The sequence below is a fragment of the Triturus cristatus genome, chromosome 2_2, assembly GCF_964204655.1.
Source record: "Triturus cristatus chromosome 2_2, aTriCri1.1, whole genome shotgun sequence".
NCBI lineage: Eukaryota > Metazoa > Chordata > Amphibia > Caudata > Salamandridae > Triturus > Triturus cristatus.
The window spans coordinates 438,066,717-438,138,805 of NC_140582.1; positions in this window are offsets into that span (position 1 = coordinate 438,066,717).

Genomic DNA, 72,089 nt, shown 5'->3' on the forward strand with positions numbered 1-72,089 from the left:
GTAAACTTTCTGACTCCAGGAAGCTTGCTGAAGAGGCAGAATCTGGCTCAGCACCAGAGTGTGAAAGAAAGAAAGCATTTGAGGGGACTCCCAAAAGGATTGTCAGGGTTCTCACCAGAAGAAGGAGGGGGGAATTAAACAGAAAAGTTCTCTAAAGGCCTCCAAAACAACTCACAGTAGAACGTTTCTGGTTATCATTCCCAAACTGGCCACCAGAAGGAAAACAACCCTGAAAAAGACCAGCAGCCTAAGCCCGTAAACTGCTATGAGTGCTATAAGTATGAACGCTACAAAGGGGATGTCAAAGGTATAAAAAGAGCACCACCTCCCCCTGGTTTCCCCCGGGTGACAGTGAGATGGTTTCTAAGATCTATGTGCCATCAAATACTACAAAATATAGGCAATTGGTCGCCATCAAACGGCAGCGTATGGAGGCTCTAGGGGATACAGGAACCAGTAGGACTAAGGTAAAGAGTCAGCTAGTTTCCCCAGAGCAGGTAATTCCCAATGCATTCCACTAAGTTGTGCTGGCTAACAACAGAGAGGGTAACTATCCAGTGGTCCTTATTCCATTTGAGTGGGTGGGGGGGATTTAGGTCTTTTGAAACTTGCAACGAGCACTGCCATGCCTGTGGCCTGTTTTTTGGGTAATGAACTTAATCACACTACCTGGAAGGAAGTGGAGCTCAGGGCTCATGCGGAGATGTGAGGGTTACCTGATTGGATCTGTGCTATGACAAGGTCCATGGCTGCCCAGGATTGGAGTCATAAAGGGCTGGAGCTTGGAATATTGACCCAGCAAGCTGCTAAGATGAGGAAAGGCAGGGGGAATGGGAAACCAGACCCTGAATATACTCCCAGTGAGGTGGATGAGTCACCTGCGGTGGCCGCCCCGGTTCACACTAAGGAGGGCAGTGCTCCCATTGGTGACCTGCCTGTCATTGTTGAATGGCATGTAGAAGGAGGACCCACCAAGAAGAAGTTCTGTAGGGCACATAGAGAGTGTCTAGCCCTTCAGAGCATAAGGCATTAGGCTGAAGCCCAAGCAGCAGCTGATGCCTCTGGTATCACCACATTTACTGGGAGGACAACCTCCTTTACAGTGAACTTAAGGTTACTGTGCCTGACACAACAAGGTCGCTGGTGGTCCTCCAATTCTATAGGACCTTCCTACTCGAGCTGGCTCACTACATTCCCCTGACAGGACCCCTGGGCCAAGATAAGACCTTAGCAAGGCTTGTCCCACAGTTGTATTGGCCCAGGCTCAAGGCATTCTTGTATACAATCTGTAGGACTGTGTGACCTGCCAGGCTAGTGGGAAGACAGGGCAGAGGCTTAAAGACACCCTTAACCCACAGCCTGCTATTTGAGAGGGTGGACATCGACATTGTAGGGCCTATGGGTCACAAGACTGCTTCTGGTAACATGTTCTTTCTGGTTTTGGAGTCTCATGCCACTACATATCCAGAGGCAATTCCTCTGGGAACTATGACTGCACCTGCAATGGCAAAGGCCCTAATGGGGATTTTACCTGAGTGGCTTTCCCAACAAAGTTATGTCTTACAGGGGCACACACTTAATGTCTGCATATATGCAGTCCATATGGAAGGAGAGTGAGGTAACTTGCAAGTTCTCCACCCCAAACCATCCACAAACCAATGAGCTTGTTGAGAGATTCAACAAGACCCTGAAAGGCATGATTAGGGGTCTACCTGAGGCCTTGAGAAAGAAGTAGGACATCCTCCTACCACCCTGCTGTTTGCCTACAGCGAGGTACCACAGAAGGGATTTGGCTGAAAGAGTGCTATGAAAATAATTATACCACTGTGGATGTGCAGCCTTGTCAGAAAGTGTGGGTGATAGAGCCTGTGGAGCCTAGGGCCCTCCAGGACCTCTGGACTGGGCCATATGATGTGATTGAGAAAAAAGGTTAGAACACCTACCTTGTGGATTTCAAGATCCCTTGGCAACCCCACTGGGTGCTGCATGTCAATTGCACCAGACCCCACTTTGAGGTCACCCACTGGGTGCTGCTGGGGACAGATGGCAAGGTGGAAGAGAAGAGTGAACCTCTCCCTGACCTCTTAGCTTGCAAGGAGAAACATTGGTCTGTGTAAAAAATAACCCTTTCCTCCACTCTACCCCCTGAACAACAGAGAGACTGCTACCAAGTGTATGGACAGTACCCTTATCTGTTCTCCCTTATCCCTGGGACTACCCACCTGTGAGCTCATGATGTGGACACAGGGTACAACCTCACTGTTAAGAATAAATCTTACAGGTTGTCAGATAATAAGAAGTCCAGCATTAAGGCTGAAGTGTCCAAAATGCTGGAGTTGGGGGTGATAAAATCCTCCAGTAGCCATTGACCCAGTCCTGTGTTTCTGATACTAAAAGCTACTACAGTGGGCAAACCACCTGAACTGAGGTTCAGTGTGGATTATAGAGGGCTAAACTTAGTGACAAAAATAGATGCTCACCCCATCCCCTGGGATGATGAGCTGATTGACTGGTTTGGGCTGCCCAGCATTTCAGCCTTTTTGATCTTACATCAGGGTACTTGCAGATCCCCCTAACAGGGGAAGCAAAGGAAAGGTCAGCCTTCTCCAGTCCAGAGGGCCACTATCAGTTTAGGGTGATGTTCTTTGGATTAAAGAACTGCCCAGTCAACTTCTGGAGGCTGGCGAACCAGGTCCTTGCTGGCACTTAGGCCTTCTCTGCTGTCGATCTGGGTGACATAGCTGTCTTCAGTAGCAGCTGGAAGGACTGCCTTTTTAACCTCCAGGAAGTGCTTCAGGCCTGGCAACATACAGGCCTGATTATCAAGGCAAGCATGTGCCAGATGGGGCAACGGTATGTGGCGTACTTCGGACACCTGGTTGGCAGGGGGAAGGTGCAACCCCTTCAGGCCAAGATAGAAACCATCATGGCCTGGCTGCCCCCCAAAATCCAGAGTGAGGTCAAAGCATTCTTGGGCCTCACTAGGTACTATAGGAGGTTTACCAAGGGATATGGCACCATTTTTGACCCTTGATTGGGTTGAGATCCAAGAAGCAGCCCAGAAATGTGATTTGGACATGCCAAACTGAATATGACTCCCTGAGGCAAGCCATGTGCACAGCTCCTGTGTTCAGCTCCCTGATTTCTACCAGGAGTTTATGGTTTAGATAGATGCCTCAGAGCAAGGCATAGGGGCAGTAACATTCCTGCTTAATGAGGAGGGCCTAGACTGACTTGTACTTTTCATCTCCAGGAGGTTACTCCCCTGTGAACAGAGGTGGAGTGGTGTTGAGAAAGATCCTTTTGCTGTGGTTTGGGCACTGAAGAAGTTGATGCCATACCTGTTTGGCACTCACTTCTTGATGCAGACTGACCACAAGCCCCTCAGGTGGCTCACACAAATGAGGGGTGAGAATCCAAAATTGTTGATGTGGTCCATTTCTCAACAGGGTGGAACACACACCAGGAGTAGACCATGCCAATGCTGACGATCTGGCCAGGTTTTTCCTCCTTAGTGATGAAAACGCCCTAGAGGCTGGGTAGATTTCCCCACATTATTCAGCTGTGAGGGGGGGGGGGGGGGGCATGTGTTAGACCTGTCATCCTAAGGGTGGTCTTTTCCCCAACTTTTTGTATTCCATTTTTTGCTGATTCTTTTTGTTGGCCTTAGGACTCTGAGCACTTTAACACTGCTAACCAGTGCTAACATGCATGTTCTTCTCCCCTAAACATGATGACATTGGTGTATACCAGCTCAGCATATTTGTTGTGCTGATAAGTCCCTTTTAAAGGGGTATATCAGATACCCAGGGCCTGTACCTAAAATGCTACTAGTGGACAGCAGCACTGATTCTGCTACCCATTGAAGTAGCCTTTCAAACCCGTCTCAGGCCTGCCATTGCAGTGCCTGTATGTTCAGTTTATTGTGAATTCTACTTGGCATTCAGAGCTGCTAGCCAAGCCTTAAACTTCCATTTTATAACATATGTCACCCCTAAGGTAGGCCGTAAGTAACCTGAAGTGCAGGGTGCTATGTAAGTAAAAGGTAAGACATGTCCTGGTAGTGACAAGCAGCCTATTTTGTTTTTCATTACTGTGAGGCTTGCATCTCTCATAGATCAGCATATGGAATTCCTGTATACACTTTGAAGCTGCAATTCTTGAGCAGAGAGAAGTAGCAGTTTCATGTTTAATATGTTTGGAATGGTAATGATAAATCCTCCATACTGGTGAAGTTGGATTTAACATCACTGGTTTTAGAAATGCCTCTTTCTGACAATGGACATTTCTCTGTGCTTAAGTACTCTTTGTGCCTGGCAACCTGTCTCCAATACATATCTGGGCTGGGTGGCAGCTACACTTAGTGCATTTCCTCTAGACAACTACAAACACAAGAAGGGCTGGATGTGACAGGCGAATCATCTGCATTCATTTACATTCTGTGGCAGGAAGGGGGAGAGGCGGCTCACACTTACGTTTGATAGGCTGTGTACTGTCCTCACACAAAGCCCTGATTCAGCCTCCAAGCTTAGCCTGGCAGAGAGGACTGGTTTAAAAGGGATTCTTGTGGATTTCAGAGAGTTCCTTTGAAGTCACCCCCTATATCAAAGGCACGATTGGGTAAAAGTACTGGGTCTCTGACCCCCTGAAAGCAGACACTTTTGGATCTTGAGCTGAACCTCTGTCAGAAGGACTGCTGAGCTGCTTAAAGGACTCAACTGGATTGCTTTTCGAAAGGATTACTTTTCTTCTTGTTTTCCTGCTGCCTGCTGCACCTTGACTAGGAAGGATAGCTGGACTCTACCTTCGCTCCAAGTGATCTCCAAGAGCTTATTGGCTTGCCTCCTGTTCTTCTGAAGTCTCAAGGCTACAAAAGACTTCTGGAAATTCTGCTGGTGCCACTGGACACTGCCTTCTGTGAGTCCTACCCTTTCCTGAGGAGCTCCCTCCAAGTCCTGGGCCTCAGAAGTGGGTTCTGCAGCTGCTTTCATTAAAAACTGACCCATTGCATTGACTGCGTGAGACATTTCACCACACCACCCTTCGATGCAGACAGTGGGCCTGATTCACAGAACTAACTTAAGACAAAATCCTAAACTTACTACTTTTGGTATTCACAGAAGTTAGGATTTTGTTTTAAGTTTGTCTTAAAACAAACTTAAGACAGACTTAAGACAGACTTATGACAGACTTAAGACAGACTTAAGACAAACGTAAGACAGACTTAAGACAGACTTAAGACAGACTTATTTTGTCTTAAGTCTGTCGGAGACGTGCAAGGGTCATCTCTTACCCCTTTACCCCCACCCCCGACGTCCCCCACTGATGAGATCCGAGAAAACCAGGTAAGCGCCTTCTAATCTTTCAAAAAAAGATATAAAAAAGAAGGCCCCTAACGAAACAGCAGCAGAGCAATCGTTACTTGAAAACCAGGCAAAATTGTCGGACTCACAGCTACAGCCGGGTATTACTACTACTGATACAGCCACAGATACAGCCACGGTCCCTGCTCCCAAGCTACAACTCCCCCAGTCTCTTTCTCAAGTCCAGCCTCCCCTCGTCAACCAAACAACAAGTGGAGCGGGTGGAGCCGCTGCGCCCAAGGAAAATCTAACTCGCAAAGACATGCACCCGAGATCTCCGGCCCTCTCAGTATCGTCAACGAAAAAAATGTCTTTGAGAGACTATTTCAGAAACTCTGTATCCTCCTTGAAGCCAAGATCAACCTCACTTGAGATACCTCGGCCTCCTGCTTTAACTGTCTCACCTTTGCTTTCAGCCCCAGCCCAGCATCGAAGACTGGTTCAGCCCATGCTCCACGCGTATGCCAGCGATAAAGAGCCTCAGTTCATCGCTTCCAGGCCTACCATCAAGTACCGACCCCCCAAAAAAAGAAGCATCAGTGACCACTCCATCTCCCCAGGCTCGCGCCCAGACCCTCGACCAGTCCTTCTTCGACTTCCAAGTAAACAACGCCCACATATCAGTCTCCGTTTCCCCCCCTTCACTCGAAGCCAGCTGACTCGCCAGACCACCACTCCGTTTGGATCCCCAGCCAGTTTTCACCCCTAGCAAACAAGCCCCAAGCCCACAAGGCCCAGTCAACAGCTACAACCAAAGTCCTCACCCCACAAGTAGCAACCTAGGCAAACAAGCATCTAAGCAGCCCCACAACGTCATCATCAACTGCTAATAGTTGTCGACAAAAGATCAACACAGACTGGGGCAACAGCACAATGCCCAATACTCACCTTGACTTATCCTTCTTCACCAAAGAACCCAACAGATTGACTGTCAGCTCTTCACCTCTAGACCTAAACGAGCTCTGGTCACAGCTTCTCCAAACCCTCCATTCCACAGTGTCAGCATTGAATTACCACTCAGACAAAATGGATCAACAGGTAGATCTATTAAATACTCTTGCTGTGTACACTGTAGGAATCGACCAAAAAATGGAGATGCTCAATTCGTTGATAATTAAGGCCCAGTCTCAAGTGCAACTAGTTCAATCAGTATGCTGTTGCTCCCCCGGCATTGACTCCTTATCCTCATTGCCCCGATTTCTGACATCAGTACTTTCAGAAATTCAGAGGATCCCAGAGTCCAGGCCTTCTGTTTCCGCGCCACCGGCTCCTCCACATGGCAAACATTCTGCTTCTGAGCACACGCCCGAAGACTTACCACTGGTTTTCTCACCATCGTCTAAAGCAACAGCAGTCTCTAACGCTCCCACCGATTCATCAACTAACGTCAAACCACCCCAGTCATCCGCCCACCGACTATCAAAACGGGAAAAAAAAGACTTCGGAAATCCCGTAATAGGCTCCCAGAAGTACCTAAAAAAACTATTTGTAACTACTTTACAAACAACAAATCAGAGATAGCACAAGCACCGAGCACAGTGCTCACAGTCCCCACCAGTCAGACGCAAGCAGCCCAGCTTCGAACACCCCAAAAAGGACTCTCACAACTAAAACGCTTAACAAAAACAGTGTGACCACAAACCCGAAGGCACTCCTCACACTCAACATTCCAGGACAAAATCGGAGATAATGGAAATAAGCAATTACAAACCAATGAAGAGCCAATATCTGTCACCAGGTCAGTCATAACCACGCCGCCCCCAAAGCGTCTACCAACCACTGATTCGTCTTTCCCATCTCAACCGACGATCAACAGCCAAAGCCCACATCGTGCAGCTAACCTCGCTAAAGAAGCGGACCATCAGTTCCCAGCTATCCAACCCAGTCAATTTCCTTTGGCATGTATTCGCAAAACAGTTTTTACCTCACCATCAATCAATCAAGCTACTGTACATCAATTTCTCAACGATCGCCAGCGGACAAGCTTACGTCATCTGAGCCCACACCCACTGAAATCCAAACCTTGTCCATAGACACCAATGAAACTAAACTACTGTTAACACCAGAGTATACCTCTCAAGGCCCACACGGCATATTAACCCACGGGAACATAATCCGGCTCTTCAAATTGAACCAGGACCTGTGCAAGCTTGAATCAAAAGACATCCTTGCCATCAAATTTAAACCTATCATTGGCCCTTACACGGGAGAAGCAACTCTAATCACATTAGCATCTAAAGCTATAAGGGAACTGGTCCAATCAAAAGCTGACCAATTCAAAAATTGGGGAATAATTATAGCTTTGCCCCGAGTTCCCCGATATTCTTCAATACTTGCTCCTAGCAAGGTCCCAGCTTCAAGCACAAGCCACATCCCCTTTTCAATTCTAAAGTCAACCAGAAGTCACTCCCTAGTAGTCAATGACGAGTGCAGTGAAGTCCAGCAAACCACCAGAAGCGCAGACTGGTCATGGCTGCCAGCAGCCCTATCCCAAAGCCGGATCAATTGAATCAATTCGGAACATGGTTTAACAATCTGTTCCTGGAACATCAATGGTCTTTCTTCGAAACTGTAATCTCCGGACACACTCCGATTCCTTAAAAAACACGATATCATCTTTCTCCAGGAAACTTGGCTTTCAACAAGCACCCCACTCGAAGGGCATCTGGAATTTACATCGCCAGCCACAAGACAGAGCAAGCATGGTAGACAGTGCGGTGGGCTGTCTATGTACGTGGCTACTAAAATTTGATCTTGACTGGGTCACTGGTGTTGTGGCCGATACTTTCTCGTCAGAGAGCAAGCTACTACTGCTAAATGTTTACATCTCTCCATGCATCAGCAAGAAAAAATCCAAACTGGACTGCCTGATCAAAATTCTATGCAACATCTTAAGCACATACGGCAGTATACCATGTTTAATCTCTGGAGATTTCAATACAAACCTTTTTTACAACCAGGTTGAAGACCTAGGGATCATTCTTTTAGCATTCCCCTCACACCTCGCCACGCAAACATTACCGCCTGGACTCAAACCATCTAAATTGGGCGAATATGCAGTCCTCCAACTTAGCAGAGCAGGCTATATGGTAATAAATGGTTGCTCACCCACAGACACCCCCCCCCCCCGGCCTGGACAAGAACCAATGGACAAACTGTGGTACTGAAAATTCTGGATCCGTGTTATAAACATCGTCGTATCATGACGATTTTGGTATCAGCAGACCGAGAATTATTAGAATACTATGCACAAGCATTTTCGTCATATTCGGGTGACGAAATCACCCTGAAATCAGAGTTTCCGTCCTGAACCCTCGGGTTCCATATGAACGGCAGCCATTTTGTGATTGCCCTCACATAGGCCAATGACTAAGGCCAAAAACGAGTCTGAAGGACACGTACACCTTTGCTGACTCCTCGGTGACCTGGGCAAGCTGACTCCACTGCCTGAAGCCAAACCTGTTCGGCCAGTTCCTTTCCCAGTGGCCGAATGAGATTAGTATCAAGGCACAACATATCATAAAACCTTTCATCACACCCAAACCATGCCTAATCTTACACACACCTGTCCCTGTTCCTTCCTTTATGAATTGCTTTACGAGGATGAGGTGCCCGTTTTTATTGAGGGTCCGTCGATATCTGATGAAAGTACTGAGCCTCGCCGGGTAACTAATTAAGAGCAGGACAAACTGAAATATGGGCTTGTCATCATGACTCTGCTTTTTCTTTGTAGTGAAAATATGTGAATGGTCAACTGCAAAATAAGGAATGTTTGCCTAAAGCATAATATTTTGTATAAAAAGAGAAGGCTGGCTTTGTAAGGTTGAGCAGTCTCCTGAGAATATACACCGTGTTGTACTTCTAGGATACCTGTTACTGGTTGCAGCCAATAAATACGATCTTTGACTTCACCAAGAAGACTCTGTGTTTCTGTAGTCTGAAACAGGAAGGACTCGAAGTCTTAGGGTGTGTTCCCTGGCACCGCTGGGTTCTGAAAAACCCAGTACTTCAGTTGGCGCCCATTGTGGGGCAATTTCAGCGGTACCGGTCCAAGCCAGAGGTTCGTGAGGAGCTTCGTGTGAAAATTCTGGAGGAAGGCCGCCACTTCATCGACCCCTGTATGTCGACGTGGTCCGAAAGTCTTTGCTGCGAGGTTCCCCGCTTCCCGACGGCTACGAAGGACTGCTGCCCTGACTATCGCCCTGTTTTGGACCCTTGATGATTGGTAGAGCGAAACGATAGACGAGTCTTCTGGTGACGTCATCGATACCTCAGTTAAGTATAAGTGGAGCGTCTCCCAGTCCTTAGTTTGGTTCTTAGTTTGGTATCCCCTTGGGATCTTTGATTTGGAACTTGCAAGTACCAAAGCAGAGGGACTCGTGTATTCACGAGACTATCGTATTCGATAATCCTTTGAAGTTTGAAGCTAGACTAGAGAGCGAAGATGCCTGGTCTTAGCAGACTTGGAAATTTGTTTTGTCTTGGTTGTAATAGGGATTCCCGATTGGAGGACTCGTGTCCGGTTCCTCCGATTGGAACTCCAACCTATGAACTATATGTGAAACATGGCATAGGCCCCATCACATATAATGAAGTATGGATCCGATACACCAGGAAAGATGGTGTTTTAAAATGGCCCCAATATGGTAGTTTTGACACAGAGATTCTGGATAACCTGGAGGTTAAACTTTTTAAGAAGAAAGCCCGGCCGGCGATGTTTGACTCTTTCCGCCTATGGCGTAAGGAAGCCAAACAGAAGGAAATAAAATTAGCAAAGAGAAATAAGAGAGAAAAGGGTATCTCGATAATGCAAGCTGCTATGCAGTTTAAAGATAATGAAGAAGAACAGATGAGTGAGCAGTTGCACAGGCAACGTAAAATGGTGATCGATAAATGTTATCCAGTTTTGCCGCTTCTTCAGCAAGATGCAGCAAAAGAACTTGACAAAGATCCTTTAATGTCACACTTGTTGAGTTCGCCACCCCCTTATGCGCAGAGTGCTACAGCACCTCCACAACCTTTAGTTGTGCAACCTCCAAATATTGTGCCTCAGGTTCTTCCACAGCCGCCAGCTCCTCTTCAGTTGGCTCCTACTCCTATGGCGCAGCCCCCTCAAGGGCCGCCGACTTTGCTACCTGCTCCATCTGTACTTCCTACGACTTTGTCTACTACATCGACTGCCTCTTCTGGTGTTCTTCCTGATACGTCTGCATCTGCGTCTGCCTTGCCTCCCTCTGTTTTTCCTCCCGTTCTTTCGTCAACTTCTCCTTCTGTCCGACAGAGAATGACTGATACTGTTGCTAGCCTTATATTTCCTCTCTTTGGGTCATCTGGTGTGACCCCTGATTCGGAGTGTAAGCAGTCGCGTAGTCAACTGCCTAATTCGAGAGAGAGAGAAATGTTTGACTGTATTGTGCGTAAATGGGTTACTTACCCTTTTAGATATGATGTGGAGTCTGTTATGGATGTCTTCCGTCAATGGGAAGCACCGAAACAAAGATACGTTTTTGAGAAAATGTGTGCTTTCCTTTGTGAGGAATTGGAGGATAATGATTTAGAAACAAATCCGCCTGATTTGTGCCGTGTACGGTTTGAGTTTGAAAAGGGCACGATTGTGGGTTCTGATGTTGAGAAAGCAGTTGCGACGTTGTTGTCCTTTAGGAATAAGGATCCTTCTCAGTCACTGTTTGAACATGACTCCTCTGTTAGGAAAAAAGTGCGACAGTACCCAATGAGAGAAGTCCCTCCGGTATGGAAAGACGCCGTTGCGGCTGATGCCGCTAATCAAATTGATGCTGTTCCAGCTCATTTTCAGCGTGTTTGGGTACATGTTCCTTGGAATCGAGCTGAAGTTTTAGCCCTTAAGCAGACTTTACCTGACCCCCGTAAAAACCCTGCAGGGTATTATAAGGAATTATCACAGACTGCAGACTCATGCATTATGAATTTAGCCGACATAGACATGTTATTTGGGAATGTTGTTCCACAGCCTTTGTGGGGATTGTTTCGCCATACAGATCATGCGCAAGAGTTAGGTGACTCATGGGCTAATATTAGTGCTGCAAATGATAGACAAGTTGGTGGTGCCAAGCCTGAGCCTTTGGTAGCAGAACTTCCTGCTAGGATCATTACTTACATGAAGACTTTAATGCCTGCGATGCGTGTGAATTGGGATAAATTGTCTGCGTGTAAGCAGAAGAAAGATGAAACAGTGTCTGATTTATTCACTAGGTTTGAGGAAACGTTGATCGACCACAGTGGTCAAGATATGAGTACAGAAGGTGGTCAACGGTTGTTCGTTGACAAGTTTGTGCACAATTTGCTTCCCGAGCTGTGTAAGAAATTGAAAGATTCAGAGAGTTCTTGGGCCGTTTCCTCTTCAGCACAAATATTGGCTACTGCACAGTACTACGAAAATAGAGATAAAGATGAGAAGGATAGAGCAGACAAGAGAACTAAAGAATTAAAGACGAAGGTTCTATTACAACAGGCGTATCCGCCACGTGCTGGTCAGAGTAACTATCAGCAACCTCAACAGTTTCAGAGAAACTCGCAAAGGTTCGAGTTTTCTCAACCACGTGTTCCTGTAGGTCCCAATCAGTGTTCATATTGTAAAGAAGAGGGTCATTACAAGTATAGTTGTCCTATTTTGTTACAGCGTACGAATGGTGCTTCTGGCGCAAGAGGTCGAGGTGTTCAACAAGCTCCTAGAGGTAGAGGACGTGGAAGTTTACCCCAGAACGCGCGTTCCTTTCCGTCTCAGAATTCAATGAATAGTTTTGACCAGCAAAATAACGCGTCTGGTAGAACGGCTCAGTATTATGCTGATGACTACTATGCAGAAGATGAGAATATCGAAGGTAATGATTGCTAGGACAGCCATAGACAAAGAGAGGGAGTTGTTTCAGTTCTAGTAGATCAGAGTGGAACTTATGTTAAGGTGATTACATCAGGTGTGTCAGAGCCTTTTCTGTTGGATACTGGTGCTACAAAAAGTTCTATTATGCACTCAAAACTCCCTGGCGCACCTTTGTCTGGCGAGATGAATGTTTCAGTAGGTTTTTCTGGCGCCCCGGTTAGGAACCCGATTTCTAGTCCTATGTCCCTTTCTGTTGGACCTTGTGAATTGGAAGCACCCCTTATTCTGACGACAGTTTGTGGTGAAAACTTGTTAGGATTGGATTTGTTGAAAAGATTGTATGCGACATTATATTGTTCTCCTTCGGGAGTACAACTTACACTGGGTTTGGAAAGTGATCTCTCCAATGTATTTGTCGAAGGATAAGCTTCAGACCGAATTGTCGTTTCTTCCTGATATTCTTTGGGCTACTGGTCCTAATGATGTGGGTCTTTTGGAAATACCGCCATATGTTGTGACATTGAAAGCCAATGTTAAATTGCCACGCATTCCCCAATACAAGGTCTCTAGTGAAAGTGAAAAGGCGTTGCTAGCGATCGTTTATGATTTGATTGAAAAAGATGTAATTGAAGAGACAAGAGGCAACGTTTGTAATAGTCCTGTTCTGCCTGTTTTGAAACGTACTGACCCTTCTCAGCCACCTGTTTACAGATTTGTGATTGATCTTAGAGAGGTCAATAAAATAGTTGTGCCACAGTTCCCAGTTGTTCCTGATATCACTGCCCTATTGACTATGATTCCAGCTTCCGCCACCTGGTTCTCGGTGATTGACTTGAAGAATGCTTTTTTCAGCATCCCGATTGCCGAGGAGAGCAGGGATATTTTTGGCTTCAGTTTAGGAGGCCGAAGCTTCCGCTTCAAACGCGCTCCTCAAGGCTACTGTGAAAGTCCATCAATATATAGTCAGGCTTTAAAAACACAGCTTGATGCAATTGTTTTACCTGATGGCGCTACCCTTATTCAGTACGTCGATGATTTGCTAATCGCTGCAGATACTGAGGAGATTTGTAAAGAAGCCACCTTGTCGTTGTTGCGTCATTTGTCTGATTTACATCACAAAGTGTCTCTTTCAAAACTGCAATATTGTCGACAAGAAGTGACCTACTTAGGTCATCTCTTATCGAAGGAGGGAAGGAAACTGACCCCAGAAAGAATTCAGGCAATTGCAAAATTGAGTGTGCCAAGGACACAGAGAGAAGTACGTGCTTTTTTTGGGCATTACATCATACTGCAGACAATGGATACCGAATTTTTCTTTGCTGGCCAAACCTTTGGTAGCATTGACCTGTAAAGATACACCGAATCCCGTTCCATGGTCTGAAGATTGTCAGAAAAGTTTTTCCGAATTGCGTAATGCATTGTGTTCGGCTCCTGTGTTGGGTACCCCCGACTACAATAAGCCCTTTACACTGTATGTCCATGAGAAAGAGGGTTGTGCATTGTCAGTGCTGACACAGTCTTTTGGAGACAAGCAGCGTCCATGCGCGTATTTTTCGTCGACTTTGGATCCGGTAGCTAAAGCATTGCCGAGTTGCTAGAGAGCCACAGCGGCAGCAGCTGTTTCTATTCGACAGTCTGCTGGGTTAGTGATGAATAATATGTTGATTGTGATGGTTCCACATGCAGTGGACACGTTGTTAAACAGGACCAAGACACAGCACTTAACTAGTGCTCGATTGTCAGGTTACGAGTTGACACTGTTAGCGAGCCATGTGCACATAAAGAGGTGCAATATGTTGAATCCAGCCACGTTATTGCCGATTTCAGTAGAGACAGATGATGTTGAACAGCATGATTGTTTTCTCAGGACAGAAGAAGAAACGAAAGGGAGAGTAGATCTTAAAGTTACTCCTCTTGTAAAGTGTGATGGTACCTTATGGGTGGATGGTTCATGCTTCAAGCTTCCGAATGGTGATACGACTGCAGCATATGCTGTCACGACTTTGCATACGATTGTTGAAGCTGCACGTATACCACATAATTCAGCTCAAGCAGCAGAGTTGATTGCACTTACGAGAGCGTGTGTTTTATCGAAAGGAATGAAAGTGACCATATATACCGACAGCCAGTATGCGTTTGGTGTGGCTCATAGTTTTGGACGATTGTGGAAAGAACTTGGGTTCCTGACTTCGCATGGAGCTAAGATTCAGCATGGTCAGTTGGTGAATGAGCTTCTTGAGTCACTGACCTTGCCGTTACAAGTTGCGATTGTGAAATGCAGTGCACACAAGAAGGTTACTGATGATGTTGGTCGTGGCAATGCATTTGCTGACAAAATCGCAAAAGAAACAGCAAAAGATGTGATGAATCGAATGTATGTTGCAGGCCCTGCAAGATGGGTTGGTGACGTTGGAATGTGTGAAGATACGATAGAGAGTGTGAAGTCTCTACAAGCTTAAGCTTCAGAGAAAGAGTTGAGTGTGTGGAGAGAAAGTACGGGTAAATTGGATGAAAATGGTTGTTGGGTTGACTTGTCAGAACATCAGCGATGGTTGTTACCCGATGCGTATGTGCTTGCAGTGGTGACAATGGCTCATGGAATGGCCCATATCAGTGTGAAAGGGATTTGTAAGTTGTTGGCTCCAGTATGGCAAAATGCTGGAATCCCTAAATGTGCAGAGAATGTGGTCAAGAATTGCATGGTGTGTCTGAAATACAATCCTGGTAGGGGAACCCCAACTCCAGCTGGTCATTTTGCGCCTCCAACGTATCCGTTCGAGGTTTTGCAGCTAGATTTCATCCACATGGAAAGGTGCAACAATTTGAAATACGTACTCGTTGTTGTTTGTGCCTTTTCAAGATGGGTAGAAGCATATCCCTTAAAAGACAACACTGCCTTATCCACAGCTAAAGCCCTTGCCAAAGAATTCTTCCCTAGGTTTGGAATGCCGAGAATGGTTTGAAGTGATAATGGGAGTGAATTTGTGGGTCGAGTAATGAAAAAAGTATGTGAGGGGCTAGGTATCCAGCAAAAATTCCACGCTGCAAATCACCCCAATCAGCTGGACTAGTAGAGTGCTATAATGGCACACTAAAACTGAAATTGGCAAAGATACAAGCGAGCTCTGGTCTTAAATGGCCTGACGCTCTGCCTTTAGCACTCCTATCAACAAGAATGACTGTGCATTCGCGAGTGGGACTTAGTCCCTATGAAATTGTGTTCGGCCGCCCGGCCAACATATGGGGAGTGCCAAGGCCGACAAAATTCAGTGAGATCGAATACCCTGTACTGCTTGATTATTTGTATGAATTGACGGCCAAATTGCGTGTTTTACACCAACAGGTTCACGATACTCTGCCTCAGGTCTCTGAAGCTCCAGGACATCTTATCGATCCTGGATCATGGGTGCTAGTCAAGAACTTCCAGCAAACAAAGAATGACCAGCCCAGTTGGACCGGCCCCCACCTCGTCCTTCTCTCAACAAGATCAGCTGTTCGAGTGGAAGGGAAAAAGAACTAGATCCACGGCGTACACTGCAAGAGGCTCCCTTTGCCTCTACCGTACGACCGGTGGGTCCAGGAGGGATCGCTGACTCTGAGACTGTGCCTCGTTTTCTGCCTTTTAGCAATGCACGTGTAAAAGGAACAATTTCTGAACGAGAAAGTGACAATATTTTGTAAGAAGCTGTGCCACCGTCAATTCGATTGAACACTACAGAGCCTGAACTCTTGTTCCAGAACCAGACAGTATCTGGAAAAAGCCGTTATAATTTGAGGCCGAGGACTATGGACAAATAAAAAATTATTTTTCTTTGCTATTTTTGAAAGTGCAGCTCTCTCATCTGAGAAACTTTCTTATTTTTGTTTTTCGAACCGCCATCCGGGTTCAGCTGTATGGTCGTGGTTTCCCAAGTCTTTGGAGTGCAGCTGAAGACGTTAGGTCAACAGTTCTGGTCGGTCTAAGGGAGTTGCCCTGGACTGACAAAAGCATTCCTTAGCATAGAACACCCTACCACCGCGAGCAGCAATTAGAGAGGATGGAGTTTTTCGAGAATGAGAGACCTGCCAAACAGATGGACTTTAAAGCCAGAATGTGTATAATGATGACAAAGAAACGATTTTTGATATTATGTATTTTCATGTTGCTTAGTGTAATGACGTTTTTAATAGGATATGTTTTATTCTCTTTTCAAGTGACATTTGCACCCACTACACAGCCTATACCTCCTTCTACTGTTTCCTCGCATTCTTTTCACCCTCTGCCTGAACACGAGTCCGCTAGAAGATTAGAATTTGTCAATAATTCATTCATTCAGCTTCTACACCAACACCAATTAGTAGTGAACACAACTAACTGTTGGGTGTGTGGTCTTATGCCGCATACTACTGATAAAGGTATCCCTTATCTGGTCCTGCCTTTCAGCCATAATGGTTCTGTGTGGGCATATAGAACGATATTCATATACGCTCATGAAGCCAACCCCCTAGGTTCTGTGAAAGATAATCCTAAGAATAGTGCTCTAGTTAAGGGTATAGTAGATATGATTAGGGAAGATATTTCCTATGAGACTATCCCGAGAGATGAGACACTAGCATATATTGGATGGAACATAACAGGATATGGAGTTACTCTGAGTGAGAACCAGCGAGCAAAGAGATCCTCCCCGATTTGGATTGTACCCCATCAGGGTCACCTATGTCTGCAAGGTAATGGCAAGAATCCCAGAGCTCAGTTAGGGAAAAGTATCTGCACTGAAACATATGTTTTTGCGTCTCAGACTTCCCCTTCGTTCTTAGCAGCTAAGGGTACCTATTTCATCTGCCATAATAGAGCCTATACATGGTTGCCCCCTGACTTCTCAGGCACATGTTTTGTTTCGTTCCTGTTGCCTCCCACCTACACGGCCGCGGCAGATTACCATAAAACAAGGATAGTTAGAGGTGTCATCAGTAAAGAAGACACTACAGGACAAGAACTTGGAGATTTCGTAAAGGGTTTTCTGCAGTTTTGGGGGCCTATGGTTAACAGCAGGAACATAAGGCAATTGACAAGGGTGTTGGAATCCACGGTAGTTGAAACCGCCGGTGCCCTTAGTAATTTGACTGCTGAGCTCCAGTCGGATCGCCTTATGACTCTTCAGAACAGGGTCGCATTAGACGTCATACTTGCAGACCGAGGTGGGGTATGTAAAGTGATCCAATCAAGTTGCTGTGTTTTAATTTCAGATAACGACAGTTTACCAGGCCATTTCCAAACTGCATAAGATCTCCGAATCTATTCACGTGGATAAAGGAGATTGGTCATTGATGGGGTGGTTCTGGGAACTGATATCCGCCTGGGGATGGAAGATTCTGATAGTCATTGGGATGATCTTAGCCATTCTTTTCCTGTCCTGTCTGTGTGTACAGTGTGCTCCTGCAATATGTGGCCTCTGTGCTACATCGTGTGTAAAGAAACCTGTATCAAGAGACGAGCTAAGTAATAGGATGATGCTACATCAACATCTCAACGACTTTATGAATATAGACCTGGACTCAGATTAGCGTGAGTATAGGTTATTGCCTATGTAAGGGCAAAAGGAGGGTCTGTGGTACTGAAAATTCTGGATCCGTGTTATAAACATCGTCGTATCATGACGATTTTGGTATCAGCAGACCGAGAATGATTAGAATACTATGCACAAGCATTTTCGTCATATTCGGGTGACAAAATCACCCTGAAATCAGAGTTTCCGTCCTGAACCCTCGGGTTCCATTTGAACAGCAGCCATTTTGTGATTGCCCTCACATAGGCCAATGACTAAGGCCCCAAAAACGAGTCTGAAGGACACGTACACCTTTGCTGACTCCTCTGTGACCTGGGCAAGCTGACTCCACTGCCTGAAGCCAAACCTGTTCGGCCAGTTCCTTTCCCAGTGGCCGAATGAGATTAGTATCAAGGCACAACATATCATAAAACCTTTCATCACACACAAACAATGCCTAATCTTACACACACCTGTCCCTGTTCCTTCCTTTATGAATTGCTTTACGAGGAGGAGGTGCTGAGTACTGAGCCTCGCCGGGTAACTAATTAAGGGCAGGACAAACTGAAATATGGGCTTGTCATCATGACTCTGCTTTTTCTTTGTAGTGAAAATATGTGAATGGTCAACTGTAAAATAAGGAATGTTTGCCTAAAGCATAATATTTTGTATAAAAAGAGAAGGCTGGCTTTGTAAGGTTGAGCAGTCTCCTGAGAATATACACTGTGTTGTACTTCTAGGATACCTGTTACTGGTTGCAGCCAATAAATACGATCTTTGACTTCACCAAGAAGACTCTGTGTTTCTGTAGTCTGAAACAGGAAGGATTCGAAGTCTTAGGGTGTGTTCTCTGGCACCGCTGGGTTCTGAAAAACCCAGTACTTCAAAACCCACTAATTTCTGGACTTCACACTGGCAAACAGCGAAATTTTCACCCTAATTGACAACTCCAAATAATAACATTATTCCTCAATATGCCTCACCACTACGCACTGGCCCACATGATATCAGACAGTCACACGGAGACTCTAGGACGAATGAAATGGTCGTCAAGCGCTGTCCCCTCTGTCATGGAGAAATGCTGTCATCTTCTACGTCCACGAGGTGAAAAAGACGTGCCCATTATCAATGGATGGGAAGTGCTTGTGCCCAGTCTACTAAATGAATTTCCATCTAAATCCCATCCCCGGCCAGATCCTCCTCAACTTCGGATTTCTCCTGCAACAAAAACGTTAAAACAACCAAGAAACGCTGCCCTGCGCCGGACCAGAAAAAGCCCGGGAAAAGTAATTTTATTTAACAATTATAAGCTAGCTCAAAAAGCTTTCAAGGCATTCGTGCATAAAGATAAATAATCAGCACCAGGCCAGTTCTGGCTGAAGTTAGTCTAAGCCAGCAAAAAGTCCAACACAAAGTTATTCTGGGCCCTTGTAAAAAGAGGCTGAGTAGAAGGCAGTGGCAGTGGTTTTGCTCTTTTGAAGGCATTACGACAGATCCTGCCTCTTTTGCCTGTAGAGGACAGACCGCTGGTAGTACGCAGTATTATCTTGAGTAGGCTGGACTACTGCAACTCTTTATATCTGGGAGCTCCTCTTTATATCTATCAGAGTCTGCAGAGGGTCCAGTCTATGGCAGCCAAACTAGCACTGAACAGGAAACGCTGCTCATCTACCACCTTGGCGCTACAAGAGCTCCACTGGCTCCCCATAAAAGAGAGAGTCATGTTTAAGTCTCTGTGCATTGCCTTTAGAGCGGCACATGGCCTGGGCCCTATCTCCATGCAGGAGAAACTGTCCTGGTATAAGCCTCAAAGAACCTTGCGCTCCTCGCATGCCTCTCTGCTAAATACTGGCAGAGTTAAGAAGGCTAGGATGGGGGGTAGGGCCTTTAGCACTGTGGTTACGCGCTGCTGGAACGACCTCCCTCTGAATATCAGACAAGCCAACTCCTTGATGGACTTTAGGCGGAGCCTTAAAACCTGGCTCTTTCCGAGGGAGGGACCTATGACCTCCTAGTCCTGCACCCCTGGTTAGCTGTCCTCTTCCTCTGTTCTCCTCTTCTTTTTTGATCTAAGGATGCGAACACTAGATTGGTTAAAGTCTTTCTTCCTCCATCTTAGTCCTAGCGCCAAGATACCCGTAGGGTGATAGTTGCGCTATACAAGACTGTCTTACATTACATTACATTACATATCATCGCAAACATAAGTGCTGACGACTGGACTAAGTTTCTATTCAATGACTTTAGAGAAAATTAAAGCGGGCTAGTACCCCGTAGTCCCCGTTTGACATTCAATTCCTGGCCACCACCGACCAATAACCACTCCACAGGCAACACTGGGCCTACTACTAAAGTTGAAGGCGACCTGGATAGACCAATACCCGAGAAGCCACTAAACGACTCCACCCCAGGGACGCTGACGACACACGGAATTTTAATAAACATAATCGCCCGGATTATTAGGAAGGGTAGGTCAGATGGAGTACCTGGCCCCAACGGACTACCTCAGGCCTTGTTTAAGTCAGACGAAACGTTGTGGTCAGGTCTCCTCGCACCACTGTTTTTACACTGCAGGCTCAACGACCACATCCTGGATTCCTGGAAAGGAGCCATCATTCATCCCATCTACAAAAGTGGCAAAAGAGACGACCCAAAAAATGATAGAATGATGGCCCTCCTTGATATTGAATCCAAATATTACGCCAGCATCTTACTAGAAGAAGTGACAACCTGGGTTGAATCAACACAGCATCTCCCCTTCAACCAGACCGGCTTCGTAGCCAAGTCAGGCACAACCAGCAATCTATTGGCATTATCTGTATTGATGGAGAAGGCCGACATCCGTCACATGGAACTATATTGCTGCTTTGTTGACTTTAAGGCGGCTTTTGATCGAGTGCCACGCGCCTAACTATGGCAAAAATGAGTGCGCTGGTGTATACCCCCAGCCTTCTTACAAGCCATCATCCAACTCCACACACAGACCTGGATAAGGATAAAGTTGGGCGACGGGTCCCATGTCTCAAAAAGGATCCAAACAGGAAGCGGTGTCAAACAAGGCTGCGTCTTAGCCCCCCTCCTTTTTAACCTGTTTATCTCTAGCCTATCCCCTTTACTTGACAAGGTTAACTCCCATCCGCCGCAACTGGACGGGACCCGCATCAGCAATCTGCTATACGCTGACGACCTCGTATTATTGAGTCACACAAAGGTTGGTCTGCAGAGGCTTCTTGACGAACTCCTTCCCTACACACTTGAAAACGCTCTCAAATTAAACCTGTCAAAAACAAAAATAATTCATTTTAGTAAACAGAAGCAGCGGAAAAGCAGGTGTTTTTTTAACAACAAAAGCATTGACACAGTGCCACACTATAAATATTGGGGAATTTTCCTTGACTCCAGAGCTTCTTTCACCAAACAAAAAGACTCCATCAAGGCTAAAGCACCGCCGCTGGAGGTTGCATCGGCAAAACTCGCAAAACACCTACTAGGACCAAGCCTAACCCCCCTGCTTAAAGTGATGAAGGCCAAGATCACAAATTCCTTATCATATGGTCACAAGATTCTGATGGGCTCAACTTATATCTTATTAAATAAATCAACCACCAGAATTTTCAAGCGAGCATGCCGTCTGCCAAGGTCTTCATCCCCGGCACAAGTGAGATTAGAACTCGGCCTTCTAGATCATAATGGCGTTGAGGCTGACGCTTTTATTAAATTCTGCAATAGACTGCGCAACTCCTGGGACGACAGTCTTGAGATCAAACTCTGGAACGAAATATCGACCAGCGCATCTAGCCAAAAATATCGGCACCACTTGGACCAATCCCTACAGCTCCTCAGAGTTTCGGAATATCGGGGAACAAATCCATCACAACAAGCATTGAAGAGCGTAATCAAGCGAAGCGTTCGGCTCTGGTCTTTCCACTCCGACAGAGCAAAATTATCCAGGAGGAAGCACGCTTGGGCCGTTGTCCCTGATTACAAACCGGGGGTTGAGTCATCATACTTATCAAGTACTTATTCACTCTTCTGGAAGGTCAAATTCATGGGCCTAAGGCTAGGCAAATGTCCCTTTTAAAGTATTTGCCACAATGGCGGCACCTTAGTCACAAAATCGAATGCAGGGAATGCGGCTACCACTCCGAAAGCTTGGAGCACATAGCCTGCGCATGCCCAGCTCTGCTACATGACAGAAGGATCTTATTGAGAGTGGAGTGGATCAAACTAGGTGCTCGCACATGCCGTCCGGCCATAATGGCAGCTATGAATCAAGAAAACACAAAACTAAACATCCGGTTCACCAAATTTGTCGCCAGAGCTGCAAAAACGCTGGGGAAAGAAAAGGCAGCAATTCCTTCACCGGCTGGCCCTGCTATCTCCTTGCAACAAAACTTTAGCGGCCACTGGCCCCCCTCAGCAAGGCACGCATGAACACCGTTTTCAGCATTTTAAAACCAGCTGTCATACTTGTCCCTCTTTTTTAGATTTTCTTAAAACCACTCCGTGACATCAATGTTACTTAACGAGTTTGATCCGTAAAAGAAAAATGCATATTCTGACAATTTTTTAATTTTACCCATTTTTATTGCACTGTCATTGCACTACCTAAAGTCCTTTTTTCGCTTTTTAAAAAAATGTGTACACGTATACATGACTCATATGGTTTTAACATTTTGTTTTGATTTTTAGTAATCAAACAATAAAATTTGAATTTGAATTTGAATCTGTAAAAAGATGAAGGGCTAAAGCTGAGATTTAATATTAAAGAGGCCTTTAGGATCCACACGGAGGAGATGAGATGCTTCCTGCACTGTAGCACTGAGACTCAGGATTTGAAGCCATAAAAATAATGATCATTAACAATAATGAGGCCAAAGAGGATCATGTCTTCATTAACCCCTTGTGCGCTCATGACGGAACCAGGCCATCATGAGCCACGGGCGGCGTGTGCTCATGACGGCGTGGTTCCGTCATGCTGCGGCCGTTGGCGGCCGCTCCTCCCACGCGGCTCTAATTCCCCGCCTGTGCGGGCGAATTGGAGAGTGGGCGGAGTCGTGACAGAACCACGCCGTCATGAGCACAGCTCGCCGGTGACTCATGACGGCGTGGTTCCGTCATGAGCATGGCGGCGCCGCGCTCACCCCTCACCCCCCCAGCGCTGCGGCGGAATTCGCGCCGCAGCGAAGGGGTTAAACATCAGAGGGTGTTCAGATCAGGCAGAATGCGGCTCAATGTTAATCCACTCTGAATATGATGGATGAAGAATATGTAATCATGGAGCACAGAACTACCACTCTGCAATAATGTTACCATGGGTGTTAACTCGTTTTTTTTCAAGCAACAACAATGTACACAGAGAAGCACTGTTGACAGTCCTCAGCTGAGGGAAAAAAGAAGGGAAGAGTCAGGAGCAATATCATTGAACCTCACAGTATACCTTATGCAGGGATAGGAATACCTAAAACACTGAGGATGATCCTGTCTCCACTGCAATCACTCCCAATTCTATTGCCTGGAAAGACAAGAATGATGGCGCAGAACTAGGTATTTGCAGTAGAGGAAAGCATAGCAACCGCAACAATATCTCTTGAAATATGGATTGCACTGTTCCTTTTAGATGGGGGCTGTGTGATAGACTGCATTTTGAAAAAACAACCAGAAGTTTAGAAAAAGATTCGCCATGAAAATATTCTTCTTGCTCAAAGTGCCGAGATATTTTAGCATACATATACTATCTACATTCTGGGTATGGTAATCAATCACAAGCCATCAAACGATCCACCCATTAGTGCATTAGGGTTTGCTTTGAGTTCCAAGAAAGAAAGTTGGAATAGAGTTCAAACTACACTGAGCCATAGCAGGTCAACATGCCTTTTCTTGTTTTGATCCAGTATCACAAAGAAAAGTTATTCTGAAGGTAGTATTAAAAGGAATTTCTTCTTAGAACGACCCATTCAATGAGCATGTAAGTGTGTTTTATATTGCTGGCAAGTGTTGTACCAGAAATAATGCAATTCACTACAAATAGAAGAAGAAATGTTCCTTGGAACCTCATATTTTTGGGCCAATCAAATTGCTTGAGAAAGGCTTCACTTAGGGTAGCAGGAAATCTCAGTGAGGCCTTCTCTTTAAACTCTGCGCCATTTAACCTGAAAACTAGGGGGCAGATTTACAAGCCCCGTGCGCTACTTTTGCACCGCCGTTGTGTCACTTTTGTGACGCAGCGGCGGCGCAAAGCTAGCACCATGCTGCGACAGACTTACAACGTGACGCATCTAGGGAGATGCGTCATGTTGTAAAGCCCTGCGCCAGAAGTAGGCGTTCCTGCGCAGTGGGGGCGTTCCGTCGCAGGAACGCCTCCTAAAAGTGGCTGAGTGAAATCTACAAGATTTCACTCAGTCACTTTTAGGCCCATGCTGCGTCAAAACCCTGCGCCTGCCTGAAGCAGGCGTAAGGATTGACGCAGCATTCACAAGATAGGGCCCCCCAGAGCATTGTTGGAGCTGCATCGTGCTTGCGACGTAACTCCAGCAATTCGCCACTTTTACGGCACAGATGCGTCACGCATCTGTGCCGTTTTTACCCCATGGTGCGCCGCATTGTAAATGCGGCGCATCCATGGTGGCGGTGCTGTGGCGCACAATAACTGGCGCATCCCTGCTGATATGCAGGGATGCGCCAGTTATTGTAAATATGCCCCATATAACTTAAGCTTTCCTGATAATTGTTGCGTACGCCCAACTTGCTGATAATTTGTATGTCGATAGTTCTGCTACTTTAATATGGCATCACAACATTAAATACTTAGGGGCATATTTATGAGGGCTTTGCATCATGCTTGCACCACGCAAAGTGGTACATGCATGACACAAACCTCTAAGTCATATTTATGAAGCCATGCAAAGCCACTTTGCGTGGCTTTGAATGACTTCAAAATTATGGAGTAATGCAAAACAGCACAAATCGCTGTGTTGCACTACTCTGCACAAGAGAGGTGTTCCATCGGCATTACGATGGGTGTTACAATGCAGATCCCATTTTTTTCACACATTCCTTGATTTACCAAACCTGGTAAACATGGGAATGTGCCAAAAAGATACTCCCCCAAATGAGGCATAGCGAGGAGAAATATGTTTATTTCTCCTCGTTGTCTCCCCTTTCTATATGTGCTTCAGTTTGCAGCACACAAAGAGGAAATGCCTCAATGGATTGTTTTTGTGCAGGAGGGTGTCCCCTCCTGCACAAAAAAAATCCTGCATAAAACACAGCACCCCTGCACCAAGGTGTAAGGGTGCCTGTATTGGCGCTAGGCTCCTGAAACTGCGCCAGCGCAGGGGTAAAGGACAGGAATGTGCCATATTAAATAAATACGGCACATTCCTGCCCTTTTCCTGTGACGCAGGGCAGCACAGCAAGATAACTTGCTGTGCTGCCCTGCCCCACAATTCTCATAAATACACCCCTTAATATTCTCTCCTGCGGGTCTCGGTTAGATTTGAGTGTTAAAATAGATGCTTAGGCACTATTTAGCTTTTCTTGCATTAACATGGCAAGTAATATGTGAAAAGGATTTTAAATCTCTCTTCCATATTTCGCCCTTTCTTTTACTGTTTGCTTTTCACTGTAGAACAAGAGCAATGGAAGCACTACCGGAGTTAATCTCGCAATCTACATACATTCAGCCAGGATTGAAAGGTAAAGTGCCAGAATATTATCAGCAACAATTTGTCCGAAATAAATATTGAGGGGCATATCAACAACGAGGGGCGATAATTATCGCCCAGCGCGCCTAACGCTGATTTACCTAACGCCGGCTATCGCTGAATTAAATCACTGAGTTAGCGTGTTATCATCAACGCATAACTCAAGGGCGATATATAATCCAGAGGTAGCGGGGAAATCGACGGTTTTGCAGGGAACAACGCTGGTTTTCCAGCGATGTTCCCTGCAAAACAGCGATATCCTTGATGATACGTCCCTGTGGTCGTAACACATCAATCCACCTCCCATTGTCAACATACAGTAGTCAGGATTTTAGCAGACGTTAGTTTTTGGCGATATCCACGGTTTTCGCCAAAAACTAACGTCTGCTAAAATCCTGAGGGCCACCTCGTAAATGTCGCGATGTGCATTTAGCGATAATTTACAAGGTAGTCCATCAGGGAAACGCCCAGTGACGCCCACTTTGCATCTCATTAGAGATGCAAAGCGAGGCGTCGGCAAAACGGCTGATAACATGCGCTAATGGATGTTAGCAACGGCTTGCAAATAGGGCGAAAAGATTAACTACGCTTTTTTGGCTTTAAAAGCCCAAAAAGCGGAGATAAGGCCCTTGATAATATGCCCCTGTGTCCTAAATATCGTTCACAAAATATCGCCTTATTGGAATTCATAACTGAAAATACACACAATGGAATGATATTCTGTCAACAAAGTTTAGTACAGATTATTTATGTTAAATCACACGATATTTCTGCTAAATGTATTCTGACACAGCATACAAACTGATTTAACACCACCTAAAATGTCCCAATGTCTAAGTGCCATCATATCATTCTAAAGGCATAGGATATCCTCTTAGGAGTCAACAGGTCAATTTTATCGTATCTAGGTGTTTATTCCATATTTGGTTGTATTACTAAAGTATATTCTCATAAATGTAAACAGAAACGTGTCACTAATTGGGAACTCGTGTGTAAATGTGTACATGCTCTAATTCCATTTGTATTCTTTTTTTTGTATACAAGCCATGTTTCTGAGGTGCTACAGTGATGAAGGTAAGAAAAAACACTCGTAGGTTGACATTAATTATGAAGCTTATCAACGTTAAACAATGCCAATCAATACATTTTGGATATGTTCTTAAGTCTCAAAGGATGGATGAGCAGCACGGACTGGCCATGTATCTAACAAGTACATATTATTCCACCTTTCACAACACCATCATTCCTCATCCTCGTTTCTATTCTCGATTGTCATATTATCTGCCGAGTGTAAGATTATTGAATACATTGGGGGATATTAGCAAGGGCCTTATCGCCGCTTTAGCGGCACTTTTTGCCGCTAAAGCGGCGATATTTATATCGCCCTATTAACAGCTGTTAGCGACAGCTTTATGGCGAAAGCGACCGTTTTGGTGCCGCTTTGCATGTCAGCGATATATATCGCTAATGACATGCAAAGTAGGCATTCCCAACTCAAAGCGACTGAAAACAGTCGCAAACACAGCTTTCCCCTATTAGCAATGCCCGCGAAGTGCTAACAAAATTCACGCTAACCGCGACTATGGCTGGAATCTAACACCTGCAAAAACATGACTTAACCATTCTAGTCAATGGGAGGTGGATTGTAAGGTTAATTCCTCACCTGCCTATTACCAAGCTTTTCATTAGCGCTTTGAATTTATTGCTGGATTTCTCGCGCTATTGCTGGGTTTCGCCGCAACCGCTGGATTTTCTATCGCCTTGGAGATAAGCGTTGGTAATAACGCGTTATCTCTGCGATGAAATCCAGCGATAGCCGGCGATAAAAAAAACAGCACCAAGCGCGCTTAGCGATAATTATCGCAATTTCTTGGTAATAACCCCCATTGAGTTATCCCAGGCGTGTATCACTTGCCAGGAATAATATGACAGCTGTACCTACATAGACAATGAAAAAAATGGTCCATTTTAGATTTGCACGACAGCGCTGAGTGATAATCTGCAATTGAGAAATATTTTTTTTCTGTGACTTTCCTCAACAACCTTTCCATTGTAGCAGATCTCTTTAGCAGAGAGCCTGGCTTAAGCATTCACAATCCCACAAAGCGGGACACAGATATAGACACAAGAGTGATGTGTTATTTCAGCATTTGCTTTAAAAGCTTTTGCAATAAAGTTTGGTAGCAACTTGGGAAATGTTACTGTTCTGTGCTGTACTTGCCGGTTTTCAAAATATTTGAGTTGCTATAGAGTTGAGTAAGAAAAGGGCGTATTTTCCAAATGTGCATCTTTTTGTGCAATGTTGAAATGAGGTGCGCCATTATAATTAGCACAAAGAGACTTTTATATTCAGTTCTTGACTTTGGCATTAGAGTTTAATGTCCCCTCTACACTTAGCGCCATAGTCTGAGAAATTCCCTACAGAGGGTTTTGCTTCCTCAACCACTTAAAGTGAACTATTTTTTAACCTCCACAGTCACTGAATTGGAGCATTCAGTTTTTCCCACTGTCAAAGACCGGAAGGTAGTCCATCAAGTGAGGTACACGTTAATAACATAACTCAATAGTAAATGTTAAATCTATAGAGATCAGCAACATTAACGCTATTCTGGCTCGCTGAAGCAGCGCATCAATCAAGGAGACTACTTTCTCAATGGACTGCAGTTAGCATTATTATAGGTTTTACAAAAAGGGCATTTAACAGACCATGGTTCTTGCAATCCTTCTACTTTTACCACACAGAGGATTTACAGATCTACCAAGTGATATGGATTGAATGAATAGGAAACACAGATCCTTGAAAATGTTCTATTCATGGAGTATTTACATTTAAAGTCAGTATAATGTTAAACATTCCTCACCTGTGTGATACTAATATATAGTTAATGTATTGTGTCTTGACCAACAATACAAATATAGATGACAACAGCAACTTTTAATGTCATCTCAATTCTTATTTGCATCTTTTCATTATCAACACTCCAAAAATGTCATTTCCAGAGGGAGCACGATCACATAGATGGTGGCTAGAAATGGAAAATAAGTTTGTGCTATCAGAATTCTCATTGATAAATCAGAAAACGTTGTAGCAATGGGAGTTTCAAGCCAGTTGACCCATGATATAAATTTAAGGTCCATAGTGCTTATATACAGCCATTCTAAACTGACAAAATAAAAAATAAATAACGTGCAATAGAAACATCAAATGTTCCCTGCTTTTTGATATTCCGCTTCACTTTTGCCCCTCCTATGCTCATTTGCATTCCCATGTGTCTCCGCTGTTCAATGTAACCCCTCCCTCTTCTCTGCCAGGGCTGAGTGACCAATCTACATTTATGGGTACAATGAAGAGATACCTAGAGCTTAACGCACTTCTTCCTATAGTTCTAAACTCCAAACCAAATGCAAACCAAATCAAATAGAATCTGAGGGTCAACTGTCATCTAGCAATAATACTGTCCAAATATCTTCAGGCTACTTGCATATTCGTAAAGAAGATGAACTTTCCCTTATACAATGCCTCTCAACTGACGGTATTCAGACAGAATATCGAGTTGAAAATGTCGACTTACACAAATATTGAGTTGGAAATATCGTGACACAGAAATATCGGCAGCAAGAATATTGTGGTCAAGAATATCGACTTTAAGTTAAGAAATATTGTTTTAAAAAATAAAGTTGTTTAAAATATCCATTTTTTAATTCGTGTTATGTATTTTTTTAAATAATGTAATTGTATGGTTTTTTTGCATAAGTATTGTCTATGTTTTTTAATATATGTGTTACATTTTTAGTAGTTCTCAATTTAAATTTAATTAAATTTGGCGTTTTTTAGTTGCAAGGCGGTTTTGGGTTTATAGGGGAATAAGGTGGGAAGTAATTTAATTATAATAAATGAATGATTATTTTTTATTTATTAATATTTATGTAATTGAGATTTTATAGTGTTAATTGTTGGAAGTAATTTATTTTAATTAATAATTAGTTGGTTGTTAATATTATTTTATTAATTGGTAATTAATTATGGTAATTGTGTAATTTATTTAGGTGCATGTTGTGGGGTTTATAGGGGTAAAGGGTGGGGAGTAATTTATTTGTAATTAATTATTAATTAGTTGTTAATTGATATTAATTAACTGGTAATTATGTTAATTGTATAATTTATTTAGGTGTGGGTTGCGGAGTTTATAGGTTTAATGGGTGGCAAGTAATTTTTTGATTAATTATTAACTAGTGGTAATTTATATTAATCAATTGATTGAAAATGAATTATGGAAATTGTGTAATTAATTTTAGGTGCAGGTTGTGGGGTTTATAGGGGTAAAGGTTGGGAAGTAATTTATGTTTAATTAATTAATAATTAGTTCCTAATTTATGTTAATTAATTGAGTTTAAATTAATTATGAAAATTGTGTAATACATTTTAGGTGCAGGTTGTGGGGTTTATAGTGGTAAAGGGTGGGAAGTAATTTATGTTTAATTAATTATTAATTATTTGATCATTAATATTAATTAATCGATATTTAATTAGGGTAATTGTTTATATTTCTTTGTGTGTGGGTTTTCCTTCCTTTTATAGGGGTAAAGGGCGGGGAGAAAATACATTTTACTTACTTTATAATTGGTTGTTAAATACTATTAGTTTTTTAATTGTAAATAAGTTTTAATTGTGTAATACATTTTTTTCAGTTTAATTTTATCTCTGGGTTGTGGGGATTATAGGGGGAGAGTTGGAAAGTTAATGAATTTTTATGAGTTTTAATTGTTTTTTTAAATAATAATATTTCTTTAATTGATAATTAATTATGTTAATTATGGAAGTATTGTTTTTTTAAATGTAGAATTGGGTTGTGAAGTGTGTGGTGTTATAGGGCAGGAAATTAAAAAAGCAAATTTATGTAATAATTAATCTTTTTTTTTCTAAATAATTTGTAATTAAAAATATGTATTTGTTTGACAATATTTTTTTTATTTTTTTTATATAATTTTGTAGGTTTTTGTCATATGTGTTTAACATAATTTTCTTTTAATTTTTACTATTAAATATATTTGTATTTTATTTTTTAACATATTTATATGCTTTTTTATTTATTTCGTTTTTTTAAAGTTTTTTGTTGTTAATATTTTTTTAGTTTTTAATTTTGAACTGACAGGAGTGAGAATATTAATTGTTACCCATCCATAATCTAACACTTTCCCTACTGTTGCACTCATTGGAGTGGGAATAGTACATTTTATCCCACCACTATCCAACACTTTCCCTACTGTTGCACTCACTGGAGTAGGAATAGTAATTTTTACCTCACCGCTATCCAACACTTTCCCTACTGTTGCACTCATTAGAGTGGGAATAGTAATTTGTACCCCTCTGCTATGCAACAATTTCCCTACTGTTACAATTATTGGAGGGGAATAGTAATTTTTACACCTCTGCAATCCAATAATTTCCCTACTCTTGCACTGACTGGAGTGGGAATAGTAATCTTTACCCCTCCGCTATCCAACACTTTCCCTACTGTTCTAATGTTACAATCACCGGAGTGGGAATAGTAATTTTTACCCCTCCACTCTCCAACACTTTACCTACTGCTGCACTCACTGGAGTGGGAATAGTAATTCTTACCCCTCTGCTATCCAACACTTTCCTGACTGTTATACTCACGGGAGTGGGCATTGTAATTTTTACCCCTCCACTATCCAACACTTACCCTACTGTTTAAAGATTTTTAAATGGTTTAATGTGAAGAACCAGAACCTTTTGGACCTGGCGGCGCAGGGTACGCCCTCTGTCTCCGGGGTTCACCTGTTTCGTTACACAGAGACACGGGACACTATGTCGGCGTTAGAAGATTGGATTTATTTAGCTGCAGCTAGTACAGTTATCCTAGAAGTACACAAAGTAGGTTCTCAGGAGACTGCTACTTCACTCTGTGGAGCATCCGATTAAATGGCATACAATACATGATTATTAACAAGACATACGCCCCAAGCATGGAAGAAAAGAGCCAATAGGGTAAGTGGAAAACAAAGCGGAACCAGTAAGAAAGGTTTGAAAATAGAAAGATCAGATGACTCGAAGAGACCGCTCCTCCAACTGTGTTTGTCATCCCACCCCCGAACTAATTCATTAACAGATTACAACTAACTTGCAGGTGGCGAGATACATTTGTGTGTATTGGAGGACAGGCATGACACAAGAGAATGCTAGCAGGAGACGGTGAAGGCCAGTCGATAAGATTTGATCGGGAAAGAATAGTGTGAGCCTACAGATAGTTGAAACAGGGATTAGGAAAAGCCAGACAAGGATTAGTGTACTCGGCTAGTCCAAACACCAGCTTCACAAATAAAGGCCGAGGACGAATTTCGACACCAAGCTACGGGAAAAGCAGAATAGACTTCGTTCGCTGTGCTGCCTGAGTGATGGCAACACAAAATGGCGGCGGGTCACAAAATGGCGGGTCGATTCGATCGTGATCGAAAATCGAAGTTCCTCAAATGTTTTAATTTATAATAGAATTTTTTTATTAGATTTTATGTTACTGGTACATATATATATGTGATCAAGGGCGGGATCACCCGAAACGCGTAATGGCGGACAACGGCTTGAAATAAAATAATCACCGAATTTTGGGGTCTGTGCTCGTTTGTATTTCAAGAAAGAAAAGTGAAGGCGAGTTGCTGTGGATATATATATATATATACATATATATATATATATATATATATACCTGGATTCCGCCACTCATCCCCATCAGAAAAAACGGAACGGACCACGGTAATGTGCCTTCTTGAATCGTTTATTTAGGGTGCAGATCTCACCACAACGCATTTTTATATTATTTTAAAATTATAAAATACATTAAAATTAGTAGTTTATTAATTGTTTTAATGTATATATATATATATATATGTATATATATATATATATATGAATCCAAATTTTGCTCAGGTGTACCTGACTTCAGGCGCTGCTCGACGGGTGCGTTGCCTCGCGGTTGAGCAATCCGCCAATATCCACCACAACACTCCCAGAAAGGAAGAATAGGTCGCACTCCAACCAGCTTTCAAACTTTGTTTTATTCCTTCAAGGTCGCAGAACCAACAATTTACCAACGCGTTTCGTTATACCAGATAACTTGTTCACGGTTGTTGTTTGCTCAAATGCATTCAAAAATTGTTCATTTAAATAAAGTGAATTGAAGGAAGTTCAATGACATCATTTCCGACATCTTTCACCATTCACCCTTTGACTTATGGGTCATGTAGTCATTATTACACAAATCAGTTTTTTGCGAATTGCCCATGTTCTCGGTGACGTGTTTACATTTAACAGTTTTGTTTATATCTTTGTCCAAGTTTTGCAGTCTTTTCCTTCAGTGGAGTATATTTACAATATTTCACCATTTATGTGTATTGCAGCCCTCCAGTGGGCTCATGCAATTTATATGAACTCATTCAAAACTGTAATTATCGTCTTAGAGTCGTTTATTTATCAGCCCTCTGGTGGGCATATGCCTTAAAATTTGAAGGCAGTGCACTATAGTCCCTTTGAGTTACAATTGCAATCTGGACCTGATTCTATATATGCTCGAGAACTTTCTGTTATTCAGAGATGTATATACAGTTCTTCTGACTGATTTAACCCAAACGGCATCATGGATCTCAAGTTCAAAATATGTCTGGATTCTTTCTGGCGTAGGATTTTCTCCCTGTTTCCACCACGCACATTTTGAGGCACTGATTCGATGCCATAAAATTTCAAGAGTTTCCAATTGGCATTATGATTGGTTTCCATGTGCCTTGCTACTGCATTGTTTTTATCTTTATTTTTTGTTGCTCGTACGTGTTCCAATATTCGCTTCTTGAGCTCACAGATGGTAGAGCCCACATATTTGAGTGGGCAAGGACATTCAATGACATACACTGTGTATTGGCTTTTGCACGTTATTAAATTTTTAATTTGCCACGTTTTTTTATTAGCCATTGGGACTTCCATTGTGGGTTTGGCAATCTCACAAACTTTGCAATTGTGACACTTTACAAAGCCAGTTGTATGTAGCCATGATTCTTTCAATTTCTTTGTCTTGTAGAAACTGTGTACTAAGCGATCTTTTAAATTCTTTGCTCTTCTGTAAGTGATCACCGGGTGACTCCCCATTTTTTCACCGATTGTTCCATCAAGTTGTAGAATTTTCCAATTTTTCTTCAAAATATTTGCAATGTCTTTAGATTCTTGGCTGTAATCCAAAATGCATCTTATAGGTTCCTCTGCAGTGGTGTCACTTTTATCCTTTGGCATTAGACATTCCGCTCTGGTTTTAAGATTGGCTCTGCTCCAACATGTGTTGACTGTATTCCTAGCATATTTTCTCTGTATAAATCTTTTCCTCGTGGTTGCACTGTGTTTTAACCATTCTTGTTCTTCGCTGCAAATTCTTCGCAGGCGCAGAAATTCGCCATATGGAATGCTGGATATTAATGAAGGTTGGTGGAAACTGGTGGCTTCCAAAGTTGCATTGGTCGCTGTAGTTTTGCGATGTAACGTGGTTTCTAAACCATTGTTTTGTGTGTAAATTTCCGCATCCAGGAAGACGACTCGATCTTTGCTTAGGTTGTATGTGAATCTGAGGTTGGGTGTACTGTTGTTCAAAATTTTGAGGTACTCTTCAAATAAATCCGCCTGTCCATTCCATATAATAAGGAGATCGTCTATGAAGCGGATCCACCTTACAATGTGGAATGGACAGGCGGATTTATTTGAAGAGTACTTCAAAATTTTGAACAACAGTACACCCAACCTCAGATTCACATACAACCTAAGCAAAGATCGAGTCGTCTTCCTGGATGCGGAAATTTACACACAAAACAATGGTTTAGAAACCACGTTACATCGCAAAACTACAGCGACCAATGCAACTTTGGAAGCCACCAGTTTCCACCAACCTTCATTAATATCCAGCATTCCATATGGCGAATTTCTGCGCCTGCGAAGAATTTGCAGCGAAGAACAAGAATGGTTAAAACACAGTGCAACCACGAGGAAAAGATTTATACAGAGAAAATATGCTAGGAATACAGTCAACACATGTTGGAGCAGAGCCAATCTTAAAACCAGAGCGGAATGTCTAATGCCAAAGGATAAAAGTGACACCACTGCAGAGGAACCTATAAGATGCATTTTGGATTACAGCCAAGAATCTAAAGACATTGCAAATATTTTGAAGAAAAATTGGAAAATTCTACAACTTGATGGAACAATCGGTGAAAAAATGGGGAGTCACCCGGTGATCACTTACAGAAGAGCAAAGAATTTAAAAGATCGCTTAGTACAAAGTTTCTACAAGACAAAGAAATTGAAAGAATCATGGCTACATACAACTGGCTTTGTAAAGTGTCACAATTGCAAAGTTTGTGAGATTGCCAAACCCACAATGGAAGTCACAATGGCTAATAAAAAAACGTGGCAAATTAAAAATTTAATAACGTGCAAAAGCCAATACACAGTGTATGTCATTGAATGTCCTTGCCCACTCAAATATGTGGGCTCTACCATCTGTGAGCTCAAGAAGCGAATATTGGAACACGTACGAGCAACAAAAAATAAAGATAAAAACAATGCAGTAGCAAGGCACATGGAAACCAATCATAATGCCAATTGGAAACTCTTGAAATTTTATGGCATCGAATCAGTGCCTCAAAATGTGCGTGGTGGAAACAGGGAGAAAATCCTACGCCAGAAAGAATCCAGACATATTTTGAACTTGAGATCCATGATGCCGTTTGGGTTAAATCAGTCAGAAGAACTGTATATACATCTCTGAATAACAGAAAGTTCTCGAGCATATATAGAATCAGGTCCAGATTGCAATTGTAACTCAAAGGGACTATAGTGCACTGCCTTCAAATTTTAAGGCATATGCCCACCAGAGGGCTGATAAATAAACGACTCTAAGACGATAATTACAGTTTTGAATGAGTTCATATAAATTGCATGAGCCCACTGGAGGGCTGCAATACACATAAATGGTGAAATATTGTAAATATACTCCACTGAAGGAAAAGACTGCAAAACTTGGACAAAGATATAAACAAAACTGTTAAATGTAAACACGTCACCGAGAACATGGGCAATTCGCAAAAAACTGATTTGTGTAATAATGACTACATGACCCATAAGTCAAAGGGTGAATGGTGAAAGATGTCGGAAATGATGTCATTGAACTTCCTTCAATTCACTTTATTTAAATGAACAATTTTTGAATGCATTTGAGCAAACAACAACCGTGAACAAGTTATCTGGTATAACGAAACGCGTTGGTAAATTGTTGGTTCTGCGACCTTGAAGGAATAAAACAAAGTTTGAAAGCTGGTTGGAGTGCGACCTATTCTTCCTTTCTGGGAGTGTTGTGGTGGATATATATATATATATATATGAATTATTATGTATGTGTGTTTACCTTTTTAAATTACATTTATTTGTTATATTTGTTAAAATGTATATTTAATCTACTTTATTAATTTCATTACTATTTTTTATTATGTTATGTTATATATATATAAAAATCCATATTTTGCACAACTATATTTTTGATATCGATATTTTTGTTTCAATATTTTTGTACTTACCTGTTTAAGTATAGTGAGTCGATATTTTGTTATTCTATATTTTTCATCTATATTTTTACTTCTTTTATTTTTTACATCGATATTCTGTCAGTGGACCCAAGAATTTGTTATTTCATTGTAAAATCAAAAAAATATGCCAAAATCTTTTTTGGAAACTTAGCATTTTGAGTTGAGTGGAATGGTACTCTATGAGCTTGCATTAGAAAAAGAACTTGCTCTGCTTCTCTCATAAGCTGCTTCTTGATGAATTCTTCAATAAATACCCTAACACCCCCCCTCCATCCACCTCATGTTCTGGAATTCCTTTAAAGCTTATTATAGCCATTCAAGATTGATTCTGTATCTCTTCTTTTTTATTCTTAAAATGAGTTGTTTTCCAACTGCGAGGTTTGATCTTCGTATTTCAATGCTCTTTTGTACAATTGAAATCTGCAATTCCAGTTCTTCTCCAAATTGCGTGAATTTATCATCCAACTGATCTATCCACTATCCATTCCTTTACTTGGTTTGCTTCTACTATGGGGTTGATTCCGATCCGGGTTGGAAGGGCACCAAACGCGATCCGGACGGAAAAACGACGAGCGGTACGTGTGTTTTCCGGCTGACTCGTACAGCTTTACGAGCGAGCAAGTACGATGCGAGCTACATGAAATTCACCGACCGAGTCGTTTCCGGGTCCGAACCGCTCCTTACGTCTCGGTCGTAAGCTAACCGTGGCGTGCAATCGATGCGATTCACGACCGAGCCAGTATGATGCACGCGTCAGACAGCCTGTGCGAGCCGGAGTGTCCCGCTCGTAAATTGTCCGGGTGGTTGCCTTTGGGGGTCCGCGTCGGACCCCCTGTCACCCAACACAGGCATGTGTTGGGTGACACTGATGTATACCCACTGTAGGGGGTGCACTTGTCCGCAACATACCCATTCAGTCAATGGGAGCCCATGTACGCGTCGTACGACCGGCTCCCATTGACTTCTATGGAAGTCCGACCGAACCGAGTCCAGCAGCATACGGCCACATCCCACTCGCTCGGTCGGACTGCAGGACTGTGCTTTCCGACCCGGATCGGAATCGGCCCCTATATGTGACAATTTCAGGTTCTGAATCGTTTCAATAGATTCTCTATCATAGTCAGTAGCAAAGGCTCATCAGACAGTGACTTTTTGATGGTTGATAATGACTTTACCCAGGATATTAGATTGATATGTTTTGCTTGAGAGCCAAAATGATAAATGGCAGGATTAGGTTGATTTAAAAACGTATTAATGATCTATTGTGAAGCAGAGACTGCTATGTGGCACTGTGCTACAGCTTGCCTTTTGTATGGTGTCTTAGAAGAGGGCTTCCTGACTATAAACAATGGAAATAAATCTGCATTATTGGTTGCTTGCATATCCAAGTTAGATCGCAACTCTAATTCAGGCTGTCTCACCTTTGCATGAATCTCTGAGTTACAATGTACTATTTCAGACCCCTTGGACAGTAGGCCCAGACAAAAGGTTTCCTCTATGGAGTCTCACTAATGGTTTGATGCTGCCACATTCAAACTTTTAATGAGGACACAAAGTTGTGGTATCTTTGTTGTGAGCTACTTAACATGCAGAAGCATGACAAAGTCTTCTAAGAATGAGTGATGTATTAGAATGGTAAAGGGCGTTAGAATGGGTTTGCGAGTCAGTTAGCTGCTATCTGTTCTGGTTAATGGTACGTTTCCTATGTACTGCAGTACCTCGTGAAAACAACTTCTTCTTCTTTCGCTATTTGTGTGCTTTTCAGCTTCTTCAACTTGGCAACGGGCTGGTGAACTAAGAACCATTGCCCCTGAAGAAGTCCACCATCAATATCACTTACAAGATATCTCTTACAAAATGAGGAGATGCCTCTCTGCAGTTTGTGATACAGACCCTACGAGGCAATGAGGAACTAATCACAATTGATTTAAGGTACTGTGTTGGTCATGGGGTGTGCTGTTATTTGGAACCCTTTTATGCCTTCTTTGTCTTTCCATGCCGGGTAAAGTGCATGCAGCTAGTTATCATTTAAAAGTCAAGCGTGCGAGTGTCTTTCAACTTGCCTTCGGTGCCTGCACTGTGTTCGCCTGGAACACGGGTGTCACACTACTTCAGAAAGTTGTTGGGTGCGTGTTGCCCCTGACACTTGGAAAGCACATCTCTGCTAGCGCTGTGTTTCAGTGACACGCGAAGGCTATTGGGACACGCTGCAAGGTTACTAAATGTGCTTCACGCACATTCATTGCATTGATTCTTTGGTTGTTGGGGCAACCCTATACCCAGCTAAGCCACAGTGAAGAGAAAACGGAGAGCTACTTTTTTTCTGCACAGCATCTGCACAGGTAGTCGCTACATTGCTCTGACGGTTTACGGACTCAAGGGTTTGGTTTCTTTCTTGTTTTTTTAAAATTATTATAAATTTTGTATGGAGTCCTCAGGTGTGAATCACACATCAGCGCTGGGTCTTGGGTGTGTATTGCACACCGGTGAATGTTTTGCCCTAATGCTTCTTGACTGTTTGGTACTCGGGTGTGAATCATACTCCAGCATTTTGCTTCGAAACATTATTGACTGTGTCTGCAATTTCAACACACAATGGCAGTGAGTCTCAGGTGTGGACCGAGTTTGCCCCAGTAATTCTTGACTTTTTGGTCTCCGGTGTGAATCACACACTGGCGTTTTACTTCTGATTATTACCGACTGTTTCTATGATTTCAACAGAGGATTTGTACATGTGTGATTGCATACTGGAATTGTGACCTTCAGCTCATAAATATTTTTTTCTTTGACACTGTTGAGGTAACAGATATCATTGACACTCTCCCATGTTCTCTGTTACAATTTTCTGGTGATACAGTACTAACTCATACTTTTCTTAGGTTGTTGTGTTGTCAGACATATGTTTTAAACCATTCTACTCTTTCAGAAAATGTATTTACCTTTTTAGTGGCTGTACACGCATATATATATAGATATTGTGAGAATGCAAAACATTACTCCACCATCCATTATTTTTGTCCTCTCCGGAGAAACAGAATGTTAGGTAGTCCAAATGGAAGAAGGTTTTTTTACACTATGCCTGTGTCTGCGGAGTTTTATTGAGTGTGGAGAGGAAAACCTCCTCACTTCTTCACTGCTTGGGACCTGAAGGTCAGGAGGTTTTCGAATGTCTCCCTGACCTGGAAGAGAGTGAATCAGATGATTTTAATGAGTTTGATGCGTGCTTAAAAAAAAGTCAAACCTTTTCTGCCAAAGGTGAGTACTACTTTGGAACTGTACCACTTTGAGAGAAGAATTAAAAACCCACAGGAGTCTGTGGAAATGTATATCACCGACCCGTGCAAATTAGGTGCCATGTGCAAATTTGGAGGTACCTTAGAAGAATGTATACATGACCAATTTATGTTGGACTTTATATTGAGAAAATGTAAGACAAGTTGTGGCAGAAAGATGATCCAAAGTTGGATGAAGTGGTTCTTGTAGCGAAAATGATTGTGCACTCCCTTATGTAGAAGTTATAAAAAGGATAGTAGCTCAGCATCCAAAGAGAAAGGAAAGAGTGGAGGCAAGACACCTGCTAGATGCACATATATCATCTGTTCTGGTCCTTCCAATTCCGAAAGGTTTTCGATGTAGTACTGTGGGGCACTTAGCAAATGATATGTCTTGTCCTGCATTGTTAGCCAAGTGTTGTGGTTGTGGCAGAGCAGGGCAATTCCCCAAATTTTGTAGATCCTAACAGAAAACCAAGTGAGTGAAAGAAGCTGTGTTTGAAGATGGAAGCGATTGTGAGTATGATGAGTTACATTGTCATGAGGTAGTGCTTCAGATAGCTTAACACAAAAGTAAAAGTTCCATTGATTGCATTAATGTGAATAGTCATGTGATTAATACGTTGTCTGATTTGGCAGCAAAGATTTATTTAATCCTGAAGGATTTTTAGCTCAAAAGGTTAAAGGTTAAAGTCAAGGTGTTTAAATCCAACATTAAACCTTTTGCCTATGGTTTATTTATTTATTTTATTTATTTATTTATAGCGTTTTATATAGCGTGAACATGATCCCGAAGGATATCAGAGCGCTTTATAATTTGAGGGAGAGGAAGGTAATAGTTGCAGTACAGTCATCAAAAGGAATGCCAACCCAGCAAATCAAATATGCATATCAAACAAAAGGTAATGAACAAAAGGGACAACAAAGGGAAATATAATAATTGGACCATAGACGACTAGGAGGGGAGCAAGTGACTAGTAAAGCAGAATAATACCAAAGGCAGGATTTAGGGTGTAAGTCCAGAGCATTAGATCAGACGATCCATGACCCTTTTAAGGTAGGTACTTGTTCATGAGGAATCTTTTTACTTCCAATTTGAAGGCAACCTTGGAGGAGATTCTGCATATTTCCGGTGGGAGAGAGTTCCAGATCTTCGGTGCAGAGCCGAAGAAAGCTCGTTGACACGTTCTCTTTTTGCGAAAGATCTGTGGTTTCAGTTGGAGAGAGTTAGCACTCCTAGAAGGTCTACCCCATCCAGATAATTCTAGCTTTTGCGTTAGATAACTGGGGGTATTGAAATGGAGGGCTTTGTGAGACAGACAGGCAATCTTTAGCTGAATTCTTGCTTCATAGGGCAACCAATTTAGGGCTTTTAAGACTGGGGAGATGTGCTTGTTTCTTTTGGTACCGGTGACCAATCTGTCCGCCGCATTCAGAAAAGCCCTGAGTGGGGCCAAGATATATTTGGGAAGGTCACAGAGCGTAGCACTGCCATAGCCTAGCCTTGGCAAAACAAGCGCTTGGACCATTTGCTTGAAGGCCGCTTGTGGGAGGAAAGGTTTTAGGTTTCCTGAGTATCCTCATTAGGTGATTAGCTCCCTTGCACACATTGCTGATATGATTTTTCATGTTCAGGTGCTTGTCTAGGGTTAGTCCAAGAGATTTGGCTGAGTCAACAATGAGGGGGGAGCAGTTGAAGGCAGTGAGGTGGTTCATCCAAAGGTCTATTTTGGGGATGTGATTCGGGGGAGAAATGAGAAGGAATTCTGTTTTGGAGATGTTCAGCAAAAGATGGTTCTCAGTTAACCAGTTTTGAGTATTTATTAGGGTAGACATTTTCAGATAGAGTTGCGTATCATCCGCATACATATGGAAGAGGAAAGTCAGCGGAATTTAGTGCATTATCTAACGGTTCCAAGAACAGATTGAAGAGTATGGGGGATAGGGCAGAACCTTGGGGGACCCCCATGGATACTGGTGATGGCTGGGAGAGAGAGTGGTTTGCCTTAATTCTTTGGGATCTGTGGTGGAGGAAGGACGAGAACCATTACAGCACTGCACCAGAAAGGCCCATCCTGTGCTTCAAAATGGATAGGAGGTTGTCGTGATTAACAGTCTCAAACGCTCCGATTCCTCTAATATCCAAGATAAAACTTTACGCTGACGACATTATGTTACTTATCGAATCCGATCTACAGTCTCAAGTTTCTGCATTTCAACTTTGTGAGGAATTTGAGACTTTTGGGGGATATCGGATTAATAAAAAGAAGACAGAAATATTAGACTGTGGTAATCATCATTCTGAATTATATCCGGACCTACGGGGCAGTATTAATAATAAACCTAAGAGATATCTCGGGTTTTTTTTCATCCTCAGTTAAAGATCTCTACCGATTGAATTTTGATCCTCTTCTTCAAAAAGTTTGCTCAATGTTAACGCGCTGGAATAAACTACCGTTATCAATCTTGGGCAGAGTCGCTTTCATAAAAATGTCTATTTTACCGCTCTTTAATTTTCTGTTTTCAACGACCCCTTGCTTTCTCTCAGGCACATTCTTTACTAAAATTGAATCAAGAGCAAGATCCTGCCCTCTGTTGTGTTGCCGCCTGCTGCCTGCCCGCCCACAGAGAACGTCGGAGAAACGTCGATTGCGCCGATCGCGACGATCGCATCCCGCCGATCGCGCCCCGCCCCACCCCCTGAGGCCGAGGGGATCGCGCTGCAACGGAGCACGGATGCTGAAGGATTACGTTGAAGGTTTACGGCACCGTGTAGTGCAGCCTTTACAGGAGAAGAGAAGTTAGTTCCGATATATGCTCTCGGGAGTCGGCGGACCTGGAGGACTTGGCGGTCACGTGGCAATGGAGTAAGGGAAAGAGAGGTAACCCCAGCCCTTTCAGGTACCGGGAAGCTGTATTGGAAATCGACCGTGCCCCCCCCCTCCTCTCTGTAAAAGGAGAGAAGTAAGAGGGAGGCCCCAAGGCCCTAAGGACATTTGAGTCACTTGAAGCATTTAAATTTGAAGCATCTAAGCCACAAAAACTACAAATTGCAAATCTTAAGGCGCTTGGTGGGCAAGGCAGGTTAGCGGCACAACAGAGGTAAGTGGATGTGGATGAATGATTATTGACCCTGAACATTCCCCCAAAAGTATATAGACTTAACTGCCTAGGGGGTAGTAAGGGAGGGGAAAGTCAAGCGAGGAACACATAAGTCCATCCAATAGAATATACTTATTTGCGGCTATAGTTATGGGGCCAAAAAGAATGCTAAGAATCCGAAAAAAACAAACGGAGCGGAGTCCCGGCTGGAGAGAACTACTTGGAAAATCAAAATCTACAGAAGAGAGCCTGGAGAGTCATGTTAGCCCCAAAGCAGGTGCCAAAACAATATCGCAAAGGAGAAAAACTAAAAAAGCTAATAAACAAGCTATTATAGAGACCGAGCAAGTAAATAAAGGATGTTTATCAGTCTCCAACCCTGTAAAGGATTTTTTAGGGAAACATTACAAAAGAACTGATACACCTATGAGAGCCATGTGTATGGGGGCAGCGCAGGTGATCGGATATGGCACTGTAGAACTCGTGGAAGAACTACAGGAGACATCACTTCTGTTAAACTATTCACAAATAGGTCAAAGTGAATTGTTAATACCGCCGCGACTGTCTTCATCCCCCAGATTATTCCGGTCACAAATCCAGGGTCTCGAGACCTCAGGTCAAATGGAAAATATCAGTGAAACTTCAAGAACTGATCGGAGTGAGGTATTAAATACATCGGCTCAACGGTCAAATGAAACTCAGCAGGAACCTTTGAGAAGCACAAGAAGCGATGACCCTGAACGAAATAGCCTACATGATTTTGACATTTCCGCTACTCCTTCCTCGTCAATGATGGACATACTGTTGATGCTTCAGAAAACCCTCCAGGGTATTGTAGAAGTTACAATGTTAAACAACGGGGTTCTAAAAACGCAAAAAATATATTTAAAAGAGATAGAGGAGGAGTTGCAAGGAATTCGAGGACAAATGCCATATATGATGAGACCGGTAGAAGATTTACAACCTGTAGAAAAGCTAGGGAGTGCAGAAACGGTAGTACCACTCCATAATGTATATATATCTAAACGCCCGATGCTGATAAGAAGAAGAGGAGAAATCCCCAGATATAGGTTTATGAACCATAGCTGTCAAGCTAGGTTTACAAACTATAGTGGCCAGGCCAGAAGAACGTTAGGTAGAAAGCAGGGACCCAAAGGTACTCTAGGGGTAAAACAGCAGGTAAAGGAAGTGGAGAAAAAGCCAAATCAAGCAGTAATATTAGCATCCGATAAGTCTGCAAAAGAGAAAAGTAAGAGGAAGGGCCCCAAGGACCAAGTAAAGAAACAGATCTGTAAGGGACCAAGAAGAGAGAAAGTAGAAGTAAAACCTCCATTAAAACAAAAAAAAACAAATGGGGAACAGGATAAATACACCCAGAAGATCCGAACCCTTGAAAAAGCCGCTCCGCAATCAGGAAAGATAGGAGTGAAAAGTAACCAGGGCAAGGCTATATGGAAGGATAATAGACGGTTAGGTATAAAAATACCTAACATAAAGCCAACCCCTCTAAGTAATAAATGGCTATACTTTGAACCAGCCCAACCAGAGAAAAAGGGAAAGAAAACACGAAAGATCCAACCCATAAATAGGTCCCAAATCCTGTTTTCCTTCTCAAAATGTCCAAGCTTGAGGGTAATAGGAACAAAAGATCTAAGACAAGTAGGCTTTGTAGAAGATACAAATGGGAAAGAAATTACAAGAGTCCTTGTTTACTCAGACTTGGTGAAAATGACAGTATGCAAGGCAGAGAGCGAGTTAGAGCAGGAAGGGATACGATTACTGTCAGAGAAGGAAATGGAAAAAAAGATGTACCCAGATGCCAATTTTTTAAATTACCATGCAGGACTTGGGAAGAGACAAGTGAGGTTAATGGAGGAAAGCAGAGAGGGGGAGGTACTCTAAATATAGCAGTGAATAATACAGAATTTGACAATACTTGGGGTAACTGGAGCCAAAGAAATAGTCCTGTAGGCCCCTCCCAGTGGTATAATGAAGATTTGGCAGAGGATGGAGGTTTAAGTGAGGTAGAATAGGATGAAGGGGTGTCGCATAGCCTTAAGTTCTTAACTTGGAACATAAATGGTTTGGGCGATAGAGCAAAACAGGAATGTTTAAGTAAGCTACTAAAGGATGTGGAAATTATGTGTTTGCAAGAAACTTGGCTTTGCGACGAAACCCCAACATTTGATGGTTTTACCCAACTGCATTGATCAGCCAGGAAAAAAAGATTTGGGCGTCCGGCGGGGTTGATTATGACCTTATTGTCTACAAAAATAGCAACTAATGTGACTCCGGTAAAAGTAAAATGTAAATGGCTTTTGGTATGTAAACTGTCATTCTTGATGCTAGGGAAAAAATATGAAAATGTAATTATTATAAATGTGTATATGCAATGGGGGGACATCAAGGAGTATGAAAGTGAGTTGGAGTATTTTAAAGAAGATATAGATGTTTTATGTGAAATGTATGAATTCGATATGTTTTTCATAATGGGAGATTTTAATCACAAATTGAGTCCAAAGAAGGTCGATCTCTGGTATAGGGATATAATGGATGCATATGAGATAAAACAAGCAATTTTTCCGGTCTGCGACCCCCAAAGACGGGATGAATGGCTGGGAAATTATTTAGGGTCGAAGGGCCTTTATTGTCTGAATGGTAGATTTGAATCTGATTGCCCAGCAAAGAAAACATTTAAAATAGGTACACAAAACTGCCCAATAGATTATATGTTTATGTTTGCTTGGAACTTCCCTCTAATAAGGAAATTTAGGATACTCCAGTTAGAAGGGAGTGATCATCATCCCCTGCAGCTGACAATCCAAGGTGGACGTACGAAACCCTGTGATAAGGTAATTGAACAACAAGTTGAATACCCAAAAAGAGTAACAACTAGATTAACGGAAGAATATTTAGAAAAATTAAGGAAATTGCAAGAGAAGATACCTTTAGGAGATATAGCGGGTCAAAATCTGGAATGGTACGAGGGAAAAATAGCACAAGTGGTGCAATGTCTACGAATCGAATTGAAGAGAAATAAAGTAAATCAACATACAATCCCTGTAAACTGCTTGAGATGGTTCACGGTAGATTGTCAGAAGAAAAAAAGAGAGATAAGGAGAGAAATTAGAAGTAGTAAAAAATCTAACTGGAAGAAACAAAGGCATCTTGAAAAATTGAAAAAAGAATATAAAAAGTTACTTAGAGATACAAAAAGAGCCTATAGAGAAAAATGTTTGGAAAACTTATTGGTGTCTATTGAAACGAAGAACCTAAGACAGTTTTGGAAACTAGTGAAAGCAGCAGAAGACCATCCTGTCGGGGCCATGAATTGTGTGGTAGACGAGGCAGCATGGGAAAAGTATTTGAAGGTATTGTACGGCGTACGTAGAAAACCAGAAGAAACAGCCCCAGAGCAATGGCCAGGGCTAACGGATGAATTAAAATCAGATTTCTCAGAACAAAATGTAAAAAATGTTATAGCTGATTTAAAACTAACACGGGCTGCAGGGCCAGATAACCTCCCAGCAATAATAATAAAGTCAGAGATGCAGTGGTGGGCGAGTTTTTTTTCTCAGATGTTTTCGGTAATTTTAGAGGTAGGGAAAATACCTAAGAATTGGAAGGGATCCGTAATAAGGCCAATCCATAAAAAAGGTGATATGAGCGCACCACAAAACTATAGGTTAATTAACCTGTTAGATATTGGAGAAAAAGTTTTCTCAAAAATAATTCTGAATAGATTAAAGAACTGAGGGGAGGAATTTTCAATTGTACCAACTGAACAGGGGGGCTTTAAAGAAGGACACTCCACAATCGACCACTGCTTTGCTTTATGGGCAGTCGCACGCAAGTCATTGGAACAAAATGGTAAGATGTGCTGCTGCTTTGTTGACTTTCGAGCAGCGTTCGATTCAGTTGATCGGAACTGCCTTTGGGAAACTCTAGTAAACAAAAACATCCCCGTGGGGTTGCTGAGTATAATAAAAGAGTTACATTGTGGCAATTGGGCCCAAGTAATAAGAGATACAGAGGGGTCACTGACACCAAAAATAGTAATTGAAAATGGCCTAAGACAGGGCTGCGTGTTAGCCCCCCTGCTCTTTGCAATATTCTTGGCTGACCTACCAGCAACCTTAGAGGTTGAAAGAAGTGCAAGCCCAAAAATGGACGGTAAGAAAATTTCATGCTTGCTATATGCTGACGACCTGGTGATTTTGGACCAGACCGAAATAGGCCTCCAGAGAAAATTACATGCGTTTAGAGAATACTGTGAAGGGAAAAGTTTAATTGTAAATATGGATAAAACAAAAATTTTATGTTTCGGAAATAAAGACACGAGTTTTAAATGGATGTTAGGAGATTTTAAACTGGAAATAGTGAATGAATATCGCTATCTGGGCGTATGGTTTGACAGGAAGTTAAAATGGTATACACATTTAGAAGCTCAAAAAGCAAAGGCCGTCTCATCAATCTGCGGATTGAAGAAATTTAATCGGGACTATGGATATATGTCACATAGACCGCTGTTAAAGGCTTTTAGCTCTATGATCCCACCACAGGTATTATATGGAGTAGAGATCCTTTATCTAAGCGGTAAGCAAGTTTGGGACCAAGAGGAAGGTATGTGCCTGAAAACATTGTTGGCGTTACCACGCTCTTCGATGATCCAAGCAATAAGAACCGAGATAGGTACAACTGCTTGGAGTATTCAGGCTCAAATGGCTTTGGTCAGATTTTGGAAACGCCTGGATATAGAGACAGGCCAGAAGATATCACATTGGTGTAGGAAAGAGATTATATCAAGTAGCCTAAAATGGGCGAAAGATACAAGAAAGAAATTATTACAGGCCAGTGAGAATCTAAAGGTAAAAATCACCCAGAGCCAGTTGCAGGTAGAGCTCTCTAAGAAGGAGCTCATAAAATATGGACAAGAAGCCTCAAGAAGAGGAGATATGGTCTACTTGGAGAAGAAAAAATCTGTGCAATTAATGAGGGATTCATGGCGAAAAGAAAATTGGTTCCCCTATCTGGAAATTTTACCAAACATGGGGTATAGACAGGAGATTTTAAGAATAAGAATAGGTATAAATCCCTGGTTGGCAAATGAGGAACTGAAAAGAAAAATGTTATATTTTGATGGCCATTGTAAGTGTAATTTGGGCACTAAAGGCGATATATTGCACATTCTGTTGGACTGTACAACGCTACTAGAACAGCGTAAATGTTCTCTCCGCCCAATATTTTTAAAATATGAAATAAGGCAAAGGAATAAGGCAGCAGAACTACTTACTGAAATGCCAAATCTTGATATAGCGATTGCAATTGGGAAATATATGAAAGAAATTAAAAATAAATAAATACATTTCCTAGCAATGAATTAGTTAAAAGATTTAATGATTTTAAACCATTTTAACTTTTGTATTATGGTACTAATATCGTATTTTATAAGAATATCTTAATATTGCATATATTTTAAAATGTGTTGAGCCTCCCTGAGCAGGAAAACTGGATTCATGTACTATTTATTGAAAAATTGATCAATTCCCTAACATTGATAATGTATATATTGTGATGTTTTTTTTTTTGTTTTTTTTTTAATTGGTTCCATAATTGTTTAAAGACCAAGGTCTGAGCAGGAAAACTGGATTCATGTACTATTTATTGAAAAATTGATCAATTCCCTAACATTGATAATGTATATATTGTGATGTTTTTTTTTTGTTTTTTTTTTAATTGGTTCCATAATTGTTTAAAGACCAAGGTCTAAATAAACATTGTTTTTGACTGACTGAATCTTTATTTTCTTGTTTTTTGTGGGCACATAAAACACCTTGTATCGCGATGAGTACTCTTTTTGAGGATTTAGATAATGCAGGCCTTGCACTTCCAAATATCAGAGATTACTACAGCGCTTATTTCGCTCAGTATCTTACCCGATTTAAAGTCCCAATTCTACACCCAAATCTATACATTAGCTTTTTTTTTGACTTAATTTTTTCGGAAAGTCAAATACCCTCCCCTCTTGAAGTACCTAAATCTCCTAAATTGGTTAGGTATAAAATTATTGCATGGTTTTTTAGGAAGCGTACCGCTATGCTTAAAAGATTCTCTCTCTCTCTTTTTAATTCCTCTTCTTCGCTATCTATCTTACTTTCATTTAGTGGGCGGGGCCCAGGCTCTGACTTAATGGCCTATTGGACTAATGCTGGTTTTAGTAAAGTGGGCGATTTTCTACAACAGTCAAGGTGGATAACCCCGTCGGAGATGCGATTATTACTCTCAGGAAATTTTTTGTTAGTCGGGTCTTATAAAAAAATCTATCAATCTCTGCTGCAGTATGCTCCCATTTCGCTTTCTCAACTTTCCTCATTAAATAATGATCTTTTCTTTAATAACACTCTGATAAGGAAACCCGGAGAGTGGAAACGTTTTCTAGTTCAGTCTAGACAAGGTGATCTGGGCTCTAAAGCTGTCAAAAAATGGTGGGAACAAGAAAATCATGTCTTATGTTTGAGCACATGGCGGACCATTAATAAGTTTAAATTTTCTACATTAAGGGGAGCCAATTGACGCAGAATGTTATTTTTTGGCAAGTGGCTTTTATATCGCACCCCGGCGGCAATCGCTAAAATGTATAGTAATTATATACCCAATTGTTTCAGATGCCTAAACTTTGCCCCAGCTAATTGGACACACGTAATAATTGACTGTAGTATGGTGAAAGCATTTTGGGAAGACATTTTTGCCTTCTTACGTTTAAATTATCATATTCAGATATTCCTAAATGTTAAAATGATGCTTTATGGTTTCGATCCGCATCTTAATTTCACTGTATCACTTGCTAAATTGGTTTATATTTGCATGGCAGTGGCCAGATCGCTGCTACTACAGAACTGGCGCACAAATCAGATTCCATCTATGCATGAATGGCTACTCAAAATGCGTAGAGTAAAGACAAGTGAGCGAAGGTATGCTTTGAGGATTCGGGGGGGAAGAAAATTTGAAAAAATCGGGAGGAATTTTTTTTGAATAATTTATTACTTTCTTGTCTTCTGATTTTGGAAACTTGTAAAATAATCATATGTCTATACTAGTTGTTGAAAGCAGGGTCTCCAGTACGAGATACTCTTTAGTTTTTTTACATTTTGTATGTATTTTGATTTCTAATTATGTATGACACCAATCAATTCCAATAAAAAATGTAAAAAAAAAAAACAGTCTCAAACGCTGAGGAAAGGTCAAGGAGGATAAGGAGGCAAGATTCATTTTGGTCGAGCATTTTTAAAATGTCATCCATAACGTGATAGAGAGACAAATTGGTGCTGTGCCCACTCCGGAAGACAGATTGGTGTTGGTCCAGGAGGTGGAAATTCTCAATGTGGGCACAGAGTTGAGATTGGACGCATTTTTCTAGGAGTTTAGCTAGGGTGGGGATGTTAGAGATAGGGCGGAAGTTCTTAAGGTCCGTACTGTCTGCCGTAGGCTTTTTTAGGATAGGTGTTACCTGAGCAGCTTTTAGGCAATACGGGATCGTACCTTGTGATAGAGACGCATTGACAATCTTTGTCCAGATGGGGGTGACTTCCTCCTTCAGATCTTTGATGATGGACGGTGGTAATGGGTCGCCAACATGATTAGATGGGTTGATGCTCTGAAGAATTTTGTTAGTGTCTCTTTCACTGAGGGAAGTGAAGGTGCTCCAGGAGGCATTGTTCTTGGTGTTCCAGCTAGTCGGTTCGATTTTCTCAGATAGGGTCGGGGTGGGTGCAGACCTTCCAGATAGCAATAGTGTCTTCCTGCAGTCAAGATCTATATGGATGAGTCTGGATTTCTCAGCAAAGAAGGCAGCCAGTTCATCGCATGAAGGTGGGCTGACTCCAGAGACCGATCGGTTTGGTGTGTCGACCGATTGTTGTATCACCAGCTCAAAAAGTTTCTTGGGGCGATTAGCCGCTTGATTGAGTTGGGACCTGAAGTAGTCGGCCTTCGCGATCTTGATTTGTTTGTTATAGGAACTCCTTACTGTTCTAAGGATTATTAGTTGGTTCGAAGATGGATTTGATTTCCAGGATCGTTCGATTGCCCTAAGGTTGCGGCGCTCCGTGTTTAAGTTGTCATTGAACCACGGTTTAGACATTTTAGTTGGGGCATTTTTTTGTTGTAATGGAGCAATGGAATCCATGATGCTAGTGATAGTAGAGTTGTAGAAGTTAGGGAGTGCATGTACCTCAGTCATGTCCACTTGTGGGGAGAGGGCAGATATACAGTGGGTTTCTAGATCTGCTGTGTAGATATTTCTGAGGTCCCTTTTTCAAATCTTCAATTTCGTTGGTTGAGACTTACTCTGGGAGACTTCCATGTTGATAAAAAAGAAGATGCAGTGATGATCGGACCAATCACACGGGGTAATGGTGTCCAATGTGATGGTGTGATCTTTGGTAATGATGAGGTCCAGAATTTCTCCCTTATTATGGGTTGGCTGGTCACAATGTTGAATCAGATCGTGATCAATTAGGAAGGATTTGAGGCATGTTACAGCTTGATCATTGAGGTTGGACCAGTGAAGGTTGAAATCACCGAGGAAGGTTTGGGCCATGGTAGAGTCAACATTGCCATTGATGATTTCCATTAACTGCTCGATGAAGGGGAGGATGTCCCCAGGGGGGTGATAAAATGTGAGTAGTTTGCACACCGGAAGGTTGTGACTAAAGATATTGAGACAAAGATATTCGCATGACGAAGGCATAAAGGACTACGAGTGGGAGGCCAATAGTGTGCTCCAATGTATACAGGCTAGGCCACCACCTAGGTTCAAAGCGCTGTCTAGACGGATTATGTCATGAGTAGGAGACACTAGGAGGTCTAGGAAGGGAGTGGAAACGGGATTGAGACAAGTTTCAGAGAGGATGATGATGTCTATCTCATTGTGTTGGATGAGGTTGAATATGTCAGAGGCGTGTTTGCTGGCTGACCTGCAGTTGAGTAGTACGCATTTAAGATGCACTGGTATGGTGGTCAACCAATAACATTACTTGGGTATTTCTTAGGAGATCTTGAGTATAAAGGATGTTTGACTGCAGGTGAGGTCCATATCTCTTGTAAAGGTGACAGCATTATTATTATGTTTCACCAGAGGGGCCTCAATGTCATGTCGGATCCCAACAGTGAACCTTGTATTGTCCTAAAGGACACGCCACCATGTAAAGGGTCTGTGTTTGATAAGAAAGTGGAAGTTAAAGCCAATACCTCAAGCAAGGAGGAAAGTTGTATAGTTTACGCAGTGAGTTTCAGGAAGACTTTAGTGAAAATATAAGCCGTCTTTCTAACTATACCCACAAGATTGTACTTAAGTTAAAGGCTGTTCCTGTTGTGTGTAAGCTACATGGGGTACGGTTAGTCCCGAGGGAGTCAATGCTCTCTGACCTTAATATATTGAAAAGGTAGGGTATCATTGTGGAGATGGAAGCAACAGAATGACTCGCGCCTGCCATTCTTGCACGTAAGACCTCAGGAGAAGTAAGGCTCTGCGTAGATTTAAGAGAAGCTCAACAGGAGTATAGTTGCAGAGAGATATCTGCTTCCCAATATAGCAAAGTTGCTTGCTCAACTTGATGGTGCAGTCATGTTCTCTATGTTAGACATCAGAGCTGCGTATCATCAGATCAAACTGAGCAAATCCATCGACCTGACATTATTCATCACACTTATTGGGTTGTTTAAGTTAATGAGATTTCCCTTTAGATTTGGCTGCCTCTGTGTTCCAGAGGGCCATGGAAGATTTTTTGGGAGGAATACCTGGAGTTTAGATATACAAGGATGATGTTTTGATTTATGGCTCGATTCAAAAAGAACATGACTGCAGGTTGGTGTTGGTTCTGGAAATGTTTCAAGAGAGGGGCCTCATTTTAAGGGAGACCAAGTGCAAGTTTAATATCTCTGAGATTGAAAAACTGGGCCATAAGCTAACTAAGGATGGGGTTAATCCCAAGGAACAATCAGTGAAAACCATTGAAAATCTTCCAGTTCTGGGTGCAATATGACTTGGTCACCTTCCTGGCGATGGCTAGTCACACCCATGCCCTTAGATCTCTCTTAAAAAAAGGCCTGAAATTCTGGTGGTCCCCTCAATGTGATTTAGAGATTGCTGCTTTCTAAACTGATGTAAAAGTTGGTAATACGGTGAGAGGAAACATTTCTCAGAAGTGTTGTACATCAAAATGTTCTACTACATATAGAGTTAGCAAGGTATTTCCTAATTCAGTAAAGTTAAATGATAACAGCATCTGGAATTTCAGTAGAATCTCTGTTGTTCACTTTGGGTTATTAAGTAACTTAAGTTCTGAGGAATTTAACTCTAGTGACAAACTTGAACTGAGAAGAAGCAACGTACAGTGGTTCACCCCAAATACATGGACAATTGTGTGTGAAAAGGAAAATAGTGCATAGAATTGCTGTAGGGGTATTTTATTCAATCTAACTTTTATCTTACTTTTATCTAGCTTTGTCATTAGAACTCTGTTTTTGCATTTTATTGTAATGATTTCTACCTCTACAAATATTTGTGAAAATCTTGTTTGTTCTTTTGTATATGTATTGTTCAAATTTAGTTTGTTAATTTGTTTAAAGAAATATTTGGGGGAAGATGTGTGGTATCTTGGTTGTGAGCTAGTTAACATGCAGAATGCATAACAAAGTAGTCTAAGAATGAGTGATGTATTTGAAAGGTAAAGGGCTGCAGAATGGGTTTGCAAGTCAGTTAGCTGCTGGATGTTCTGGTGGATAGGATGTTTTCTATGTACCGCAGTACCTGATTAAAACGTCTTCTTCTTACTGCACTATTTGTGGGGTGTCCGGCTTCTTCATAACAGTCTGTAATTATTTTTCCATCAGGGCTATTGTCCTGTTCTAAATTTCAAGAGTTAGGTTCTTCTGATGTTCTTGAGCTTCGGACTCTGCTAATTGGTATGCCTTTTTTTTAGCGGATTGCATCTGACTCTGTTTGTCAATGGTACCAAACTCTTGGCACGATATTTTAAAATATTTAACTGTCTTTATGCCAACGTTTGTTTAGAGATTCAGGAAAAAAAGGGTGCAATTTTTGGTGCTTCCTCAGCACAAAGTTTTAACACCATGAGACAATCCATTCTTGTCACTGATGCAAGTTCCAAAGGGTTGGGCGTGGAACTCAAACAAGTGAAGCATTGGGGAGAGGAGACCATTATGTTTTTATCCAGAGTTTTAGTTGGTCCTGAGAACCATTATTGTGTTATCGAAAAGGGATCTGTGTGCATATACTGGGCCATTAAAAAGTTAAAGAAGTTTCTCTGGGGAAATACCTTTGTGGTTAGGTCTGATCACAAACCCCTAAAGGATGTTTGTTTACCCATTACTTCAGTTCTTTTCACTCTGCCTTGTGCACTTTGTCCTCCCCTATGTATTTTCTGTGGAGAGGCGTGCTGCAGAAATGCTTTCATCTGTTTTCCAAATTATAATCCTCTCCTGTACTTGCAACAATGGATAATGTGGAATACAAAATTCTAAGAATGTTCCTCTGGATAATGTTTTGGATTTTGCAGGAGGTGATCTTTGTTGTTTCTATGGTCACAAAAAATATGAGATCTGCGATTTTTTTACAGTGGCTGTAGTTGAGTTGAAAATATTTCTCTTTAATGTTAATGAAAAGAAAACAACAAGCCATAAAGGCTTTGATTTTACAATTAATCCTGCAATTATTCCTCTTCAGGAGACTCATATTCTTACAAAAAAATTACAGAATTTTACAATGTTCAAAAAACTTGGTCATGATTTAGATGGCCTTTTTCCACATCTGCCACCCTGTTATATTTCATATCGGTACCCTAATATAGGTTTAGAGAACATCGTACTCTTTCCCTATATCATCTCCCCTTCATTTCATATGAACGAGCCTTATAAGGACATAATTCCAAATAAGGACAGAATGCCTTATAGGGACTGAACGCCTTATAAGGACTGACGCCTTTTAAGGACAAAACCTTTCACCTAGTTTCATGACGAGGGTGGGTTCTGCCTAATCGATATTGCTAAGACGTCATCCTTAGCATATATGAATAATTTATGAGTACACTCTCCAGGGGGGCATACTTCACCTCTCTTATCTACGCACAAAGGTTTAATCCCCAACTTCATCCTCATGCTGAACAATGGGTAACATACGCACATAAACTGTATAAATACAGCACCTCTTGCTATCAGTAGTCAGGAGGGAACCGAGACTTCAAGGCAGACACACTGACCAGAGATGCCATCGCTCCACCTGACAGTGGTCTAGCTATTCCTGACGGGGTGTCCAACTCAAGTCCAGGACGAAGTTCCACACTCTTACTATTCAGGTATGGGGGTTCAACAAAATCCTAGCAGGATTCTTGCCTCTTAGATTCTAGGCTATTAGTCTCTTAGGCTCATTAGCTCTTTCGCGCCTACTCACATGCTAGGTACACTCAGGTACATCTAGACAGGCATCTTAGGAGTACGCACTTTATTGTGTAAATACATTTTTTATTCATGTATGTGTTCATGACTATTGCAAAATGGTAGAACAATACTATTCCTTTTTATTCACTGTACTGCTGGTTCTATATCTCTGCTACTGTTTTACAGTTGTAGCAGCACATTTGTTTTACATGAGAAGAACAACGGTACAATAAATTCTTATTGTAAACATGCCCAACTGTTCCTTCTGTGTATCTCTCTGAGAGCAAAACAAGCAAGAACGAGTGACTGGGTGAAAAGTAGTATATTGTTTACACGAGTCTGAGGAATCAGGGTTTGTTGTGTTCTGAGGTTGCCAAAAACGAATCTCTCTGATAGAAGGAGATTCTAGTGGCACTGCGAGCTAGCTAATGCAAAAACATAGGCTAGCATATTTGGTGGGGGTGTACTGAGTCAGTCTACCACCAGACCCATAGTTTATGTTATCCGTAAACAGAGCAGGTCCTGCATGAAGGGTACAATAGGAACTACACTACAACCCATAGAGGTATAGCAATACTTATCTCCAACCTCTGGATGATGAAATACATAATTAGCGATGCCGATAATGAGGGATGCTAGACTTGGGTGAATTGTTCTTTTATTTTAGAAATAATTACCTTTGTGAACATGTATTCCCCATAAGAGGATACTCCCAATCCTTTGATATCGTTTTCAATCACACATACTCCCTCGAGGCATTCATATTTTTGTGTATGATTTTAAATGTGTGCAGAGCCCTGTGTTAGACTCCACAATTAATAACAAAAAACAGAATTAGTGAGATTTAGATATAATCGACCCTCGTAGAGATAGATTTATGGATACAAAAGAGTACACATGTGTCTCACTCAGGTATACTCAGCAGCGCACTTGAATTACGTTTTTTATTTCCTCGGTTATGGGTTTGGTGCAAGTATCTTATCATCCAACTGTATTATCTGATCACTTAGTTTATGAATAATGCATTTTAGGAATACAGAAATTTAACTCACCTAGAAGATGAATTTTTAATAAGATATACATAGGTGGGTCTCAGAAATAGAATGTGCAGTATCTGAAGTTTCCTTACTAAATCAATCACCAGCTAGTATGCTATGTATGGGATACCCTTAAGGCGTCCCTAAGAGCACAAATAATATCCTTTGATATTATTGGCATGTACAATTTACATGCTAATAAAATAGAGTTGGAAATGCAGATTAAGAGTGCATCTGAAAAGTTCTTAGCACATAATACCTTAACATCCAGAGGAGAATTAGAAAACAACTAAACAGCACCATCACAAATAATATTAGAAAGAGATTTATTTAAGCAGTGAAACATACTTTGAAAAGAGTCATGAGGAGAGTGAATACTCAGGTATATTTTTGGCATGACAAGTGGGGGGAAATTGAGCAAAGAGCTATTATGCTGATAGTGGCCTGGGGTGAGCAGCTGAGTGGGTTCAGGACATGACGTATGTCTTCTGACCTCTTTGTGGACGTAACTTGCAGGGTGGATTTTCCTGCAGCACTTCAGCCCGGGAGGGTGCTTGAGGGTCTTATCGGATGGGAGGAGGGATTCCACTTGACCACAATTCTTAAGGAGTAACATGCAACATCGGCCATTTCTAGCTCGTGGGGCCTGGGAAAGGGATTTGGGATTGCCCATCTGAGATCTGGATTGGGTGAGAGCATTGAACCTGATATGCACTGAGTCCTGTAATAACAGATTCAAGCTGCTCCATTTCCATTTTCTGCATTGCACCTATGTCACGCCTTATATCCTGAATCAAATGGATCCCACTAAGGGAGCAAAATGTGCGTGCTGTGGGCAGATAGGTGCTACTTTCTTACATCTAGCATGAGACTGAGTAAAGGTCCACGATTATTGGACACAAGTAGTGCCATAAATAGAGAATCCCCAGGGCTCAGTTGGTCTGCTTGTTGGACATGGGAACGCACCCCAAGGGCCATACAATTCCTTACAGATTAACACAGTTGGCCCTTTTATTAGCAAAATGGCAAGTGGCCATTGGATGGCTGGCACTAGAATCCCACTTCTGGACTATTGGTTACAGGACCTATTGGAATGAGGAGTGGCAAAAGAACACCACATGAGAGTTTCATGTAGGAATGAGGGGCAGCTGATGAGATTATGCTGTGGGCTCAATTGTTAGATATGTTCCAGGATTAAAATGATTTGAGTGCTGATAGTAGCACTGATGCAGAGGGTTGATACTATGTATGTATGGATGTATCGTCGCTCAATTTCTGATGACCAAGTGTGCTAAGTTGCTTGAGAATCGACCAGTGGTCTTGGTTTCATTCACAAACTGTATTGATCATTGGCTGGGCTAGTAGATGTTTCTGCAGGCAAATACAATAGTCTGTACCGCTTATGTTAGAAGCCGCTTATGCTCTGTGACTGTCGTAAGAATAAGTATGACTCTGCACTCTCTAACAGTTTTTTGTTCTTTTTTATGTACTTGAAATCAATAAAATACAGTTAAAAAAAAGACTATGAATGGGTTAATCTCAGAGTTGTCAGGATTGGATTAATTGACACTAACGAAAGCAGTGACATTGTCAAAGCCATGGCTGGCGGTGATATTGTAAAAGCCATGGCTGAAGGAGGGTACTTCAGAGTTCTATGTTTAGTGCATTGCATAAACTTAATTCATCAAAAAAGAAGAAGTAGTAAACAATATACTCTCCACCTGTCACAGAATTTGCACACATTAGTAATTTTTTCAAAATCCGGGAGCAGCTGAATATCATTTAGCATGCAAATGGAGTCCCTGTAAAAGCCTTCATACAGAAGGTGCCAAAACATTGGAACTCAACCTGCTACATGCTGAAAGGCCTATTTGAGCAATGCAGACCTCCCAATAATTATGTACTACAAAGGAGAGGGAATGCAACTTCCAAAACTATATTGATGATAAATGGAGAAAAATGGGGCTAGAGGAGTGCCTGATGTAAATGCTACTGACTTTTAAGATTATTATACGCAAAGACAGCAAGGAGGTCTTTACCATGATTCAGTTGTTGCATTTACTGCAGAAACATCTGCTGAAAAAGTTGACACAAACCTTTACCAATGCCAATGAAGAAGCAGCTGCTTTTGTCAACAGTTTAATTCTTTATTTGAAAATAAACCAAAAGGCTGTAAAAAAAAGTGTCCTCCCAAGATTATTTCTGTGCCACACAACTGGAGCCATGGTACAAAAAAGTGCTGACCACTTTCATTCCTTTCTCAGCATTTGATGTCTAAAGTTACAAGAACTAAAGTGTCAGGAAATCAGGTGGCCTAGTAACTTTTGCAAATTCAAGGACATGGCGGAACTGAAGTGCAGCATTCAACCTATGGAGAAGGCAATGCTGTATGCTCTGTGTCTGCCTGCAGCAGTAGCACCCAACTCTATTGTCGGCTATTGCTAAACTGACATCAGCATCAGATTAATTTCCAGCATCTACAATGTGCTGGTTTTATGTGGCAGGACTTAAATCAAGTGAACAGCCACAGTCAATGCAGAGTGTCAACAATAATGACAAATGAGAAGATGGTCCAAGACTATCTTGTTGTTTCACCACAGGTGTACCTGAACCAAGACCCACTGATCTATTTCAACATTTCATCCCCCAAATGTATTAGGCGCGAGAAGACACATCAATGGATCAGGGCAATTGGCCAGACATCACAAGTATGGCAAGTGATCATCCACCGTACAAGCTCTCCCTTGGTTTGATGATAAACCCTATTTTATAGAATACGGTAGAAACAATAACACTACAAAAATTACTGCTTTTTAATACATATATACATAGGATCATGTTTCCATAGGAAAAGCATTTTTTCTTTTCCTAATAACTTTGGAACTAGTTGACAAATCTTCAAGAAGCATTCTAAACAAGCATTGGCATAGCCAATAGGTCTCGCCTTTGGGACCTTATAAGTGTTTAGCCATGCAACATTTGCATAACTAAATACTTATAAGGTCCCAAAAGCGAGACCTATTGGCTATGCCAAGCGACCCTGCGGCCGCGAAAGTGATCGCTATCAAACAATAAAGCGGCCGTGTGGCCGCGAAAGTGGAAGTAAATCGCGGTAAAGCGCAGCGCACGCGCCCGCGCACATTCACTGTAGCTCTAGGCTGGCCTGGTCGCACTTTTTGGAGCCCTCTCAATAAGTCTCGCCAGACCAGCGCATGCGCTGGGTCAGGCGAGACCTAAAAAGCAGATGTTGAGATGGGTTACTATCGGCTCTCCCTTTTTGCCCTCATACTGAGGGTGAAAAAAAATCTTATCTATGCAGCAGTGCCACCCTTCATTGCTTTTGAGGTAACTTCAAAGAGACTTGTTAAAGTTCTTTCACAATCTCATTATTTCAGAACTGAAGGCTTTTCATATTATATACAACGAAGCCATAGTTGAAGCTTATGCAACTAAGAACCATTTACAAAGTGAATAGTCTTGGCTTATTGTAGGTGTAATGTCACTTGTATTATATATGTGGATGCACAGATTTTTAGTTTGCGTGTTTTTCTCTGGGGCCTATAAATAGTCAGAATTTTCACACTTATAGGAGTGGTGATGGTTAGTAGATGTGTTGGTACTGTCATTGGCAGCGCTAGCTGGGGCAATGGATGCTGCATGCTGTAGTCACCTCCTAACGAGAGTCGTAGCACTTACTGTTTTACAAAGTAAGCACTGTGCGACCTCAATTACACTGGCAATGCCCATTTGAGGACGCCCCCCCACACACAGTTTTTTCATCCCACTTAAAGCCCTAGTGATCCCCAAGCCCTTCACCCGTCTCTTGCAACGCGCTGTAATATTCATGGCTGTGCAGATGTAGTCTCCTCACAAATAAGCCAAACACAGTGAAAGCACCCCCAGTCCCTGGGGGGCAAAACCAGGGTGAATTGTGTTGTGTACTTAAGGGCACTAGAGGGAAAATAAGACTGCCGGACACATGCACCGCTGTCCAACGGACAGCCCTGTCTAGTGGCAGTGACAGAGTGATGGCATGTCAGTTGAACTACTTATTTTTTCACTAAGGTCGTAAATTGAGGGCTCGACCGAGACACATTGGGGTGAAATTCAGATCAAACCATAATGTCTCTGTATGGAATTCCTTAGGATTGTGAGTGCTACAGATCATAGAACAATGCTGTGGCTGCCATTAGCGCAGCAGGTGCAGTCCCGCCGTATGTGAGGGGTGCTCTAAATGTCAAATATGGATGTAGTTCGTATCCAACAAGGGGGTAGGGTAGTCCCTTTTCATTCCTTGCACCAGGGCACTAATTGTGCCCAATCCATGCCAGGTCACTGCATAAACACGTGGCAGACTCGTAAAAGTCACGCAAGGATCAAAGCATGCCTAAAATAAAGTTAATGTGTGTACTGTAAACCCTCGCAAACAGTCTCTCTATTGAGTGTGTTCACAGTAGTCCGAGCCCTTAACAGATGTTTGCTGATGACGCAAATCAGACATCAGCAGCTCCGGGATGTGCAACATTTACTCACTTAGAAAAGAAGTGTATCAGCTCACGCACAGCTCGCCTGGAAGGCCGAGACTCCCTGAAAGGCTTACTGTGAGAATGCCGAGTTGTCTCGGGAAATTGAAACCATAAGACGAAAATGAATGGAAAGGGTCACAAATGAGGGTCTCGGGCACTTGTTAAACAAGCCGAGGTGACAAGAAGGGCTGGGCGAGAAGGGAGGAGGGAATGCCAGCAACAGAGGAGCCTGATCAAAGCTGACGAAAAGGGAGGGGGAAAAGGGAGAAGGGAGTGCGAGCAGCAGCTGTGTTAAACAAGCCGAGGTGACAAGAAGGGCTGGGCGAGAAGGGAGGGGGGAATGCCAGCAACAGAGGAGCCTGATCAAAGCTGACGAAAAGGGAGGGGGAGAAGGGAGGAGGGAGTGCGAGCCAACGTGCACTCAAGCTTTAGGCCTGCCAAATCATGTGGGTAGCACTTTTGAAAACCCACTTACAAAATGTCTCAAAGAGACAGCTTGCGCTGCTACAATCTTGAAAGTTTTGGGGTGATCTGTCATCTGAGGATTGAGAAATAAAAAGGGGGAGTCCTAAAATGTGTTTTCCCAATTAATTTTTCTATAGGAAATTTAGACACAGCTACACGCCAAATTGCTGAACAGATTTACACAAAATTTGGTAGAAAGCTAGATCTTGGTCCAGAAAGCATGATTTTTAGTGTAAATCAGTCCTATGTCCTTGAATTGTGTATACAATAGACAAACGGGCCAGAAAATCCTAGGCATATTGTTTTTTTTATCATTTTTCCACAAATTCATGGAATATCTACAGGTCTGCTGCAAAATAAATCAAAAAGTGTGAGATCCCACTCTACTATTAAAAGAAACCCTGGATGGACCAGGACACATATAGATAGTTAGGAGAGAGTAAAATGTGGCTCCCTCACCTAGCCTCCTGGAGGCCCTTGGGATCCATCCCATAGGGCTGACATATTTACAGCCCTGGGCGGGCCTGAAAACGTTCCAGGTTTCCCCATCACTGGGGAAAGATACTAAAAAGAAAAGGAGGGGATGTGCGCCTCTCCTGCCTGAAAAGGCTCTGGGAACCCCATCTTCTGTGTCCAACATTTAAAAAAAGGGAGGTGGGTTAATAAAAACAGTAAGGACCTGATCACGATCTTGGTGGACAGGGTTACTCCATCACAAACGTGACTGATATCCGGCTCACCATATAAAAAATTCCATAGGATATTATGGAATTCTAATTTTGCAGACGGTATATCCGTCACGTTTGTGACGGAGTAACCCTGTCTGCCAAGATCATAAAAACAAGCCGTAAATCTCCTGGGTGATTAAATCCACGACACAGCAGAACTTACCATATATTTTTTTTAAAGGACTCTGAGCTGGAGCTCTATGCTCTTCAACTGGAGTGCAAGTCCCTCTTGTGGTTATTTTTATGATTGCATGTTGTAGGGTTAAACATATTTAAAGAAAGACTTGGAGACATGTTGGATTTAACTAAACAAATAAACAACATGTTTGAGTATTTCTTTTCACATATTTCAGCCCACCAAAATGCAATCAAAAACACAATGTTAAAATAAAATAAGGCACCCTTTCATGCTGTATTTAGCATGAAAGGGGAGAGCAATGGGTGTTGTGGTGGGCGTGCCACCGCAACACCCATTTATTTTGACTCTGCCCCCTATTTACCAGGGTAACGTAAATAGGAGGCAGCGCCAAAATTAAGACCAGGAAAATCCTGGTCTTAAACAGGCGAAATGAGGAGAAATGCTTTATTTCTCCTAGTTTTTGCTGTTTCCATGTGTGCTGCCTTGTGAAGCACGCATAAAAACAGCAAATTGCCTCTGCTTGTTTATGTGCAGGAAGGTCGCCCTTCCTGCACATAAACAATCATTTTAAAAAAAATGCAGTTTTGCAACTTCTATGTGTGCTGCCAAATGCAGCACACATAGAAGTTGCAAAACGGCATTCCGGCAAATAAACAATCTTCCCTCCAACGCAGGTACCGGTTGCTTGCGTTGGCGCTAGGCAGCAGAACTCAGAGCCAGCACTAGGGGAAATGCAGGGGTGTGCCGCAATTTTGTGAAAACGGCACATCCCTGCATTTTCAGACTGGAGAAGCATGACGTTAGCAATGTTTGCTTAATGCCACACGTCTCCATTCTTTTGTAAATATGCCCCTATATGTCTTAGTAGTGAAACACTCCCAATTTCATTTTTCACTACTGCAATTCCCATCTCTCCCATAGGGATTTTTACTACTGCAAGAGACATCTCTCCCGTAGGGATGACCCACATTGGGATTACCTAATTACATGTTTTAAGTGTAACTCTCAATTGTGAAGAGATAGACATTTCAAGTTTAGTATCATTGAACTCACAATTCTTCAGTAAGTATTCATTCATTTCCAGCAAACACCCTGTCACTCCTTTTGTACTCCTCTAGTGACCCATTCAGCACCATGTACTAATCCATTCACTGTGCCAAAACCCAAACACTTATAAATTCACCAAGGCACTCTCCTTGCAGTACTCTAATCATTCAGTCAGTGCCCAAGTATTCATGCACTGAGCCAGGCCTTAGCACATAGACTGCTTCAAACGCGTATGCACTATGCATGCAGTCCTCTAACCACCTACATACTTGTCTTTCACACCTTCAATTCCCCAGTCAGTATATATACACTCCAGCAAACACCCTGCCACTCCCCTTGCACTTCTCTAGTGACCCATTCAGTACCATGTACTAATCCATTCACTGCGCCAAAACCCAAACACTTATAAATTCACCAATGCACTCTCCTTGCAGTACTGTAATCATTCAGTCAGTACCCAAGTACTCATTCAGCAACCCAGGCCTTAGCACATGGACTGCTTCAAACCCCTATCCACTATGCATGCAGTCCTCTAACCACCTATACACTTGTCTTTCACACCTTCAATTCTCTAGTCAGTATCCATACAGTCCAGCAAACACCCTGTCACTCCTTTTGTACTCCTCTAGTGACCCATTCAGCACCATGTACTAATCAATTCACTGTGCCAAAACCCAAACACTTATACATTCACCAAGGCACTCTCCTTGCAGTACTCTAATCATTCAGTCAGTGCCCAAGTATTAATGCACTGAGCCAGGCCTTAGCACATGGACTGCTTCAAATGTGTATCCACTATGCATGCAGTACTCTAACCACCTACATACTTGTGTTTCATACCTTCAATTCCCCAGTCAGTATATATACACACCAGCAAACACCCTCTCACTCCCCTTGCACTTCTCTAGTAAGCCATTCAGCACCATGTACTAATCCATTCACTGCGCCAAAACCCAAACACTTATAAATTCACCCATGCACTCTGCTTGCAGTACTGTAATCATTCAGTTCAGTACCCAAGTACTCATTCATCGATCCAGGCCTTAGCAGATGGACTGCTTCAAACCCCTATCCACTATGCATGCAGTCCTCTAACTACCTACACACTTGTCTTTCACACCTACAATTCCCTAGTCAGTATCCATACAGTCCAGCAAACACCCTGTCACTCCTTTTGCACTCCTCTAGCGACCCATTCAGTACCAAGTACTAATCCATTCACTGTGCCAAAAGCCAACCACTTATAAATTCACCCAGGCACTGTCCTTGTAGTACTCTAATCATTCAGTCAGTACTCAAGTACTCATGCAGTGAGCCAGGCCTTAGCACATGGACTGTTTCAAACGCCTATCCACTATGCATGCAGTCCTCTAACCACCTACACACTTGTCTTTTACACCTTCAATTCCTCAGTCAGTATTCATACACTTGTAGCAAACACCCTGTCACTCACCCAGTGTGTTTCCTTATAGTACCGTAATCATTCAGTCAGTTAGCGTGTAGTCTTGTAGTGAGGTAGGCTTTAGGGTATGAACTGCTTCAAAGTAGTATGCACTATGCATGTAGTGTTTTAACCATTGTCACACTTGTGCTTCAGGGCTATAGTTTCTTAGTCAGTTTTTATATAAAATGTGTGTCTACAGTAATAGAATAGTATAAGTTTGAAGGTTATTAATATACATTTATTTGTGATTCTTTTTTACAGATACTGTTTTTCAACGTTAAAATAGAGAAATCATGCCAGAAAAAAAAAAAAAAGAAAAGAACAGAGACAGGAGGTTTACTTGAAGAAACATCAACCACAAGTATTGAATGTACAAGATAATGTGGCTTAAAAGGAAAAAACCTTCTGGTAAATTTACAAAGCAATGTATTAAAAATGTTTGTAGGACCAAACAGAATGTACATAATGCTGGAACTACTGAGAATTTTTCAAGTAAGAAAAAAATTCAAAATAAGAGGAAAAGCATAAAAGCAAATGGTCAGTCAAAGGAGACAAAGGGGCATATCAACAACAACCGGCGATAATTATCTCTAAGCGCACTTAGCGCTAGGATAATTATCGCCGGCTAGCGTGAATTTTTATCGCAGAGATAGCGTGCTATTAGCAACGCTTATCTCAATAGCGATAAAAATCCTCACGCTAACAGGCTAACGTGAGATTATCGTTGGAAACCCAGCGATAATCTCACGTTACCTTGTTGATAGGGACAGGCAAACTTAGCCATGATATCCTTCTTCCATAGGATATCATGGCTAAGTCTGAAAAATACCAGACGTAAAAAAGCAGCGTTAACCGCGGTTAGCGCTGCTTTTTTTTGTCTCTAACAGGGTTAGCGTCATTCTTGATAATAGGAGAAATGTCGCTTAGCGACATTTCTCCTATTATTTTACTCTGGAATTCCCCCTTTGCATCTCATTAGAGATGCAAGGGGAAGCGTAGAGTAAAAGGGTGGTAACATGCAAATTTGCATGTTAGCACCCTGTTGTTGATAGGGCGCTAGTTTTATCTCTCCTTTTTTGGCTTTTAAAGCCAAAAAAGCAGAGATAAAGCCCTTGTTGATATGCCCCTACGTATGGTAAAAGAAGACAAAATCAGTATAAGGAATTACGCAAAAAAATATTTTACAAGAGAGTAGTGCATAATTTGCTGAAAGATGTGAAGAAATATAAAAAGAGAGCTTTATTTTATAAAAAGAAGAAGCATATTGAAAACATTGTGGAAAAGGCTTTTGAAATAAAAAGGAAACTGTTTATTTTAGTATTAAACAGAATTAGATCACTAGATTTAACCAATCCATGTAATGAAGGCCAAAAGTAGGAGGAAAAGAGTTAGGCCAAAAGTAGGAGGAAAAGAGTTATTAATAAAAAAAAAATGTGTGATTTTTTTTGGGAGAATGGAAACACAGTTCCAGTTCAGAGCCTTTTTTTAACGAAGAGAGTTATTCACAGAGTGAAAAATTATTGAATGCAGTTGACACCAGTGGTAGAGGTTATGAGGGTAGAGACGGTTGTCCAATGGAGAAAGAGAAAATGGTTGAAAGAAATGCAGAAGAAGTGATAGCTGATGAAGTTTTAGGGAGATGTGCTAAAAACCCTGTGTATACCTGGGATTGCAGTAGTACTTGCAGTGTACGACAGGAATCTATTGAAAAATTATGTAGTTTTTTACGAGCCTATACTAAAAAAAGTGTAAAACAAAAGATTAAGCTGTTGCAAGGACTAGACCCTTGCAGAGTGAGAAAACATACTGGTGTGCAAGGTCATTCTCTGGCTTGTCTTTCTAGGAAAGTTTGTCAAAGTGTTTTTCACCATTTCAGAATGCTGGCAAAATGCGGAAGTTAGTGAGAAGGTTGTATTATGCAAAAAGTCCAGCACTAAAGTTAAGTGAGTTGAACAGTGCTCTTTTGCGTGGGTCAGTATCAGATATGAAGCAGGTCTGTGATGATGTTGAGTTTTGTTACTTTGGTCCTCAGCAAGAGAGTGAAGAAACTGACACATTAGTAGAACAAAATGTTGAAGACAATGTACAACCCGTAATTACAGAAAAATTTGAGTATGAAATCACAAAGTTTAAGGTAATTTCAGGTGAAAGACCAAATGTTTCTTGTATTTGTTGTCGGCGAAGTCACTATAAAAATCAGACTAGGGGTGTCAATCTGTATTGAAAAAGTGAAATAGAAGATAATGATAGCGTATTTGCAAATATTGTTATAACAAATTACATGAGAATAAAATGCCTGCTAGAGCTGTTCATAATAATCTAGAGTTGGTTGCTATTCCTCCAGAGCTGATAGATTTAAATACGTATGAGTCAATTCTCATACAATGTGTTCACCCGTTTCAGGCTATTGTTCGTATGGAGCCCAAAACAGGTAAATTACCTCCATCAGAGTTGCAAAGAGGATTGAAAGGAAGAGTTGTGTAGACCATGCAGAAAATGAGCCACTAGTCATTCTAGTTAATGGTGTTCCTACTAAGAATAAGAAAATTTGGCAAGAGTTAGTGGATGTTAGAAAAGTGCAAAAGGCGTCATTGTATCTGTTAAAAAATAATGAGTACTATAGAAATGTGTTTGTAGGAGGAGAAGAAATAGATTTAGCAGAAGATACTGAAACAATAAGTGGACAAATAGAAAACGTGGACATGTCCAGATGTGAAGAGATCGATGAACATTACAGTGTACATCCACTTCATTCCAAAGAGGTGATAGGGAATACAATTGAGTTGTTTCAAATGAAAAAAGCAACAGGAAGTCCCATGAGTGTATGGGACGAGAGCTTGGAAGCTCGTTGTTTCCCCGCAGTTGTTTCCAACAGGAAAAGGTGGACGATATGATGAACGTTCTGTGCAGATTCCTGCATCTGAATATCGGACAACAAGATTATATGCAGAAGATCCAAGATTTCGACAATGTATCCCTTATATGTTTCATCTTCTGTTTGAAAGTGACTTGTCTGGACTTTCATATGCAGTGAATCACATTTTAAAAACTGGAATGCATCTTCAAAATGTAACTGCAAAGGATTTTATGGATAAAGTGCATCAGAGAGATGATCATTTAGATGATTAATCTGATGGCATGTCAGCGTGGGACTAATGAATATTGGTACCGTCGACATGGAGAAATGAAATGTAAGGTACGGAACTTGGGAACTCCTACATGGTTTGTTACACTAAGCTGTGCTGAGTATGCTTGAGATGATTTACTTGAATTTCTTCGAGAGACAAATTCCAATATAAAAAATATTGAATACAAGACACCTGGAGAATTGTGCTCTTTGGATCCTGTCAATGTATGCAGATATTTCAATCATAGATTTGAAGCTATGATGTCTTTCATCTGCAATATAAAGAATCCTCCTCTTGGAGAAGTTGTGGATTTCTTTTGGAGAAAGGAGTATCAAGCAAGAGGTGCTCCTCACATACATATGTTGTTATGGATCAAGGACGCCCCCAAATTTGGAACAGATTCAGATGAAACTGTTTTGTCTTTCATTGAAGATTATGCTATATGTGCTCTTCCCAATAGCAGAGAAGATAAAAACTTAAAACAACAAGTCTTACGATTTCAAAGCCACAGGTGTGGAAAATACTGTCGACGAGAGTACAAGTCAAAGGATAAGTTCTATACCAAATGTCGTTTTGGATTTCCACGTCCTGTATTATCCAAAGGAAGAGTGAACAGTATGTCAGCTATTCGACATACCATCACAAGAAAGTCTCCGAAAAACACCTACAACTTAAGAAGAAGCGAAGAATCAAAATACATAAATGACTACAATCTAGTTATTTTATCCATGTGGAACGCTAACATGGACATTCAGTATGTTGCGGACAATTCCATTGCTGTTGCTCGATACGTAACGTCTTACATTACTAAATCAGAAAAGACTGAATTGAAAGAAATGTGGGAAGAGATTTCTCATGAGAAGACTCTAAGTAAGAAATTATACAGTTTCAGTTTGAAGATGTTATCGCATCGTGAAATTGGAGCATATGAATGTTCAGATCGGTTATCATCTGCAAGTCTATATTCCAAAAGTAGAAGAATCATTTGGGTGAGTCTAGGTCTTGCAGGAATGCGAAATCGGGCACTGAAATCTGTTCAAGAAATTGGATATTTAGCAGAAAATGAACCAGAAAGTACAGATATTTTGAAAACTAATATGTTGGACACATACTACCCAAATAGAAGTCATCATCTTGAGAACATGTGTCTCTATGAAGTGCTGCAAAACTACACTTTTAAACGGAATACTACAGAGAATATCAACGATGGAAAATATGCAGTTATTGGTTCCGAAGGATGTCTGGTGAAACAAAGGAAAGGAAATTTAATTAATTACAGGAAACTGAGTTGCGACACTGCTGACAAAAGGGAATTTTACTATTTAGCCCTTTTGCAAATGTTCAAACCATGGCGCTCAGAACTGGAATTACTTGGAGATTTTCCCAGCTATGAAGATTAATTTAATGCTTCTAAAGATGGCATACAATGCAGTGCTTTCGCAAATTATGTCAAAATGTTGAATGATAAATTGATCAAGAAGCTACAATTGCAGCTGAGATTGCTAGAGACAGTTCTCAAGACAGTCAAATTTCTGCTGCACTGAGTCAAGATCCACTAGGACAACCAATTGTTGAAAATGAAGCAGCGATTGCAATGAATGAGGTGGAAACAGCAATGTATCAAGCTCAAGAAGATGCAATACAGTTAGGAAACTTGGAAGAACAACTAAATGTTGAACAGAAACAAATACATCAGCAAGTGAAAGAGCAGATTGACCATGGATTACTTCATGAAAAGAGAGGGTGCTTGTGTACATCATTTCAACCTATCCGAATGTATGTGAGTGGTCAAGCTGGAACAGGAAAAAGTTTCTTAATTAAAGTAATTACAAGTTACCTACAGAAAACAACTGATTCGCATTTGTCTTGTGTTGTCACTGCTCCAACTGGGTTGGCAGCACATAACATTAAAGGAATTACTTTACATCGTTTACTAATGCTGCCAGTAGAGCATGAGAACAAATTGGAATACCACAAACTATCTGGAGAAGCTTGTTGTGAAGTTTCAAGAGTCCTGAAGAAAATGAAACTTCTCATTATTGATGAGGTGAAAATGGTGTCAAACTTGATGCTTGCCTTTGTGCATTTAAGAATGCAGCAAATTCTTAAAACAGAGTATGACGTGTTATTTAGAGGAAAACACGTCATAGTTTTTGGATATCTACTGCAACTGACTCCGGTAAAAGGACCACCGGTATTTAAAACACTAGCCCATGATTATACTAGAAAGTCTCTTGGCAGTGTTGGTAATGTGAACATTTGGACTCATTTTGAATACAAAGAACTGACAACAAATATGCGACAGGCAAATGATGCTGAATATGGAAGTATTCTTCAAGATATAAGAATTGGAATTCTCTCAAAACAAGGAAAACAAGCTTTGGAGAGTCGATTACTTTGCAATGTCTTTCCAAATGAAAATGCAGTTCCTGCAAAAGTGTACGTGGAAATTGCTAAAAATAAATCAGTGATTTGATTAATGCTAACACTGCGTGAGTGTTCCATATTCAACGAAGAATTATTGAAACTGGAAAATGAAGAAATTGTAATAACGGAAGCCATTGATAAAATACTGCATGAAGGAATCACTATTATTTTGACGGAAAAGTTGAGATCAAAACTGGATTGTTTAGGAAAAAAAATATCTAAAACTGCTGGTTTAGAAAAGACACTATATGCGTGTGTAAACTGTCGGGTAATTTTAACCTCTTCTGTGCCCATGACGAGATAGTCTCGTCATGGAGCACGGTCGCGCTGTGCCCATGACGAGACTATCTCGTCATGAACCCCACCCACTAATGAAACGCCCGGCACAGGAGGGGGAAAGGGCGTGGCACAGAAGGGGTTAAGGCGTAATTTGGATGTAGAGAAAGGTTTAGTTAATGGTGCAATGGGTAAAGTGGTGGATTTTGTGAATTATCAGAAAAAAGAAGGAATTGAATTTTTCAAAATTAAATTTTATCAGATTGATGAAGTTAAAGAAATTGGTTGTTGTTCAGTGCGCTTTTTGCTTGTTAAAGATTTATATGTCCATAGGAAACAATTTCCATTTTCTCTGGCATATGCAGTGACTATTCATAAATCTCAAGGATTAAGTGTAGACAGTGCATTGGTGAACATTGGATCTACTGTATTTAAAGAGGGTATGGCATGTGTTGCTTTGTCGCGAGTCAGAACATTATCTGGTTTGTTTTTGATTGATTTTGATGAGACAAAGGTTACTGCAGATGCAAACTGTGTAAAAGAGTATAATAGGTTAAGAAGGGCGTATGCACCAAATTTAGGTAAATATCCTGTATTTGAAAAGTGTGTGGTTGGTCGAAAAAGAAGGTTATAGAATATCTGTTGTGAATGTGTGAAGAAGGGAAAAGAACAAGATAATGTTGTGATTGCAGGTAAAAAGAAATTGGACACTGTTGAAGAGATTGTTGGTTATCAGTTTGAAAATAGTTCTGGTGTCAACTGCTATGCTAATGTAGTGGTCAATGTTGTTTTTTATCTGGAAGGTTTGCAAGAACAAATTATGCAGAATCAGGAAAAAAGATTTTGTTCTCTGTTGCATTCTGTTTATGAAAAATTGACATCAGATAAAAGTAAAATACAATCTTTTTCAGATGTTCGTAGTCTTCTGGATGTGTGTTCTGGTTCTACACAATTTACACAAAATATCCAACAAGATGCTCAGGAAGTTTTTATGTATATGCTTACCATTTTTGAAAATGAAGGTGTAGAAATAGAAAATATTTTTGGCCTTTCTTACAAATGGGAACATCATTGTGAAAATTGCATGTATACATGTAGCACCAATGTAGACACTGAGAGATTTCTGTATTTAACATTACCAGACTGTAAATCAGTGTCTTTCAATAAATTAGTTAAAGGTGCAAATCAAAACATGGAGTGTAGCCAATGTAAATCAGAAATGTTATTCACATTATTCTTAACAAAATATGGAAAATACATAATTTTAATGATGCAATATTGTACAGCTGACGGAAGAAAATTGGATACTTTAATAAAGCAATTTGTAGCAGCACAACTATCAATATCAGGAAGGACTTTTGTAGCAATTGCAATAGTTTTCCATGATGGTCATTCCACCACATCTGGACATTACACAGCCTAAAATGTGAGAAAGGGTGGACACTTTGTAATGATTCCCAGTTGGTTTTTAAACAACGTTTGCCTAGGAAATTACAAAATTCCTACCTTATATTTGAAAGTCAAAGTTTTAGGAAGATAATTCACTCTCTGAGGAATTTAATATTATAATTTAATAGGACTACGATTGGACAATTTACCTAAAGAAGGAGTGCAAAAATACCATTTGGCCTCAAGGAAAAGTATATTTTTGAATTATGGACTTTTTGGTGGTCATTGATTCGGTGAATATTTTAATGCGGCAATATTTACAGTTTTTATAAGTTACACTTATAAAATTTTGTTAGCCGTAAGCATTTTATATATCTGTGATTTGTATCTTGTGGTATTTTAAAGAGAATAGCATGTTTTTTTTTGCCCGCTGTTAAGTGATGACTACGATTGAAATCACTATTTCTAGTGAAATTCAATATATTTTGAGAACAGCAAAAAAGGCAAAAAATTACTTTGTGGAAATTATGATGTGTTAAAAATGCATTTTAACATGTTATAATTT